Genomic DNA, 72,089 nt, shown 5'->3' on the forward strand with positions numbered 1-72,089 from the left:
ACCATAGAATTGCCTCCACATTTCGGTGATTTTGGAGGTCAACAACAACAAAGTTTTGGAGATGAAAATATAGTGCTACTCCATTATCCTATGGTAAGGTGGGGTTAACCACTAGTGCTCCCCGTGATAAAATTGAGCCTCCTTCGCCAATAAGCTCCTTAGCGTTATATACCATCAACATTTCCAATCATATCTTCTATAGTAATAATTTGGGTCACACCTATACAACTTCACCAAGTTGAATCTCCTCTATCTCTTATCAGAATCTTTCTTTTATAAAAAATTTGATTTTTTCGACAACGATGGAATAGTTGGACTCTTGAAAACCTAGTAGTCTAAAAGAGACAAAAAAAAGATAAAAGAAATTTCACCTCAAGTGAATAAGAAAATACTTTCGCTTTCTTCCACAATGGAATAAGACAAGTAAAAATGACAATAAAAAAAAATTATATTTAATTATTTATTTAAAAATATAAGAGAACACGTGAAAATGAAAAATAAACTAATTCAAAAGCAAGGAAATAAAAGAAAAAAATCTTAATAAAATTTGGTATTATTTATTATGTATAATTTTATGTTTTACTATTTATTCACATTAAATGATATTTTATACAAATTTAAAATTCACCTAATTTAATTTCTATAAATTTTCACTATACATAAAAAACTTAATATTTTGGCTCATGTTCCCATTGTACTTCAGCCTTGTTATTTGTTTATGTAATATGATTTGTGTTGTTTTTAAGAAATTTAGAGATAAAAGTGAGTAGATTTCAATATGAAAATTAGTAAGCAGACTTAGATTAATGTGATAGATAAAAAATATTTTAATAAACATAAATCTAAGATTATCAAAATGTTATTGATAAATGTAATATAAAATAACTTTAAATTGACTGAAATCAACTTTGTAAAATATAGTTTCTATTGAAGAAAAATAATATTATTATAATAAATAAAAAGTACAGTGTATTTGTTATAGAAAAGTGTTCAATAATTTTGTGAATATTATTTTGTTCACATGTTGAATTAAATATCAATTTAATAATAAATTGAAAAAACAAAATATATTTGATTATTAGTGATTTGTTATTTTGATTAATTTAAATAATAGTGTAAAAAATAATGATTCAATAAAATTTGTGAAGATTACAATAATCATAACAATATTCCATGTGAAACAACAAAAAATATTTTTTTTTGTGACGTAGCTACTAAAGTGAAAGAATAATTTAAACAAGGAAACCTACGTGACAAGTTAACATGTGATTTAACGTTCATGAAATATTACAACCTTTAAACCCCTAAACAATGGGTTTTACACAATACGAAACCAAGAACAAAACTTACAGGCTAGTCACGATGTCAATTTCACCAATGGCCCTAACCACACACAAACAAATTTCAAATAAATGACGTCTTCCAACCACAAAAGTGCCATTATAATACAAAAACCTATTTAAACAAGTTTCAAAAACCATGGAATCAATTTTATGCACAATAAAATTGATTCCCACAACACGACCTTCATGAAATTAGTTCAAAATCGATTATTGAGATTACTCTGTGTAAGTAAGAAATCATATAACAAGTGTAATTAATACATAAGTCTTTTGCAAGTGTTTCTGATGATAATTGATGATAACGAGACTGAGTTAGATGGACCGTTATACATTAATGTAATTAATTTCAAAAAGAAAATACTGAGTGATTATAAAATGTGCAATCAGATAATAGAGTTATTCAAACTCTACTAATATTATACTTATACAAATAAAGATGTTAGACAGTTAAAGTTGATTAAGGTTTTTATAATCTAAAAAAATGATGTGAAAATAAATTTTGGAAGTAAACTAAGTTTACTTATCATATATGGAAGATTTAACTTTTGATACGACGTGAAAAATCATATGACAAGTATAAAATCCAGGGTCTAATTCAATACATCAATCTTCTATAAATATTCACGATAATAATTGATTATACAGAAATAAATATAATAAATTTTGATTGATACTATTTTTGTGATTAAAATAAAATATATAAAAATATATAAACTATTATGTTTCTCATATGAAAATTTACAAAACATTAAGTTACTAATACAGTGTCACTGTAAATTATGTTGTCAACTAATTAGTTTCCAATTTAGACTCTAAATCCCATCCTGGAAATTTCAAGTAAATACATAGGTAAACAAAAAAAATAAATAAAAAGAAAAAAATATAATAAAAATGTAGGGAATGCAAACAATAATTTAAGTTTAATATTTAGTAACATTCTGTATGGATCCATCTTATAGAAAACAACATTTTGATTATGAACTACTATGAACAAATTATCAATTAAAATCCTTTAAAACAAAAAAATTTAATAAAATAACTTTTATGAATTAAAATTAACTTAAACTGAAAATAATTTTTTTAAAAAGTCATAGCTATATAAACATAATTTTCTCATGAAATAACTTTTTTTTCTATCCTGATCTTAAACAGGAAATGATTAATCCATGTTAAATCTAGTACAACATACGAAGAAAATTCAACTATTGTTCTATGGTATGGAAAGAAACAAATTCTTTCTGAAATGTCCTATTTTATTTTCGCTGCGCTATATAAAACAACGGAAATGAAAAAGACAAGACACCCTCTTACGTGTTCAAGATCAGGGCAAGCCACTCCATTTTTCCTTTTTTAGCGTTATTATTAGTTTATTACCGCTCCTAAATATTTTCGCTTCTCTTGCTCGGTGTCTAATAGGAGACGAGATTTATGCTTCTCGTCTCGGCAGTGTAAACGCCAATTCAATTCCACTCTCCCTCGTTTTATTCGTGTCACAAGTTCAATATCCCGTTTCTTTTCCACTTCTTTCTCTTTCTCTCTCTTTCCTCTTCGCTTTGAAGAGGGTCCAAGTCTTTGCTTCGGCTGCTTCCAGATCTCGCAGCGATTTGGATCCTCCTCAAGCTTTCTCTCTACTCTCCTTCACTGTTCTGTTCCGCTTTAAATTCGCCAGTTCAATCGCCGGTTGCAGATCCGAGTCTTCGATTTTCTGTTCATCGATCTAAGCCACCATGGCGGCCGCGAATGCTCCGATCACCATGAAAGAAGCCCTAACCGTGAGTTCTCATCCTCCTTCGATTTTCTCTCTTTACTGATGCAATTTACAGTTATTTTTTCTGGAAGTACCAGTAAGTGCACTGGCTTGTGATAATTACTCAGTTTTGCCACAAACTCTGTCAATTTTGGTCTCCTAGTCGTATACTCTGCAACTTTAGTTTTCTAGTTTGCTTACTGTTACTTATGTGCAGATCTGAGTTTTATTTTGTTTTCCGAACTGGAGAGTGGGAAGCATAATTGTTCGATGTTATCGATGAATTGTTTTGTTAGTAGTGTATTAAGTGTGGTGGTTTATGTCATATGATCTCACTTGTGATTGCAGTTGCCTAGCATTGGCATCAATACGCAATTCATCACGTTCACACACGTGACGATGGAATCGGATAAGTATATATGTGTTCGAGAAACCTCTCCTCAGAATAGCGTGGTCATCATTGACATGACCATGCCAAATCAGCCTTTGAGGAGGCCTATCACTGCAGATTCCGCTCTTATGAATCCTAATTCTAGAATCCTTGCTTTGAAAGGTAAGACACGTTTTTCATAATCTTCTCCAGAGTTTGTGTGTTGCAAGTTGTGTTCTGTTACTAATATTCTCTATCGTTTATCTGACACCTTGGTATTGACATGAATTCTGTCTTTGTGGATATCAAGATCCATTGGAAGCTTGATTTCTTTGAACAATTTTCTTTTTATATATATTTGTTTTCATTTTTGGACCAGATTGTTTGATGGATTGGAATAAACTGCTAAATCTTGATTAGTTTGACCCGGGGCATTTGAACATGTGTGGTCAACTACAACATGCTTAGTTATTTGAACATGTGTACTTGCACCTTGATAGCTAGGCCATATAACTGTCAAGCAGGGATCTTTGATTGGTTTGAGAAGATGAAGTAAACTGGTATCCTTATTTTATATTTTATGCAATGAAGTTAAAATATCAAGATTTTGAGTTCTATAATAATATTTATTTGAAAAAGTTGTACTCTATTAGATGAGAGTTTATAAATGTAGATATGTAGATATTGGAAAAAATTATGTTTAAAAATGACTTTACTCTGGTTAGTTTGAATAAAAATATGAGCATTATGTGATAAATGTTTTTTCTCCATTTTTTTCTTTAGCTAATACTTCAATAACACGCAATTTCACAATAGGCCTATCAAATATTGCAATAATACATAACTCAATGGTTAAAATAAAATTATTAGTATTTAAGATGATCTGCAATGTTCATAGATCATATTGCTGCCAAACGTTGAGCAATCATTAAAGTTTTCAGTTTGTTGTGCTTGTACTTCTGTTGATGTTGTCTTTGAAATGTTGTTTACCTCTGGATTATCTTCACTTACAAGTTATTTCATTCTCTTGAAGCGCAACTGCAAGGTACTACTCAAGATCATCTACAAATATTTAATATTGAGCTGAAAGCAAAGATGAAATCATATCAGATGCCGGAGCAGGTAACTATAATGATATGGACACATATATTGTAACAGGTCCAATATTTTAACATATATTGTTAATCGTGTATAGGTTGTCTTTTGGAAGTGGATTAGCCCCAAGATGTTGGGTCTTGTAACGCAGACCTCTGTATACCACTGGTCAATTGAAGGTAGGCCGATAATTTGATTAAATCAGTGCATTTGTGTGGTACACTGGGCTATATTCTCCAGTTTATTCATGTACAGTGTGCTTGTAGTTTCTACAAATTGTTGACTAGTATATGCTTCATGGTCTATATAACTTGTAGGTGATTCTGAACCTGTTAAGATGTTTGAGAGAACAGCAAATTTGGCAAACAACCAGATAATTAATTATCGATGTGACCCTACAGAAAAATGGTTGGTCTTGATTGGCATTGCTCCTGGTTCCCCTGAGGTAGATCTCTGGTTCATGTTGTAGTCATAGTTAATCTCATAGTGATGTGGAGTGCCCAATTTTTAAATTGTTACGACAGAATATGAATAGGGGGGATGATAGTTATTCTGAAGGTTATAGGTTCAAGTTCAATAATTTACATTATACATATGTGTAAGTTCTCAAAAGTACAAAAATTACATGACGGAAATATATAATCATAATCATAATAATAAAAATCATATTCTTAAACTAAACTGACTGGTCTATGATAAAAAATGTAAAGGAACCAAACAAGTTTTAAGCCTACAAGAAGATGATGCCATGACATGATCGCTTGAAGGATTTCCAATGAAAGGAAAAAAATAAAAAAAACAAATCATAACAGAAACACTTGGATGGATCATAGGGGTGAGCAGGTAGAACATGAATGAAAAATATTAAAATAAAAGGAGCTACTGAACAGAGACAAAGGCAGGCTTGACTTTTCTTCTACATATCAGACCAATCAACAGAAAATTGGTTATGTTCAGGTTTTGTGGAAGGGTTTGGTCAGAGACAACACCATTGAGCACTGTGGGCTGTTTGGATGAAAATTGTGGGTGTTGCACTAATCAAGCTTCAAACAAGGTTTTGAACCCGATAGGTTGTTAGATAAAAATATGGGTCTGAAATAACAAACATATATGAAAATATTGTTGTCTGACTTGGAAAATGGTAGGCAGAATTCAAGGTTTCCCTGTTCCAGTGTAGTGGAGACAACATGCTTTGTGATATAGTTTATGACTTTCTGTATTATTCTCTGACTTTCTGTATTATTCTCCACTCTGTGATTCTAAGGTTCAAATAGCATTGCTATATGAACAATAGTTAGCTATCATGATTCCAATTTTCTAATCTAATTTAGGATTTTTTCATTCATTACCAGTTTTTACCCATGTTTCTGCTGGCTTTATGTGTGTATAATTGTGATCTTTAATGTGATTTTAACAAGCCTGATCTTTTTTGGCGTATTTATTAATATTATTTTTCATTATAGAGGCCTCAATTGGTCAAGGGAAACATGCAACTTTTCTCTGTGGATCAACAACGCAGTCAGGCTCTTGAAGCTCATGCTGCATCATTTGCCCAATTTAAAGTGCGTTTCATTTACTATTTGGCTCATTTTTTATTTAAATTTTATTTAATAGTTCTTGAATAGCATATGCTACTACATGTTTGGTAAATCATGATTGTTTTTGGACAGGTTCCTGGAAATGAAAACCCTTCTGTTTTGATTTCTTTTGCCTCAAAGACACTTAATGCTGGACAGGTTACATCCAAGTTGCATGTTATAGAATTGGGTGCTCAGCCAGGTCTGCATATTTTTCAGCTCCTTCACGATTTATCTCTTATTATTCTGGGCAATATATGTTTTGTTGTCAAAACTGTCTTGTGTGCTGTATTGATTCTTTCATGCCTTGATGAATTTTAATGTCCATTGTAGAGCTGAAATTGAAATTGGTTATTGTCAATAATGTGTGTCCTGTAACCGTTAATTGTTACTTAGAGCATGCTATGAGGATTGCGTTCCAGGTGTTACCATGTGTTCAAGCGTTAGAAAATGTTTATTATGCATTTGTAATTGTATTGAATTTATGTTGGGTTGCCAATTGTAATTATAAAGACATGTAAGTTTGAAAGTGGGAGGTGGATGAATCAGTAAATATTCATTAGATGTGAATGGTTTTAGTAGCTAATTTCCATAGCAGTATATTGAAACCAGTCAGTATTTTTTAAAACGGATAATAAGGGTATTAAGAAATTGAACCATGTGCATGAATTGATCATCCTTATTGAGCCCGGATTCATGTGTCTCCTTACCTAATGGCTTATGCTTTTTAAATATTTTTCAGAATCTCTGTAATAAAATGGTTGAGTTCTATCCTTTCTGTTCCCATTATACTAATAAAAAGTTGGACATGAGCACAGGACAGGGTGTCCTCTTGATTATCCATGCTTCAAGCCCAAAAGGGGCATGTTGGAAATGCAATATGAAATCACTCAAGCAATCTTCACTTCACCTAACAACCTAATCTTTTTATATAGTTGGTCCATGACAAACTTTATGAATTTGTTTATAGGGAGGCCGTCATTTACGAAGAAACAAGCAGATCTTTTCTTCCCCCCTGATTTTGCTGATGATTTTCCAGTTTCCATGCAGGTACAAAAGTTGCTAGTACTTGTTCATTTTATAAACTGTGTAGATATTTGATCCCTACTTTGTTTTTTGGCAGATATCTCACAAATACAATTTGATTTATGTGATTACGAAACTTGGGCTACTATTTGTGTATGATTTGGAGACAGCTACAGCTGTATACAGGAACAGAATCAGTCCTGATCCTATATTTTTGACCTCAGAGGCTACATCTGTGGGAGGCTTTTATGCCATCAACAGGAGAGGCCAGGTCTTATTGGCTACTGTTAATGAACAAACCATTGTGAATTTTGTCAGTGGTCAAGTATGTTTCTGACCTTGTTATTTTTTTTTTGTTGTAAATTGGAGTATTAAGTGGTAATTTTACAAATTACATATTGTTATTTTAACAGTTAAACAATTTGGAGCTAGCAGTTAGTCTTGCCAAAAGAGGAAATCTACCTGGTGCTGAGAAACTGGTATGTCAATTGTGTAGAACTCACTTTTAGTAATACTTTATTTCTTCAAGGATGTGTTATCAGTGAGGTCCAGAGGACTTGGATGCATGCATTATGAATTAATCTCTTGGGTTTGATGTAACTGCTAATGTTCACCTGCATGAAGTCTGGTAAGCTTGCAATAAAAAGTGCAATACTTTGATGAGTAATTATTCTTCCTTTTAGTTGACCCTACTTCAGTTTATTTCATAGGTGTTTGATAGACATTTTTTTCCCTTTCTGTTTTTGCTGTATATTTGTTTTAAACTTCTTTGAATTTAGAGATTCTATTTTTGTAAAAAATTTATGCTTGAGTCGTGATAGGTATGTGACTGACCTTCATGATGCTGTTGATCTGTTGTTTCTTTTGTCATTACCTTCACCAGTGGAATTTGCATGTTTTAATCCCTTCAATTATAATTTCTAAAACATTTAATATTGATTATTTGATTGTGCTATGTTTTAGTATCTTAAGAAATGATCTCTCTTATTATTTGTGTTTTTGGTTCTTTTATTCATGGATATGATATCCAAACTTGTTGACATCACAGGTAGTGGAACGTTTTCATGAACTGTTTGCCCAAACAAAATATAAAGAAGCTGCAGAGCTTGCAGCTGAATCTCCACAAGGAATCCTTCGAACTCCTGACACAGTTGCAAAATTTCAGGTTTCTTGACAGGATATTGCTATTTGAGATTTTTTTTTGTTTTTTTCTCCTGCTTCACTTTCAGAGTTTTATTTTCCGGTTGTTTACCTTTAGCCTTTGGGTGCTGTCCTTTCGTTTGGTAAGTTAGATTATAAATGTTTAAAATGTTATTATCTTCTTTGTATGGCAGAGTGTTCCTGTGCAAGCCGGGCAAACTCCTCCACTATTGCAGTACTTTGGAACACTTTTGACCAGGGGAAAGCTGAATTCCTTTGAATCATTAGAATTGTCACGGTTGGTTGTGAATCAGAACAAGAAAAATCTGTTGGAGAACTGGTTGGCAGAGGACAAGCTTGAATGCAGCGAGGAACTAGGAGATCTTGTTAAGGTTAGGTTGCATCAAAATTTTGAAGAATTAAATTTCATTCTGTTATTTATTACTCCCTTTGGACTCTTAAGCAAAAAATGGTCATATTTGGTGAACTTAAATGTAAGGAAATTCTAATTCCCTAAACCTTATTTATTGCTACTATTCAAAAGTACCTTTATATTTAAATCTAAGCATCATCCTCCATAAATATAATTTTGAGTAATTTAGGCAATGTACCTCTTTATTGTATGAAAACAACATATTAAACGAACATAACTACTATTGTTAAGAAGTGTGAAAGTAGTTGAATTTTTTTTTTATAATTGAGTCCAGAGGATTGTGATCTATCTTTGAATTGTATCCCAAAACAGGTTGGTGATTTTCCTACTGGTTTATTGTGAAATGTTGTATTCTATTAATATTTACGGCATGCTTCCTTGTAGACTGTGGATAATGACCTTGCTCTAAAAATATATATCAAAGCCAGAGCCACACCAAAAGTTGTTGCTGCGTTTGCTGAGAGGAGGGAGTTTGACAAAATTCTGATATACTCTAAACAGGTGTTTGTTTACTTCATAAAAAACATTGATGTTTAATTCATAGAATCATTTAATGCTATTATAACATGCATAACATTTTGTCTGCCTGTATAAATAGCATTGCATGTATTTCCTTTTCATTTTTCTGTACACAATTTTCCTGAATATTGTGGTACATATTTGTTGCTATAGGTTGGATACACACCTGACTACCTCTTCCTTCTGCAAACAATTCTTCGGACAGATCCTCAGGTGTGAGAGAAACTTCTGCAATATATAATTCTTTTAGTAAAACTCGAACCATTTCTTTGTAGCTCCATTATTGTCTGCCTCCTTGTTAGATGTGGGGTAACTGTGTTCTGAACATGTACATCTAATTAATAATGTATGCTGAAAGTTATCATTTTCATTTTGACATGCAGGGTGCTGTTAATTTTGCATTAATGATGTCTCAAATGGAGGGAGGTAGCCCAGTTGATTACAACACTATAACTGATCTCTTTCTTCAGGTTGATTATATGTTGTGATTAATCAATCGTGATGTTAATGTGATATTTTATTTTCATAGTCATTGATTTAGTACTGAGTGGTTCTTGAAATTAATGTATTTTTTTTGGCTACTTCTCAGAGAAATCTGATCCGAGAGGCAACTGCTTTTCTCCTTGATGTTTTAAAACCAAACCTACCAGAGCATGGGTTCCTTCAGACAAAGGTGCATCCTTTGTTTCCCATCTTTTATGGGCGACTTACTCTCATGTTTTCCTTTTCTGAAGTGATACGATCTTGTGAATTTCTGTTTAGGTGTTGGAGATAAATCTGGTGACTTTCCCTAATGTTGCTGATGCAATATTGGCTAATGGCATGTTCAGCCATTATGACCGTCCTCGTATTGCTCAACTTTGTGAAAAAGCTGGCCTTTACGTGCGAGCTTTGCAAGTAAGGATTGTCCAAATGTGCTCTATTCTGGCACTTTCTGTGTTAATCTTAAAGTCAAACTGTTTGTTGATTAATTGCAATATTCTTGGTGCAGCATTACACAGAGTTGCCAGATATAAAACGTGTGATTGTTAATACGCATGCAATTGAACCTCAGGTTTATTTTCTGTTCTGCTTTTAGATCTATTTTAGGGTTTAAAATTCCTCATTTGAACTTTTAAAATACTTATTATGTGGTTGTTACAGTCACTTGTAGAGTTTTTTGGTACACTGTCACGAGAATGGGCATTAGAGTGCATGAAGGACCTACTGCTGGCAAATCTTAGGGGGAACCTTCAGATCATTGTGCAGGTATGGTGGTGTCCTTGTCTTCTATAACTTGGAACTTACCAACAGTTGTTGACAAAGCTTTCTTATGTGTGTTCAGGTTGCTAAAGAATATTGTGAGCAATTGGGGGTTGAGGCCTGCATAAAAATTTTTGAGCAGTTTAGGTCGTATGAGGGATTGTATTTTTTCCTTGGATCTTACTTGAGCTCCAGGTAATTCTTTTATTCTGAAAGGAAAATATGTTTTTTCTTTCTGTTGGTAATTGACCTCATTTATAATTGATATGTTATCCTGTGTATTTCTGCTGATGTATGTCCTCTAAATAATTGGAACAGCGAGGATCCTGACATTCACTTTAAGTACATTGAGGCAGCTGCAAAGACAGGTCAAATCAAGGAGGTTGAGCGTGTGACAAGAGAATCAAATTTCTATGATGCTGAGAAAACTAAAAACTTTCTTATGGAGGCTAAGCTTCCAGATGCTCGGCCTTTGATAAATGTTTGCGATCGTTTTGGATTTGTTCCAGATCTAACTCACTATCTGTACACAAGCAACATGCTTCGCTACATTGAAGGCTATGTTCAAAAGGTATAGTGTAGTAGCCTCGCTTATCTCATGAGTGCTATCGCTCTCTTCCGCTCTGCCTTTGTAAAACTTTGTTCCTTCATATACAGGTAAACCCAGGGAATGCTCCTTTAGTTGTGGGGCAGCTGCTGGATGATGAATGCCCAGAAGATTTTATCAAGGGCTTGATTCTTTCTGTTCGTTCGTTACTACCAGTGGAGCCCCTTGTGGAGGAATGTGAGAAGAGGTGGTGTTTTCCCTTTACCAATGTCCTGCTGCTTTCCACTCATGTTTCTTATTCATCCTGTCCCTTTCTTTGGTATGCAGGAATCGGCTTCGTTTACTCACACAATTCTTGGAACATCTTGTAAGTGAGGGAAGCCAGGATGTACATGTTCACAATGCACTGGGTAAAATTATCATTGATAGCAACAACAACCCAGAACATTTCCTCACGACCAACCCATACTATGATTCTAGAGTTGTGGGCAAGTACTGTGAGAAACGTGATCCCACCTTAGCTGTTGTAGCTTATCGGCGAGGACAATGTGATGATGAACTTATCTATGTCACTAATAAAAATTCTTTGTTCAAACTGCAAGCAAGGTATGTCTTGGCTCCTCCTAAGTGACTGTACTTTGAATAAATAAAGTGTGGTTACAATCATTAATCAGAAGACCAATGGTTAAAATTGGTACAACTTCAAGATTTTTCATACATGTAAATGTATTTTATCATATTCTCAACCATTCATTTTCCTAAATATATGGTTATATCTGCACTTTGTACTTTAAAGTGCACTCCTGCACATTAAAAGAACCTATATTTTGTGATCCTTAATCCACCAAATCAACTTTCTTGTGTCCAATGTTCACATGCTTATATTGTGATGACAGATATGTTGTTGAGAGAATGGATGGTGATCTGTGGGCCAAAGTTCTTGATCCTGATAATGACTATAGAAGGCAACTTATTGATCAAGTTGTATCCACTGCTTTGCCAGAAAGCTCAAGCCCTGAGCAAGTTTCTGCAGCTGTTAAGGCTTTCATGACAGCTGATCTGCCTCATGAACTGATTGAACTTCTTGAGAAGATCGTCCTTCAGAATTCTGCATTCAGTGGGAACTTTAATTTGCAGAATCTTCTTATTTTGACAGCGATAAAGGCCGATCCGTCCAGAGTTATGGATTATGTCAATAGGTTGGATAACTTTGATGGACCTGCAGTTGGAGAAATGGCTGTAGAAGCTCAGTTATATGAGGAAGCATTTGCCATTTTTAAGAAGTTCAACTTGAATGTTCAAGCAGTCAATGTGTTACTTGATAATATTCATAGCATTGATAGAGCTGTGGAGTTTGCTTTCAGAGTCGAAGAAGATGCTGTTTGGAGTCAGGTGGCCAAGGCTCAACTCAGGGATGGGCTAGTAAGTGATGCGATTGAATCATTTATACGAGCAGATGATTCTACACAATTTTTAGATGTTATCCGTGCTGCTGAAGATGCCAATGTTTACCATGACTTGGTGAAATACTTGCTGATGGTAAGGCAGAAAGCAAAGGAACCCAAGGTTGACAGTGAGCTCATTTATGCATATGCAAAGATTGATAGGCTAAGTGACATTGAGGAGTTCATTCTTATGCCAAATGTTGCCAATCTTCAAACTGTTGGTGACCGGTTGTATGATGAAGCATTATATGAGGCTGCAAAAATCATATTTGCTTTTATATCTAACTGGGCCAAGTTGGCCATCACACTGGTCAAATTAAACCAGTTTCAAGGTGCTGTTGATGCAGCAAGGAAAGCTAACAGCTCAAAGACATGGAAGGAAGTTTGCTTTGCTTGTGTTGATGCAGAGGAGTTTCGTTTGGCCCAGATTTGTGGACTGAACATAATTATTCAGGTATTGTGTTGATTTTTTATTTTTGGTGAACTGTGTGCGTGTATAAAGTATATTTGAAAAGTTTTCTTAATTTCTGATGGTTTTGATGATCTGGTTCTTCAGTATGTGATAGTGAAACAAATTCCCTTCAAGTGTGTGGTGAATGCACATGATTTATGATTGGAAGGGTGTTGTGCTGTTATAATGCTGGTAGTGATCTTCTTGACTTTCCAATGCTTTTCGCATTAACCTTTTTCATTTTCATTAATTTTATAGGTGGATGACTTGGAAGAAGTCAGTGAGTATTACCAAAATAGAGGTTGCTTCAATGAGCTAATATCTCTCATGGAGAGTGGTTTAGGGTTAGAAAGAGCTCATATGGGCATCTTTACTGAGCTTGGAGTTCTATATGCTAGATACCGCCCTGAGAAGCTTATGGAGCATATCAAACTATTCTCAACCAGGCTCAATATTCCCAAACTCATACGAGCTTGCGATGAACAACAGCACTGGAAAGAATTGACCTATTTGTATATACAATATGATGAGTTTGATAATGCTGCAACTACCATCATGAACCATTCACCTGAAGCATGGGATCACATGCAATTCAAAGATGTTGTTGTTAAAGTTGCTAATGTGGAATTGTATTATAAGGCTGTCCACTTCTACTTGGAAGAGCATCCAGATCTTATAAATGATGTTCTGAATGTCCTTGCACTTCGTGTGGATCATGCTCGTGTTGTTGACATCTTGCGGAAGGTAAAGCAAAAGTTGTTATATTAGTTGTTGCTCTCCATAAAACTAACATTCAATTTCCCTTTAATATGCTATAGGCTGGTCACCTTCGCCTTGTGAAACCATATATGATTGCGGTTCAAAGCAACAATGTATCTGCTGTTAATGAAGCATTGAATGAGATATATGTTGAGGAGGAGGATTATGATAGACTGCGCGAGTCGATTGATCTGTATGATAACTTTGATCAAATAGGCCTTGCCCAAAGGGTGAGTGGCATTTGCTCTGAATTTTAACTATTTTGTGGTTTCAGTTGTGGAAACCTTATAGAATGTTATTAATGATGTAGATTGAAAAGCATGAGCTTCTTGAGATGAGACGAGTTGCTGCTTATATTTACAAGAAGGCAGGTAGGTGGAAGCAGTCTATTGCTTTGTCAAAGAAGGATAACCTATACAAAGACGCCATGGAGACAGCTTCACAATCTGGAGAACGTGAACTTGCTGAGGAGTTGCTTGTTTATTTCATCGATCAGGTACTAAATTCAGTTTCCAATTGCTTATACAATTCAATTTCTTGCAATATCTTATTTAATTTGACGAACTATTATCTATACTATCTATACTATTATATGAATTGAATTCCTCTTTTTGTTATCTACATTGTTATACCTATTTTACCTTTTATATGACAGTTTTTCTTAAGTTAAATTAACTGTTTTACTATTTTACCCTTTAACCGACATTTTTTAATATTGAACTGTTTTCTTATCTCCATTTGAACTTTTTTTTTTATATTTAACCATTTAAAACTAAAATAACTATCTATAATAAAAGAATTTCTAAAAAATAAATAAAATCCGTTTGCAATAAAAATATAAAATTTATTATATTTAATAATTTTGTTATTTTTTATTATCATAAAAAAACTGAAAACAAATGCACGCATGTGTTTTCACTACTTCCTTGATAATGTGTTTTGCTTAATAATTATACCATTATGCTTTGTACAGTTCTATCCATACATAGTTACCCTGCATCCTTCTTCACAGAAATGTTTATTGCAAACTAATGGTATCTCTTGCAGTATGTGCAATTCTAAGTCATGGATGAAAATTATTTGATTCCTAGACTCTATTATTTTCTTTTTGTCAAAGCCCAGTTGTTTGTTCAGCCAGAGCATGTTAGTCTTACAACCCAAATTACTGATTGAAGGCCATCGAAGCTTCTTACTTATGGCTTCAAGCTTTTTTGTTTGTCTTTAGGATGATAATAGTATTTTAATTTAACTATTATGTGCATTTTCTAATTTTTCTTCTCATATCTTACACAGGGAAAGAAGGAATGTTTTGCCTCATGTCTATTTGTTTGCTATGATTTGATCCGGGCAGACATTGTTCTTGAACTAGCTTGGATGCACAATATGGTGGACTTTGCCTTCCCCTATCTATTGCAGGTTTGCTTTTATTTCATGCTGCTAGTTTCATCACTTGTATTCATAATAGTATGATTCACTATTAACATGATTTAAACTAGTCATCGATTTGTATCATAAGATGTAAACTGATTTAAAACCTTGGGGTGCATGGATGAATTATAGCAATTTCTTATCATTAATAAAGGTAAAACGGTTCAGCAGTTAATTTTATTTTTTACTTTTTCATTTCTCTTTTACCAATTCTCATGAGAGAAATTTAAAAGTTATAGAAGCTTAAATTGTTAAATGAAAAGGATTGAAGTAGCACTTCTGAACTTATTGGAGAACTGTATTCGCCACTCACTCATTCATTACATGCACTGTATTTGACTTGGTCTTATTCTTCCAAAATAGAGGTTTCACGAAATTAAGATAAAACTAACAATTTGTTTTGTTAGACTTATGGTCAAGTTGTTTTTGTCTATTTTTGGTTCATAATTACATTGAACACTATATATCATCTATGCCATATATTTGAACTTGTTTTTTGCTGTCTCTTAGTCTTACAACTTGATACAACAAATTATGATTCACTAAAAAATTAACTTCGTTATTTTTTGTTTTAATCGCTGGTAACCTTGGCTATAATTCAGAGCAAAGCTTTGGATATTTCCCTGAGAAGCATGGCTATTCAATAGCAAATTTTATCGTCTATGCAAAGTTTGATATTTTATGGGTTGCAATCATATAATCAGTCCCTTTGAAATACTTTTATGGGGAAACATTCTAATCATACTTCCTCCTTTATTATAAAACCAATCTATATTAGGTTTACATTATAATTACATGTTCAATCAGTACTTAGTAATGGGTGCTTAACTTCTGAATATTGTGGTTGGTCTTATGCGATATTACACAGTTATGCAGTAAAAATCTTGGTTTACTAATGCAGTTATAGTTTCAGCCTTTCATTGAGCTGGAATGGATCAATTTATTTCCGTCATATCCAGAGGTTTCTCTAATCGTCATTTTTTTGGCCGTTGTAGTTTATTCGTGAGTACACTGGCAAAGTCGATGAGCTAGTGAAGGACAAAATTGAAGCACAAAACGAAGTGAAGGCTAAGGAGCATGAAGAAAAGGAGGTAGTTGCACAGCAGGTAATTATTGTGGCCATTTTATGTCAGCGGCAGTTTGACTGTTTAGAAAGGTTTGGAGTCGATAAACCCTTTCTAAGGATTGAGCAGTACTGATATGAATGAGATTTGTTTTCTGTTGCAGAACATGTATGCTCAATTATTGCCCCTTGCTTTGCCTGCACCACCAATGCCTGGAATGGGAGGCCCAGTAGGAATGGGAGGAGGCTTTGCTCCTCCCCCTCCAATGGGTGGACTTGGGATGCCCCCAATGCCTCCATACGGCATGCCACCCATGGGCAGTAGCTACTGACATTTACGCTGGCAAAGTATAGCGTGAACTCCTCTATGAAGAGCAGTGTATCGAAACTTCAAAGTTTTGCGTAGAATATCTTGTGTGATTTGGATGTAGCATTCTTTCTTTGCTTCTGGTGGTGCTGGGAGATTCCAAGTTAAAATAATTGAAGTTTCTGTCTAGATTGTGTAGGTCTTGTAAGTTTCTTGTTTTCTCTGGGTTGTAGTTGAGGCATTTTTTGAGCTGTGCTGGTTCTAATTAACCATAAATTTCTGTATTCTACCATTTTTCTTGTATTAAATGAGTTAGTCTTAGTTATAGACCAAACAAAAACTGAATTACTCCTAGTATATACGAAATTCACGACCTTAACAACCAGCTTGATCTTTGCATGTTGAGGCCTAGATTTGCGCACTTCGTAGTTGTGGAAGTTACTCAAATCCTTCTTGGCATGCTGTTTTATTGTGATCCGATTTCACATTTAGTCGCAATTATGATGAATCGACTATTGTTGTTCCATAAGCTCATTATTTTATATTAGTGTATTAAAACATTTTCAGTAAGATTTTGTTCCATAGACAATTTCTATTAAATCTCATTAGCGACACATGGCCAGTCATATTAGTATGTTTCAGTTTTTATTGAATATATGATAATTTTTATCGATAAAAATTCCTTAATTTCTTCTTTTTAACTTTCACTAAGTTGAATATAACTTAATTTCTTAAAATACTTTTTCTATCCTACAGTTGTGAAAGGTCCAACACTTGTTACGTCTTGGTTCACCAAATGAACGTACACCGTCTCTGCTTCCATTATTTGGAGACCTGTGTATGGAGAAGTTTGGTCGCTTCCTTCAAGGGCAGACTTTTGTTCTCGGATTTTAATTGATATCTGATTCTTTTGATGTAATCTTTTTCTCGTTTTTATTGCTGCCCTTTAGACCTCTTTGCTTCCAGAAAAAAATACTTTTTCAATCTTCAAGGCTGTGATTTGGAGTTGTCAAGGAAGACTTGCTTAGCTCTCTAGCCACTCGACTGGATTACAGGCAACAACAGATTTAAAAATTGTTTGTCAAGCGAGATTTTAACGATGTCATGGAAGCTTATTACCAATATTTAATCTCTTATGTCAATCCACCTTGACAATGTGTATCTACTAACACTATGAATCCTAATTTATAAAACTAGAATCCTATGAAGCCTATAATTAGTTCATGAGAATTCTCTACTCGCTTGCACTCTGGATGTTAGGAAATTAAAAGTGGAGGATACACAAAATATGGCAGAAGATAAATAAAGCACACAATTAATACTTGAACAATAGAATGCACATAGCACAATTTTTGCGGATAAATAAATCAGGAATTTGTTTGGTTAAATTTGCGAGAAAAACCACTTAGAAAATAAGAGAAAGCATTAGACAATCTTCCATTGCACTTGTAGAATTATGAAGGGAGAGAATGTACCCAAAGGAAAATTTCCCTGTTTGTATACATACTCGCGATTTTTCCCATGAAATCAATTTCTTTTCCACTTTGAAGCATTTGATTGATTCTGCTTACTTTTACGGAAAATCAATTCGACCTTATTTAGAGAAAATGATACTCCAAATTACACCCATTTCCATCTCGCAATTCTCTTTCAAAAGCTGCTCATGTAAGAGGTAAAACATTATCTTATATCTTTAAACAAATATACAAATAAATTTAATTTGATTACATGAAATGAGTTGTTAATCTTAAAATCCAGTTGAATCCAGTCATTCTCAACAATTATTTGGTTCGAATTTGGAGAGTTAACTCGTCTTGGGAGTAAGAGTTATTCCCGAGAATGTATTGAATATATTTAAATTTAATATTTACTTAATTTTTTACTTATATGTATGTATTATATTACTCATCCTTATGTATTCGAAAAACATATTTATACTTGTTTCATTATTTACTTTATACTATTTACATACCCTTTATGCATGTATAAAGTTAAAAAAGCAATATAAATATATCAATTAAAAACTTTTAAAGCTAAATTGAAAATTTAATTTTAAATAATCCAAAAACATAAATCACAATAAAAAATATTCAAAACACAATGTTTTCAAACAGAAAATATTCTAATTCTTAAGTTTGATTATTGAAAAAAAAAGTACAAAAATGATTTTCTTTTAAACAAAACGATCAATATTATGTATTAGCAATTAACATTATTTATAGCTTTTCCTTTCTGCTTATTTGTATTTATGCATAAAATAAATGATTAATATTTATTATATATATTGAAGAATATTTTATATATGTGCCCTTTGATAGAATTGTCATTCATAATGATGAAGTGAAATGCCAAAAACAAAACTCTGTAATGTTTTATTACAATAACAAGTTTACCTTAAGATTGAGTAACAACTTAAAAAATGCGTTTTTTAATTTTGTAATTATCAATAAATTTCATCAGTAGTAGTTCAACTTTAAAGGGTTAAATTAGGTAAAATCATTGAAATACTCCATACTTATGCCGACAGCAAATAAGGTTAGGAGATGAGACTAAAAACTTGGTTTGCCATGTCTGTTGGTAAGTCATAGACATTGACTAATCAATCTATCATTCTAGGCAACAATTAGTATGACCAAATTGTACATGTCTTTTGGTAAGTCACATACCCATGTTTATCTTAGCACAGAATGATGATGTAATCATATAACAAATAACCTTTACCATTTCCAACAAAACCTGCTGTTGCCTACATACACTTGAAAAAAATTTAACCACAAGCAAAATCTTCCATCCAAATAACTTGAAAACATCGCTGAAATAGTTAAATATTTCTCAAAAATGAATCATCAATCTCAATTCTTGAGATGACCAACTATATTTTACACCACGTGCACTGCATATATTTACATCTAATATATCTTACTCATCTTTCACTTCAAACATTACGACACATCCAAACAGATAAATCACTCCTTTGTATGTTTTAGGTTGAAAATTTTAAGATGATTAAATATAAAAGATAAATTTATCACATATTATACATAAATTAATTTTATAAGATTAAATTAAACTTATAATTTAATTTTAAAATAATATAAAAAATCATAAAAAATTTATGATCTACAGTGAAATCATCTTACAAAGATGTAATAGTATTAGTGTGGAGTGACTCAAAAGGGAGAAAAGTTAAAGTACAAAAAACACGAAGTTGAATGACATATATGGAATTATGATAAAGTAGAAAGAAAGGATTTTCTTAGCTCTGATTTGCAATTACATAATTATTTGGATATTTTTTTAGGTGCATCTTTCCCATTTATTTTTATGCCGTCTTCTAATAATTACTCTGAATTGAGGCATATGCATTTATTGCCAATCCATGATTGCACCTTATCTTTCTATTATTTCACCTTTCTATGACCCAAGGGAGAAGAACCAACGCATAACCTTCCAACCTTAATTGGCTTCTGTCTCTACAATGCTTTATTTCTCATCATTCCATTGCTTCACACAAAAAAGGACGTGCCATCTTTTTTTTATCATACAAAATATTGGTTATTAGTATTTTATTAGTTAAGAATTAAATCAATAACTTTTTTTTATATATTTTTTAAACTTACCAAATCAATTTTATAATTTTTAAATATTAGTGAGAGATTATATATAAACCTATAACTTTTTCCTTTCTTCTTTCTCACTTTATCACTCTCCTTCCAACTCGAACTTTATTACTAAGTCAATTTTATAACTATTAAAGGAAGTGTCACCTTACTTTGATCATTTTGGTTTTCCACATTTTCATCGTGACGCCTTCTCTCCGCCTATCATATATATAAAAATTGGACATATGATTTCAGATTATGGGACCCAAAAGCCGAAAATTTCGATGAGATAAGAGAAAAAGAAAAGAAAGAAAATACAGAAATTGTAAGAGAGATAATTGAGGTAGCAAAATGAGTGGTTGGATAAATAGTCGTATCACTCTTTAAGGTGCTTTATTATGAGTTACAAATTGTGAAGGAAAATGGGACCCTCCAATCACTGTAATTGAAGCTTCCTTTGTTTGCTAGCTTCTGCTGGAGACACACTATGTGAGCTTTTCAATCAGAGAGCCATTTAAAGTGTACAAAACAAGCCGCTTTTACTCAGTGCCATGCTTTGAATTTCCACCTTTCAATCACTATATTCAAAGAATTCAAGTAATTAATTAACCCATTTGATTTTGAAGAGATTTCTTGTGACTGAAACCCTAATTGAATACCTATGGTTATGTAATACTACTATCATTTATGTTAGTACGGTGATTCTCAAGATCAGTTTATGCTAACTGTTTCAACATATGATTGACACCCTATCGATTAGCATGACTGTTTTTTCATTCATTCTGTCACTTTTTAATCACATAAAATAATTGAGAGAGAGATAAAACAGGTCCACAACTTGTCTTAAGCTCAATGGACAATCCGTTTTATCACTGTTGTTACATCAGACATTTGTCTAATTGTACGAGAAAATCTTGCCTTCTTTTTTGTGTACAATTGTTCTCCTTCAGCCACCTTTTTCATCTTCCTCATCACTGCAAGGGTTGTGACAGTATATGATAGTACCGTAACTTCTCTCATCAAACTTAACCAAGTTCAAATTCAACGAGAAAGCCCTCAATCAAAGTATAACTTACCTTGACCATATCACTCTTGAAATTAAACCAATCATTGAGCATTTTGTCTGTAGGGAATCTCCCATATAGGGTTAAAAATAGTAGCATTTTCATTTTTAACTGTAAAGTTAAAATTTTAAGGTAAGTACTAGAATTATAAAGATGATTAACAGATGTTTTTGTTCTTTAATATATGGCTAGAAATGGGATCATTGCATGTTTATCTGTAAAAGATATCTATCAAGAAACATCAATTTGCTAAGCAGATTTAAAAAATTCTAGAAAGGATGAATATTTGACTGTAAAAAGAAAGAAAAAAACTAGGATGAGGACAATTATTTAGAGATAGAGCCCAAATGGTTATAATTACAAAGAGAGGAGACAAAAGACTTTATGGCTATACACACATATAGAAGAATAAGATACTGTTCTTGCAGCACTACATACATCAGTCACTGTTACTAGGTCAAGCTATTCCAGAGTTCTACACAGTGGCTCCCAAGTCCAATTGCAAGGTACTATTTCATTTCTGCTTCATATTCTTAGTCAGCACGGATACTCATTAAGATAAGCCTGTTTGTTGGGCCATGGCACCCTCTTGCTTTTTATTTTGGCTCATCCTTTTTCATCTTCTCAAACTTGAGATTCTTCACAAAGTGTAGTGAGATTTATTAGGGAGAAAATTTTCTTGGTGAAGTGACAGGCGCATACGGCCAAAAACCATTTTCATCTGACCCCATTAAAGGTCATTCCATATCACACCAATCACCATAAAGATAAGAAGAAGATCGCCCATTAAGCAAACAGTGTCAATGAATGGGAAATAAAAGGCTCACAAAGCCAGGCACAGGCATTAGAATATGGTCTCTGATTATGCATATGGAAAGTTACCACTATTCTGGTTGGCCTCTTGCTACCAACATGGCTCAGTGCAATTCTGCACCAAACAGTGATCAATTATCTCCTTTTTCAGTTCCAACAACTCAAACACCCCCTCTTGCTTCTGACCCTCAATCTCTTCAGTTTACTGAGTTCCCTTTGTGGCCTGCAACCATTGCAGAAGATAGAGTTGCCAGTGCTTCAAAGAGTCATAGCCAAGCAGAGAAAAGGCGCAGGGACAGAATCAATGCACAGCTTGCAACTCTCAGAAAACTCATTCCCAAGTCTGATAAGGTAAGAGGAAAAAGAAAAAAGAAAAATTCATCATGACTCTCTTTTGCTGAGTGGCATAATTTCTCCTTACAAGTATACACTATTCTTTTCAAAGTTTGCATATTCTTTAAGACGACAAACAAGAAAGTGAAACCAGAATTTCCTAGGATGTATAGGGTATCATTAGGCCAAATTAAATCAGATTTGACGTACCAATGAAATATATGATATGATTGGTAGATAATTAAATATATGATCCCAGATGTTTGATCTTCAAGTTTATCAATATAAAAAGAATATTTGGATGAAAAATTCAATCTTTCAAATTGAAAAAAATACCTTGAGTTAAATAAAAACCAGATTCCCCGATAGCACAGTCACTTTCAATTCTCTGATAGGTGATGCAGATTTCAATTTTTCACTAACTTCCAAAGTTTAGAAGAGAAAAGAAAGTAAGAGGATCATAGCATGAAATAGCTATACTAGGTTGTGTGATAGGCCATAGATTTTAGTTCCACTAGCATCCCTATCTTTAACGGAAAGAAAGTATAACAGGAAAAATTGTGTGGGTGCAGATGGACAAAGCAGCATTACTAGGGAGTGTGGTAGACCATGTGAAAGATCTAAAGCGAAAAGCGATGTGTGTGAGCAAAGGCATCACTGTTCCAAGTGAAACTGATGAAGTAACAATTGACTTCCAGGAAGCCGAAGATGAAAGCTACAAAAAAGTGAAGAAATTGAAGGAGAAGATGATAATCAAAGCTTCAGTTTGCTGTGATGATCGACCAGAAGTGTTCCCTGAGCTGATCGAAGTTCTGAAAGGGTTGAGACTGACAGCAGTTAAGGCTGACATAGCCAGTGTTGGTGGCAGAATCAAAAGCATATTGGTTCTTTGTTCAAAGGACAGTGAAGAGAACAGTGTTTGCCTCAGCACTCTCAAACAATCACTTAAATCAGCTGTCAACAAAATTGCTTCGTTATCTGTGGCCACTAATTGTCCCACCAGAAGTAAGAGGCAGAGGTTCTTCTTCCCTTCTCATTACCTACAACAACCATAATTCATCACTGCCATTTTCTTTTTCGTTTTTTTATTCTTAGGATGCCTTCTGTCACTATATGACATTGTTTTATTTTTTTTTCAACATTTCTTTATCTTCAACATATAATATATGCAACCCAACTCTTACTTTCGTTTTACAGTTCAACAAAATATATCTTATAAATAATCTCACAATCTCTTAAATCTACTCTATAAAGTAAGATTTATATTTACTTTTATACTTTAAATTAGTTTCATTCTTTTTTAAGATAAATTTTAAATTTAATTTAATCTTATACAAAATTAATAAAGTAAAATAGACTCTAAATTAAATTCTGATAAGAAATAAATTTTAAAATTTAATTTAGTTTTATAAAAGCTAATAAAATAATAATTGGATTCATTGGTATCATTTAATTTTATTTTTAGTTAAACTTTAATTGGTATTTCAGACAATTAATACTTAATCCATAATTTAGTATGAACGAGGATAATGATATGTTAATAAAGATTTTTCTTGACTACACGTTAATATAACATATATGTTATTTTTTTATACTAAATTTAGAGTACTATTAATAACAAATAAATAATGAATCAATAAAAAATATGACATGTTGTATCAAAATGTAATAAAAAAATGTGTAAAAATATTTCCTATTTATAAATATAATGTATTTGTTTCACACAATTACAAAAAGTCACACCAGAATAGAATAAAAAACTGGTTAAGCATATTCAAAGACAGTTACTAGTTCTGCAAAAAACTGGTTGAAGGAACAACACGTTAGCAGAATTAGTCTGTGGTCATAGATTTATAGCAGAAAAACATTTGCTATGTTACTTTCAAATTAGAAAGAAACATGAGTTTTCCAAGATCATCAAGAAAAAGGAGATGAAAATCTTACTTCATTTGCATTAGATCAAGCATGCATTACCATTGGAAAAAGAATATATCTTTCAACAAGTGAAAAATCTGATCGCTGATATATATAAACTTAAACAGCATCTGAAAAATCTAAACATGAGATAAAGCTTCATATTGAATAAAAAAAAGTAGTAGAATACTTTATAAAAGTGAAAAACTCGTTAATCTATGATCTTAAGATATTGAGTAAAGAATATTATGATTCAACTCATATTTTATCAGGGATTTATATTTCTTCAACGAACCTCTTTCTCAGTGTGATTTCTTTGAAACGATTTATGGATTGAAACGTGTAGTTGAGTAATGGTGTTCCTCCTTACTGGGACCCTTGATGGTATGCTTCTTTGTATGGAGAAGCACAGATGATTATGAGATGCAGCAATCAGCAGTGATATCGTTGTAGATATGGACCACACTCTTAATTAGAGCACTGTTTCACAAAACCAACGTACACAAAAATTTTCCTTTGAAAATGATTTATAAGGTGAAAAGGGTAATCCACTGTTGCAGTATGCTTTTTCTCTTTAATGTTTTCTGAGTATAAAGTTCATACCCTCTTACTGTAAAAACACTCATTCAATGACAGTTATATATATGTAATAGTTTTATATCTAAAAACAGTATAAAAAACTTCTGTCCTTACTCATATGCATTAATTATTTACCTCCTTTGCGGTTTTTTATAGTACGATTTTTGTCTTGAATTTTGTTTTTTTATAAAATTAATTAATATTTTCGAGTTTCAAACCAAACTTATCCCGAATTACGTGATATTTTAATTTTCTCTTTACTCATGGGATTAGGACGATCAGGAAGGATTACTACGGTTTTTCTTTTCTCAAGAGTTCATATATCTCTTATTATAATATGAACACTTATCTCTCGGGTTTAGGTTTGGTTTCCATACAAAGAAAATACTTAATTTTCTTAATTTTGTTTAAGAATGCGAAATACTTTTTCCTTTCCATGTGGACGAGGAGATTGGATTTAGCTGTTAATAAATATATTACACCAATAAATAAGTATTTTTTTTTAAAAATATATTTATGTTGAACTTCTACTCATTTTTAAGTATATAACTTTGTGAGAAAAAATATATTTATATTCTAAATTTCACTCTCGATTTATGGCCTATTTAATGGTTAGTAACAAAAGAGGTTTATTATGACAATAAGGATGTCAAAATTCGATGTGTAACATAATATATAAATAGCTAATATAAATAGAAATTTTTTATTAAACTATAAAATAACTTTTATGAAAAATAATTATAAATATAAATAACATAATAAAATAATTTTTATTAAAAATAGTAATAAAAATAAATAATTTGAATAAGTTTTATTATTAGATAGTTTTTTTATTATTTTAAATAATTATATGAATTTAAAAAGTAGTTATTAAAAAGTTAAAATAGTAAAATAATTATTTTAATTTATAAAATAATTAAATTTAGATGAGGGTTATTTAAAGGATAAAAATGAAAATATAACTATTTCAATTTAAAATAATGAATAAAATTGACAGAAAAGATGTGTATGCAAAAAAATAATTTTCTTTGTATAGAAATAATTCAAAAAATTATTTATTAAAAACATAAAATGGTAAAATTGTAACATCCCAAAAATACAGTGTAAAATCATATTAGAGAATAATCACATATTAACAATACTACAAATCAGTTCAACACTCAGCGAAGTACTATTATGGCCGAACGACCTTACATAACAGCAGGAAATTTAAAACTGTACGATAGCTATCACTAGACCGAACGGTCTTACAAATTATAAAGCTAATCAACATACCGAACGTTCTTAAGGTTCGACCTTCACTTCTGATGCATCCTCCAATACATCTTCCAGCAGCTCTTCTCCTTGTGCTCACATCCACACGGATGATCATTGCAACAGACAACGACAGGACGCACGACATAGACAAAAATGGAAAACAGGGTAAGCTTATGTAATTTAATTTCTTCAATAACAACATACAACATTCATAATTAAACCAACAACACTCAAATCATCATTCATACATCAAGGCATGCAAATAACGACCACTTGACTCTAACTGTCCGGACTGTATGAATCCTGTGTAGCTACGACGTTCGTGCACCCGGGTGATGTAGTAACTGGGATACCCTCAACAGCTGCCACCCGAGGTTGATCCGTTCCGTCCAAGTTAACCTTATGGACTAGGACCTCCTGCCATTCCCACACATGACTTACTCCTCTCTACTTGAGAATGAGTAATCATGGAATATCAGGATAAACGCCCGCTAAGCTTTGCCCACATTCATACTTTACCAATCAATAACCACTTTTTGAGATATTCCTCCCTGGAATACTCGTTCAAAATCAAACTATTTCATTCACATCACATTTCAAACTCCTTTACACTTCGTCATTAATACATTCAACTGAAATACGATCACACTTCTTAGAAACTAACATGATTGAGCGTTACTTATTCACTTCAATAAACAGACCACTAAGAGTTCAAAACGGACGCCACGAAGCCTAGGCTAAGTACTAAGACTCTAGGCCAAACACCTTTTAAAGACCAACACTGTTTGACACACAATACTAATACTGATGAGAAACTATGAGTAACGAACGCTATCGATTTTGGCTGAAGACCCTTATTCTAAAAGAGTAATAATAGATTACTAAATACGAGACCCAACGCTTGATTTAAGACCGAGCCCTATAGAAATCGAACACTAACGAACGAGACTGGTCTAAGACCAAGTACTTATCAGGAACGAGCGCTACTGAGATCAAACGCTTGGTCCAAGACCGAGCACAAATAAACTTACATAAAATGAATGAATATATATATAAACAATTGCTCCACACTTATTTTTACTGAAAAAGAACGATAACGTCTACGACCTTAAGTAGTATGTAATACATGAACTACACTATTTAGGAAACCTAAAGAAGGACTACACTTAGGCCGAACACTCATTTATACATATATAATATTATAACACGATCTTCATTAACGAAATTCCTTGGAGAAGAAGAACTTAATATAGACGAACGCTCAAAGGAAAACTGAACGGTGAATGCGAACTCTCGGTCACGGTTTACCTAATCCTATATAGTATTACAGAAAGACTCTTAGACATTATCCCTAAAGCATGAGAAATCAGGTAAGACAATGCACTCCTAAGAAGAACCGAACGCTGTTCACAGCGTATATCGTTCGATGATCACGTTTTAGGAATACTGAACCAAACAGAAAACCAGAAACGCTCAAAATAATACGACTCGCTCAAGCGACCAGGAATATAGGGTTGCATGCGAGAATAAACTAACGTGCTAAAGAGAAAGAAACTCACCAGCTCAGGATCACAAACCGACGGTTTAAACGAAAGCTCTTGACACCGGGAGTGTTCAAACGGTACCTGAGAGGTGATCGGAAGAAGAAAAAAATGAGATTTTCTTAGAGAGAAGGTGGAGATTTTAGAGAGAAGGAAGAGAAAATGGTTTCAGCAGTGTGAAGAAGAAGGAAGGCATGCAGAGAAGTAGCACGACATTTGAAATTTCGCATTAAGTACTGCCGTCACCCAAGCCGAACGACCACTCTCCTACCACTAACTGAAACGCTCACTCACTCATTGGCACATGGATCCCACTACTTGGGGTTTTGAGTGTGTTTTAATGGGGTTTGACAAAAATAATTATTTAAATTTATAAAATAATTAAATTTAAATAATAGTTATTTAAAGAATAAAAATGAATATAATCAATTTAACTTAAAATAACATGTAAAATTGAAGGAAAAAAATGTGTATATAAAAAAAGTCCCCTTAATATAGATATTCAATTTTATTTTACAAAATTAATAAAGTCTAAGCCGTATCTAAACGAGGCACATGTCAAATTTTATGAACATGGTTGAATATAATGAAAATTATATATACTATTAATCTCTCTTAGTTGAATATTCAGATAAGATTCTTTATTTATAATAAAAAAATATAGACTAAATCCAAAATACAGATAAGAAATAATAACAAATAAACTAAAGATAAAAGATAAAAATAAATAAAGATATCTCCTTTAGGAGGTGCATAAAAATTATATGTAGTATGCACTAACTTCTATAGTCAAATTGTTAATTATCTATGAAGACGACATAGAAAACGAAATAAATATGGGAGGTTGCTCCATATAAATCTCTTATTGTAAATCGTTGTTGAGAAATGCATTCTTGACATCTTGTGGATAAAAATGTCATAATAGTCACCCAATCATAAATAAACTAACTAAGATTATCTTGGAGAAAAAACATATATATGAACGGGTCAAACATAGGTTAGAAGAGAAAGTAACAGAAAAAATCATGGATAAACAGTAAAAAAATCTTAAAAATCCAACATTACTCGACGCTCTAAATATTTGTCTGAGAGGAGAGACACATAGGAGCTCGATGAAAGCGTAGTTGAAGGCACGATAGTCGTCTGGCCGAAACGATCAAAACCATATACTTGTCGGTCAACACTAGAACTCTAACAATGACAACAGTCGACAGAGATGCCATTGACAACAATAAACGACATTGACGCCAGCGACAACATGTGTATTGAAAGAAATTGCAATTTATAATATAAAAAATATGAATCAAACCCAAAATACAAATAAAAATAATAACAAAATAACTAAAAAATAAATGATAAAAGTAATATATCAAAAACTAATAAAAGTTGTTACAACAATATTTTAAATATAAATTTTATCGAAAGGTACTTATACATGATTTAACTTTTGTTTATATACGAACAAACATTGAATGAACAAAATGGATTATTATTTTGATGAGTGAACTTTAAGAAATTACATTGCTTATATTTCAATAAATATTTTTTCCAACTAATATAACTGATTATATTGTTAATGGGCATTCATAAAGAGAGGGTTGAATGTTTTATCCATATATTTAAAAATAAATAAATTATATAAAATAAATTAGCAATGGAAAGTAATTATATGATTTTTTTAGTACAAAAATTGTTTCTATTTTTTTACCAACTAAATTTATTTATTTTTAATATACATTTTGTAAAAAAGATTTAAAAAATGGAGAAATTAACTTTGATTCAATAAGTATTGATAAAAAATCTATTAAATTAAAAATAAAAACTGAATAAATAATTAATTATTTCTTTTGAACTTATACCTTTTACCTTACCTTTGGAAAAATTCAATTAAACTTATTATAAACATTATTCAATACACCAAAAATATAATAATTAAATCTTATTAAATCTTACAAATAAGAGAAAATCATGAAAGTAAATTTATTTTAAACCTACAAAAATGGAGGCAGAATAAAAAAAAAGGGTGAAATGTGATGGATGCACTATATGCATGTCTAACTGCACAAACAAATTACAGTTGCAATTTCCTTCCTTCCAATCCCATCTCATATATCTTTCAACTATCTACAACCAACCAATCTTAAATAAATAAATAAGCCGCCACACCTCACCTTCATTTTGACTTCTCATAAGTTAGTTAGTTGCCCAATCTATCATATATTAATAAATAATAATAAATTCTTATAATAATAATAATAATAATAACAATTATTATTATTATTATTAAAAGTCAATATAACATTTATGTTCTTAACTGTCACACTTATCGTTTTTGCTGAACTAAAATGGAAAACTAACACATTTTAGAAAATAAAACGAATGTCCTTCGTTACAAAATTTGAAAACAACACTATCCAACAAATAAACAGGTCAAAAATATCAGAGTTGATAGGAAAACGTTATCTGAATCAGTTAGACAAAGTGGAAGTTATAACTTCCTCCATATTAATTAATTAATTAACATTCTCTTGGCCCACTCTCTTCATAAACCCATCAATTTTATTCAACCACTTAAAAACTTCAAAATCTACCTGTAAACTTCCACTACCTGAAACTGAAACCACCTTACGTAAATCCACTCTGCGGTTATACTTTTTAAGTTTCAAGTTCTTTTCAACTAAATCTTTATATTCATTTATTTATTCATTTGTGATATAAACAGAAAAATGGAAATAATAATATAACTAACACGCAACAACCTTAGACAACATTTTCGCAAACAGATGAAGGATGACGGACGTTGGCAACGATCGGGTGAAGGGCTCGTGGAGTCCTCAGGAGGATGAGATACTACTGAAATTGGTGAACCAGTATGGCGCGCGGAATTGGTCCCTCATCAGCAGCAGCATTCCGGGGCGTTCTGGCAAGTCCTGCCGGCTGCGATGGTGCAACCAGCTGAGCCCGGAGGTGCAGCACCACCCCTTCACTTCGACGGAGGACCAGATTATCATCGAGGCGCACGCTATTCACGGGAACAAGTGGGCCACACTCTCTCGCCTCCTCCCTGGCCGCACAGACAACGCCATTAAAAATCACTGGAACGCCACCCTCCGGCGCCGTAGCACGATGAGTCAGTTGTCATCGGCTGCATCGCCAAACACCAAGCGCGCCTCTCCGTTGGAGTGGGACTACCCTTTCAAGAAACAGCATGCGGAGAAAGAAAGAGAGGAGATTCCCGTTGTCACGCCTTTGAGTCTTTTTCCCTCGGCTGAAAAATCAGATGGAGAACTGGAAGAGGGAGAGAAAAGAGTGGCAGAAGAAAACAAGATTTCGAATCAGGATTACTTTCTGAAGATCATGCGGCGCATGATTGCTGATGAGGTTAGCAATTACCTTCATACTTTGTACAAGGGAAGGGAATACTCTTTAGATCATCCTCCAAATCTTCCCAAATAAAATCTTAATTAATAATGATCTTAATTAAGATCTAATTTTCAAATTTGCAAATGTATAAAACAATAATACTTTTTTTTCTTTATTTTTCCTTATCAAAGTTTCAATACATTTGTATATAATAAATATTTGTATTGAATACCGTTTTCAATTTTGATCAGACATTTCAGTTTTCAGGTCTGGATTAAGATGATCATCTGAGCGTATTCTCTATACTTGTCATGTTATTTAATTTGCTTGAAATTCATCTGTTTAGCCTTATCAATTCATGTTATTTCTAGATGTAACAGGATTGAAGTAAAAAACGGTGTATTATGAGAAATCTTATGGAAAATAACAACTCCATTAACCTATTGACCCACACTTATAAAACATAAGAAACGAAATAAGAAATCCCTAAAAAACTGGAACAGACTTTGTCTTTATCCAAATAACATAAAGATACTCTTGCTATTGGAGCTGCAAACACTAGTCTTGACTTCAAAAACTCAAACTTGCAAGTAGACAATGTTTTAGTAAAAACATATGTAACTTATCTTTTGACTTTTTTTCCCCACTGTGGAAAAATTGCTTATTTGAATTGAACTAAGGTGCAAAAATCAATGCTAGAACTACCTCTACCTAGATCTAAAGCAGAGAACGGCAATTCTAACTAAGAAATAAAACTAAGAAATTAAATGAATGAGCAAAGAAATGAAAGAAGCACGTGAAACAGATAACCTAAAAGAACCTAAAAATGTCTACATGATTACCTAATATCCCTAGAACTTAGGTTAACTAGACTAAACTAAAACCTAAAACAACTCAGACAAAGCAATATGTAACCTAAAACAGTTCCTACTAAAGCTCTACGAAAAAAACAACAAAAAAGGACCTAAACAAATTATAAAAATGGAAACATGAACAATGAATGGACAAGAACTATGGTAATTCCTAACCGAACCTAGAAACGGAAAACCTGAAGCAATTTCTAATGCAATTTCTATTTAAAAGCTAAAAGTAGAACCTAAAAAATGAAAAAAACTTGAAACAATTCCTATTTAAAGACTAAGACAGTTCATGAAACAGAAAGCAAGTATAGAAGAAGAAGAAGAACCTAAAATGAATTCTAGTTAGAGAAACTACGGACAAAATAGAGTCTAAACAACCCTAGAAAACAACTTAAAACAGATTCTAAAATAAGAAAAACTAGGTATTTAAAAACTAGTATTAGGTATTTACACACTAGAACTATAATGACTATCTACACTATCTTCAAACTAGGTATTTATAAACGCAATCAATCTTAGAACTAAGTGGAAAGCAACTAAAAAAAATGTTACCCCTATTTTTACTACAGAAACACATATCAACACAGATTTATCAAAGTAAAAACACAAAATATCAACACAGATTATCAAAGTAAAAACACAAAATTTTAATTACACCTTTTCGATGTTAAAGTGTTTACTTTTCATGAAACACAGGATCATGAGAGATAACAACCATAGCTTGATTGTCAACAAGAATCCATGTGCTTTCCTTCTGGTCAAGGTCAAGTAAAATTTTTCTTAACCATAAAACTTGATTGATGGTAATTGTTGCAACAACAAACTCTGCTTCGGTAATGGATTGAGCTATAGTTTCTTGAATTACTTCTCATATCATTCACATCATTAGAAAAACCAATTAGCTTGAACTCCTTGTTCCTTGTGAACTTCATACCAAAATCACTTGTAGCCTTCACATACTGAATCATTCTTTTGATAGCCTTGAGATGCAATTCACTTGCACAATGCATGAATCGATATGCAATTCACTTCACTTACAACATTCAAAATATCAGGCCTTGTTGTCGTGAGATATATCAAGCAACCAATCAAGCTACTGAAATATCCCTTATCAACTTTGTTAGCGTCATCTTCTTTGTGCAACTTCTCCTTTTGATTCATTGGAGTGCTTACTGCCTTGCACTCCTCCATTTGAAATTTCTTTAGTATTTCCTTTGCATACTTTTTCTGACATATGAAAACTTCACCTTGCCCTTGCTTGATCTCCATGTTAAGGAAGTAGGACATAACTTCAAGATCTATCATTTTAAACACCTTCATCATCTCCTGTTTAAAGTTTTGAATATGCTTTCTATTGTTTCCTGTAACTAGTAGGTCATCGACATACAACAAAACAATAAGAATGTCATTACCATTGTGCTTGACATACAAGGTTGTTTCTGATAGACTTTTCATAAATCCAAAATTCAGTAATGTTTATCAATTTTGCTATACCAAGCTCTTGGAGCTTGTTTTAGATCGTAAAGGGCCTTCTTGAGAAGATAAAATTTATCTCCCTCACTTTTCTTCACAAACCCTTGGGGATGCACAACATAAATTTCTTCCTGTAAGACACCATTTAAGAAAGCTGATTTTACATTCAACTGAAACACTTTTGAGCTCCTTTGTACAGTTATTACAAGTAGTAACCTGATTGTGTCCAATCTAGCAATAGGAGAAAAAATATTAGAATAACCAACACCAAAGATTTGGGCATACCATTTAACCACAAGCCTAACCTTGTGTTTGTTCATCGAGCCATCAACATTAAGTTTGTTTCTAAACACCAACTTAACTCCAATTACCTTCCTGTCTTGAGGTGTATCCACTACTATCCAAGTTTTGTTTTTCTTTGTCATTGACAATTCCTCCTCCATTTCATCTATCCACCTTTGATCCCTTTTCCTTCTGCATAGTTAGTAGGTTCACACACAACAATATTGCACCTTTCATAAACATATGAGAGTGGCCTTGTTCATGTCACAAGAGCATCATCCATTGTTTGATTCTGCAAGTCATCTTTTTCAATGCTTGAACTAGAAAACTTGAGTTCCAGCTCTACCATGTTCTGACCCTTCTTTTTGGTATTATCCAAGTTCAACTCTTCATCCTCCACGAAGTGAACATCCCTGTTCATAATAATATTTCCAATTTGTGGTTGGAAAATTTTATAAGATTTGCTGACAATACTATAACTTATAAAGATGCTTGATGAAGCTCTCCTATCAAATTTGTCATGTTTACTTCGTGGAACATGAGTGAAACATAAACAACCAAATACTTTAAGGAATTTCAGAGATGGTTTATAACAATACCATGCCTCAAATGGTGTCTGTCCTTTCACTACCTTTGTGGGAAGACTGTTTTGAAGGAACACAATCGTATTTGCTGTCTTTGCCCAAACCTTCTTTGGCAAATTCTTCTCATGCAACATGCATCTTGACATCTCCATGATGTATCTATTTCTTCGCTCACTAACTCCATTTTGTTAGGTGTGTAAGGGGATGTAAACTGATGCTTTATGCTTGAATCTTCACAAAACTTATCAAATTCTGCTGAAGTATACTCTTTCCCATTATTAGTTCTTACAATATGAATTTTGCAGCTACTTTCATTCTTAACTTCCCATTATCTTAAACTTCCAAAAAACTTGAGTTACTTCTGATTTAAACTTCAAGAAAAAAATCCAACACATTCTGGTGAAGTCGTCAATAAAGGTAATAAAATAGAGACTACCTTTTAAGAAAGGTGTTTTATGAAGGCATGAAACATCCGTGTGGATGAGCTGTAATTTGTCAGTGACTCTCTATGTTGACTTCGGGAATGAGTTTCTTTTTTGCTTTCCAAATTGACACACTTTGCAACTTGAGATTGTATAACAAAGGTTGGGAACATCAAGTGCCAACCCCTATTCTCTTAGCTACAACAACCCATGACGAATATAGTGTCTTAATCTCTTGTGCCAAAGATAAGTGACATCTTCTTTGAGACAAAAAACATATTGCTTCTCCTTTAAAGGATTGAGTGAGAAACTCTTTCCTTTCCTTTTTACTTTGAAGATATTTTGATTAGTTGCATCCTTAATCAAGCAATATTCATCTTCAAAAATAACTTTAAGGCCTTTTTCAATAAGTTGGCCCTCACTTAACATATTTTAGTCAATGTCAGGAATAAAGAGAACATCATGTATAAGTTTTGTACTTATACAACTTGTGATCACAATAGTTCCTTTTCCTTTGACAGAGATATAATACTCATTGCCAATTCTGACTTTCATGATGTTAATTGACTTTAAATCTCTAAACAACTCCTTGTCATGAGTCATATGATTTGTGCATCCATTGTCAATCAAACAACTTTCATTTGATTCACTGCTTACGAATCATATAGCCATAAATTGATGATCCTCCTCTTCTTGATCAACAATCTTAGCCTCTTCACCTTGTTGTTGATTCTTGCTCCTACCAATTACAACCTCATGCCCCATTTGGTTACATTTGGTACACTTAGCATCTGGTCTTCTCCAGCATTTGAAAGGAGGATGGCCTTTCTTATTGCAATGTTGACATGGAGGGTAGGTTCCCTTCTTGACTCCTGTTTTGTTGTTGACTGAAGATTCTCCAATAGGATTTTGATTCTTCTTAAAAAAACGTCTTCTTCTTCTTGTTCGTGCACTCTCATGACGTTTGGTTTGCAAGGCTTATTTAATGGCACCTTTTTGCCTCTTGGCTTTTCTTTGCTCCTGTGCCTACAAAGCATTAAGAAGCTCTCCAAGAGTGATTTGAGTAAGATCCTTGGTATTTTCCAAGGCTGAAATAGATGCCTCAAAATTTTCAAGTATTGTTACAAGAAATTTTTCCAATAATTCTTGAGTTTATGAATGCAGCACTAAGTAATTTGATTTGGTTTGCAATGTCCAATAATTTATCATAATACTCTTTAATTGATTTTGTTTCCTTCATCTTCTACAACTCGAATTATCGAATCAAGTTTAGTTCACACATTCCTTTGATTATTGCATTCCCTCGTACTCTGACTTGAGATAATTCCATATCTCATACGGTGACTTCAGAGTCATAATCCAAGTGAAGATAGTAGATGAGACTACAACAAACAAGCAGGCCTTTGCCTTTAATTTCTTGGTCTTCTTCTCCTTATGTGATTTGATTTGCACCATGCTGGGATTTTCTAGAAGAGTAGGAATTTCATAATCATTTTCAACTGTTTCCCAAATATCCACAACTTCCATATACGCCTTGAATTTCTTGGTCTTTTTCTCTTTATGTGATTTGATTTACATCATGGTGGGATTTTCTAGAAGAGTAGGAATTTCATACCAAATATCCATAACTTCCATATACGCCTCTATATGAACTGTCGAAACTTTATAGTTTTTACCCTCAAATATGATGAAGAAATTGAAGAGAGATTGGGACTTGCTTCAATATCCAAAACACATACTCACATACTCATTAATAATAAAGTTCTTGATACCAATTGTTATTTCTAGATACAAAACTGTAACACAGTTCAAGAAAAAAAATGATGTTATTTATTTAATAAAAAATACTACAATATTTAAAGATTGAAAAATAATAACCATTAACCTATTGACCTACTATTACAAAACATAAAAAACAAAGTAAAAATCCCTAAAAAACTAGAACAAACTTTGACTCTATCCAAATATATGAAAAACACTCCTAAAACATTTTCTTAACCGGTGAGAAAGTTGTTAGGCACTTTCTTACTTATTGTTACAAGTTATTTTTTTTTAAATTGTGTAATTATTTTAGATCATATTTTACCGTATATTATTGGCTAAGTCTTTTATTGTTATTTTTAAATTGTGTTCACCAATTAAGTTATATATATATATATATATATATATATATATATATATATATATATATATATTCACATAAATCGTAGTATATCATTTAGTTAACATTGAGATTATTTCCTCTCTTTATGGTATCAAATAAATTCTTTCTACTTATGGTATCAAACAAGTTTTTCCGATTGTAATATTGTTGTCTCTATACTAATTGTTTTATTTTACTCTTCTTCATTACACATACGATCCTCACTATCCATTACAGTGACAGTGAAACTTCATGGTCTATATGGTTTATTCTACAACTTGCTTTCTTCACGTACTAGTATTGTGTTATTGACGGAACGTCTCAGTTTTTGTTTGACTTCCTTCTCCAATGGTACATCTTATTTCATGTTGTCCATTTAATATATTGTTAATTAATTAGTTCTAATCGATCACCTTTGACAGTCTATTGACTTTAAAATGTAGAATTTAAAACTAAACATTTAAGAACAGATTTGCATTTTATCTCTAATTAATAATAAACTTTAAACAAATTTGAGATTCCTGTGTGATGCGACGATCCTACCTCTATAAAAGTGGCACTCACCAATTTACCCCTTATTAAAAATATAATAAAAACCACTACACTTCCTTATTTTCAATATTTTCTGAATTTGATATTTTGGAAAGTATTTTTAGATTCAAAAATGCCTTTTGGAACACTTGTCTTAATATTATTCGAACTTGTCTCCATTTTGATGGAGAATCCTCATATTTACTTGGTATGAGTATGGATACGAATAATATCTAATTTTTTGCATTGTCTCCTTCTTCATATTCGTCCTAATACACATCTCCGTCCTCATCCCATTCTTGTTTAATTTACTAAAATACTCATAATTTATTAGGTAATCATATTTCTCTCATAAGAACCTTTGTTGTGACCGTTCAAAATGATGTATATAAATTAAATATTTTTGTATGTCTTATATATGAAAGATATTCCTTTTTAATATTTTTATTGTTTATTTTTTCACAAAAAAATATTTAAATTGTTAGAGTTGCAATAGTGAAATGTTTGTGTATTTGGACAAAAACTAAGATGACGGCGTGAATTGGTTTCTTGTGCTTTAAAAATTTATCTCACCTCTCTTTTTTATCTTGATTAATAGATAATATCAACAACTATAAAAAAATGTAAGGAGAGAGAGATTTGCCCAAGTAGTTTTATATTGGTTTAATAACAAACAAAAACTTACAATCACAAAGACAAAAGTTAATGTATAGAAAACACCTAGTGATAAATCGATTACTCATTTGAAACAAGAATATCAGTTGTATAACGATTAAAAACGGCTAGTGATAATAGATTATAAGTAGTGATTTGCTATAATAATAATTAATTATGTTACAGTGATTTGTTACATTGATTTAAAAATTGTTTTCTTCTATGTGATAATCTTTTATCAGAAACGATAATCGATTTTTTAGAGGGTTTTCAAAAGTTTTGAAATTATTTTTGGATAATCCATTACCTATGTAATTAATGCACTATTCCATAAAGTTTTTGACAGTTTTTGACACCTTTGAACTATTTTTGCCTCGTATTGTACAAGGTGTTTTGAAACTCCTCTAAACTAAGTTTGATACATATTTTCTAATACCTTATTACAAAAGCTTTACATATCAATTACAAAGTCTTCCAATATGTTTTACATATTGAATTCTTATACTTGTTTTCATCAACCTCCTTGTTTTTATCATCAAAATATATTCAATTTCTTCTCTTTTAGCTAACATAAATCTCAATTTAAATGTTTAATAATAAAAAACCATTCATTTATTTGGTAATATAAAAAAATTGTTTTTACTTTTTCATTATTAGTTTGTTTTATTTGAAGATTTTTTTTTACTAAAACAATTTTTATTCTTTAAATTCTTTTATAAATTGTTTTTTTATTTCATTCAATATATAAATTGTTTAGATGATTTTTTTAATATTTTTATTTATTATTTATTTTTGTCCTATAAAATATTATTTTGATTATTTTTATATAAAATTCCCTATTTACAAAGCATTTCTTCTATGTCCCACACGGGCATTAGCTACCAAATTTCAAGGTTACTCCAATAAATACACTGTCTACTAAGATAACACAAGTTAGACCTGCCACTCCTCCAGACGTTTGCGAGCATCCCATGACATCACAAACGATTTCAATAGTCTCTCTAAGAATCCTTTGTTTTTGCAATTCGATTTGCAAAGACGAATGAAAAAAAATAATCATATAAATCAATGAATAAAAGAATTAAAAATAAAAAACGAGTTGATTTTTTTATGACATTCTTTCTTCACGTAGTAATGAAGATTTGTAAAATAAATGTATTAAATTATAGTAAATTAAGATATATAATCGATTTTTTAAATGAGAATTTACTTTCTGTTACATAATTTTATATAGTAGAGAATAAATTCTCTGTTCCAAAAATGATAAATTATGTCATATTTTAATATATATATATATATATATATAACTAATTTTTTTTTAATATTTACAATTTGTAATAAAAGAAATATAATTAATAAAGTAGTATAAACTATATGTCATAATTATTATTGTTAATAAAATAATAATAATAAAATTATAAAATAAGAATAATAAGATATTAGTAAAAATAAAAAATTAATAATAAATTTTAAATAATAATAACATAATTATAAATAATAGCGAAGATAATAATAAATAACAATTTTTTAAAAACTAGTAAAAATGTTTGTATTTACTTTTTGTGATAAAATAAAAAATTATCATATAATTTTGATAGTTAATCGAGTTTGAAATTTTTTCACATAAACTTAAAAAATAAAATGATAAAATGAAATATATTGATAAAAGGTAAAATTGATAAATAATTATGTATGTAACAATAAAGGAGAAAATTGTCTAGAAATTATGTTCACCAAAACAATTGTTATTATTATTATTCTAATTATAAGAGTGAATTTAAGAAATTTTCACAATTTTATTGTAGGTAACTTTTATTTTTTTTTACATAATTTTTTAAATAGTTATTTTAGTTTAAAAGAATAGTTAAATTTTAGAAAAAAAATGTTAAATTTAAAAAAAATGTCACTTAAAAAATAAAATTTTGTAAAATAAGTATTTTTATTTAAAAAATAATTGAAGGTAAAAATTAAAAAATACTTGAAGAAAATAATTTTATATAACAGTATAGATTATAAATAATAATTTATTAAATTAATAAAATCATTTCTAAAAAAAAACTCATTCACTCTTGACCCTCTTTCTATATGGAATCAGTCTTCCATTTCACACACTGCTTCCACCATTATTTGTACTACCTCTTTCCATCTAAAACTACCAAGTACTTTCTGTTTCAATGTTCAACAAAATTTAATTTCCGTTTTCATGGTCAAACAAATCAGGTTCTCATTGAATTTATTTTGTTGCTATGTTATTATTATAAATTCGAATAAATTTAAAAATAAAGAAAAGTAAATTTAAAAAAAAAAGAATTGTAAAAGTTATGAATGATTTGATTAGAAAGATTTTTCTTAATATATAAAAACATAAATTATTTTGTTCTTATAAAAAAATTAATATATTAGTTAATAATTTTATTAATATTATAAATATATATTATCATTATTAAATAAATATATACATATATATTTTTATACACATCCAACACAAGCCCTATTTACAAATAATCAAAACTTTGGTGAGATTAGAGAGGATATCTTGCAAATCCACTCATTTATAAAGAATTATTAGATTAGTACATTTATTTGAAGTATTGATGTTGGATTTTTAAAATTGTTAAAATAGATACAAAAAACAACGAAGAAACAGATAATAAACTCAATTTTTCTGCATATATAATTCTTCCAGCTCTGTTTTACCACCAAACCACGATGTACCTGATATACCAAAACAACAAAGCTAACCCCACAACCCTTCCTTTTCTCACCACAAACAAAAATTTAATATTTAATATTTAAATCATGGTGAACATAAATAAAAAACATTTCAGAAGTTTTCTCTACTTTCTCAAACTAACCAAAAAATTACATATTCTAAACTATGTTACGATTATTTCAGACCACACACGAAAATGAAAAAAACGGATTGCTGAACTTGTTTTGTTTGTCAACAGCTAAATAGAACTTTACTTAAACAAACTAAGATAATACTGCATATTTTGCCTAAATTCCTTGATTGCTCACGAAGATTAGAACAAGTTCGAATTACCTTCATTTGTAAATAATCAACATATCACGTATTCAATCATGTTCCTTAAATTAGGTCTATAAACATAAATTAAACGACAGATAAAGTCCCACACACAGACACTTCATTCAAAAGATATTAACCTAAATCAATCTTGACCTGATATTAACCTAAATGCAAAAATGTATGAGGAAATATAAAAGTATTAACCTAAATCAATCTTGACCTGAAATTGGAGTAAGATATTTCATTCAAAAGATGAACTAATTAAATCGGAAAAAATTAAGTAGAAATAATCCAAAATTATAACCGCTTTAAAAAGTTTAGGGAAACATCTAGGCGAAATAGTAATGAGAAAATCAGAGATGCAAATAAGAAATTCTGTTGATTCGCACATTGTTTCGAGCTAATAAGACAAAATCAAACATAAACTAATTAAAGCCAACAAAATGTATCAAAACACAAAAAGGAAAAGCCAGTAACACTAACTACTGGGTTTCCATTTAGAACATAAGCAACTGTAAAATTAAAATTCAACAGAAACAAAAGATTAAGTCACTACTTGGATCTCTGTCTCATCTTTCGGCGCTTCCTCTTCAATCTCCTCATACGCTTCTTCTTCCACTACAAGAGAAGCGATCGTAATCAGAGCTGAACCTCATAATAGAAAAAAGGAAACGAAAAATCAACAGCGTAGAAATGAAGCTACCTTGGCCCTCATGGTGAACAAACTCCAAACCCTTCTTCAAATCCGAACCCTAGCCGATTGCTGCTGAGAAGTGGCAGAGGACTAAGAAGACAAAACATGATAATGATGCTGCAATTTATAGCCTACAAGAAACCCTAGGAAGTATTGGGCTCTAACTAAAGGCCCATCCTGAATGCATCCTTAATCAATGGGCTTAGATAGGCATTATCAATATCAACATGGCTTTTATAAAATGACTATTTTATTATTTGGAAAGTTATTTTTGAAATACACATTTTAAAAATTATTCGGAATAAAATTTTTCAAAAATTTTAGAATAATATTTTTGAAACGAAATTTTAGTAACAATTTTCAGAATCAAATTTGTGAAATAGAACTTCCAGAAAAATATTTTCTGAATGCATGAAATACAATCTCGAACAGTATTTTTGAAATATATGAGTATTTTTCGAAAAATATCTTCCAAAAAATAGATTTTGGAATTTTTTTTTTGTATTTTCTCTCTCTTCTCTCTTCACAATACAGTGATAATGGAAAAGGTGGTGGCAGTAAAGATAGTGTTGGTGTGGTGCAGTGGTGGGGAGGATTTTGAGTTGTTTTATATTATTCTGAGAGCGTGGTTAATAATTGTGGGGGTGCAAAAAGCAATGGTCTCATGTCATGCATCCATGGCTCATGGCTTCTCCATGCATGTTATATATTTTTTCAGGAGTGTTACTCCCAGCACCTCCCCCACCTTTTTCCCCTACATCTTTTACCTTCCGAAAATATTCAATGGCTTTTAAAATTTGTTGAACCTTTCAATAAATCTTTCATTAAATTTTGAAATTTATTTAAGAAAAGAAAATTTTTCAACAAATATTGAAATCTATCGAAGAAAATTTCTTTCAACAAATTTCAAAATCAAAAACTTTAACAAATTTCAAAATTCGTTGCAAACATAAAATATTCAATCTTAAAATTTGTTGAAATTTTTTTTTAATAAATTTCGAAATTCATAAAAAAAAAAGTGTAGAATTTTTTGAAATACAAAAGCAATTTTAGAATTATTTAAAATTTTAAAATAGTTATTAAAATAATAAAAGTTAAAATTAAAAATATAAAATTTTATAGATATATTTATATTTAAATATAAAAATGATATTTCTTTTTATGTATGCCATTTTTATTTTCATTTTATTCTTTAAAATTATTAACTGATTTTTTTAAAATATAATTGTAAACTTATTATTTAGAAGTAACCGCCATTTTGAAGTTTTCTTATCTTTATTATATTCATAGTTTCTACTGCTGCCAATAGGTATTTTATATTATTCTCATGATTTGTCTCTTATATATTGACTTACTTAATCTACATATATTATTAACTTATAATATAATACAAATATTTAAAAAATATGTATCTAATAGTTTTTTTGTTTTTACATAGATAAAATAATTTGTAGTTATTGAAATAAAAATATTTTAAATAATATTGTTCAAATAATTAATTTATCATTAGTAATTAGTTAACATTGAAAAAGTAGTTACTAAAACGATAAAAGTGTAAATAATTTTTTGTAATGTATAATTATTTGAATTAAAAAAATAGTTAATGTTTTGATTTTTATTTTATTTATTTTTTATCACTAATACTTTCTTTTTCTTTATTTTTTAATATTTATTTTATCTTGTTTTATTTTCTTTAGTTATTTCGATTTGTAATTTATTTATTCTTATCATAATTTTTGTCTAAGAAATTTTTTTTTTTTAATTTGTGAAACTAGTTGAAAAATACTTTGGGTAAGAAAAGATAAGTATTAAGTTATCCATTGAGATGCAATTTTTTTTGTTGAAGTTTACTGTTTCAACTTTTGTTTTTTAGAAAACCTCTTTAAAAAAATACATAAAAAATTTTCATATGAAAACAATCAAAAGTATAATTTTTAAATGAACTATGATTACTATCCACATGATTCATATGGTTATCAACAACAAATTATCACACCTATTATTATATTGATATAAGTAAGTTGATTATATATCAATTAAATGATTTATATCCTAGATCATCTTTTTTTAAATATGAGCAATAACCACATTTTGTGCCATTTCATCCATCATTTGTTCCATTTGGTTCCCAAGAGCAACATCATGCACCACTACAATAAGTTGCAACAACAAATAGACCATCCAATAAGGAAGTTAAGTTATTAATGGATGAAGTGAGAGATAAACTTCAGGTGATAGATGAAAGGTTGCAAAATGATCAATGATGGAAACATATAAAGCATGAATGGTATGAAAATAATAAAATATTATATAACACAATGGAGGATGCAAGTAACAACAACTTTGTATGGTTTTAGGGGAGGGCCAATGTGAAGGAGGAGCACACGGTGGAAGGCCAATGAAAATGAATGCGAGAAGAACGAAACTTCTTTATTATGAGTGAAACTGACTGAAGGAATTTGAGCAAGGAGTTCTTTGCTATGAAGAACGAATAAGGAAGAAAAGAGGATGCATGGCTGAAGTGGAAAAATTAGGGATTGAGACTTAATATGATAAGTCTTCCTAGATCTATCATGATAGGTTTTCAACATAATTTTAATTTTGTCATTGCATCCACCATATTATGATAGGTAATTTACTAACAACCATGGTAATTAACTACTATGACATGTCTTCCTAGACCTGTCATAATATGTTTTGAACATAATATTCAACTTTGTTACTGCGTCTATGACAAGTCCCCTTTTACTTGTCATAATAATGTTATTTTTATTACAAAAATGTCTTTATTCAACCTATTATAACAGGTGAATTTAATCTGTCAAAATAAGTCATTGTAGAAAACAATTTTTTTATTAGTGATCATAAAGTATGTTATCTTCATATCCAAATAAAGGGTAGGTAAGTTAATAAGCACCAAAAACTATATCCTATAAAGAATTTTTTAAATTTAAAACTATGCCTCTAACCCACCCCACAACCTCAACAAAAATGGAGGAAGTTTTGAGGGAAAAATAGGATTTGAAAAAAATCCTTGCTCCAGCTCCACATAGCCACTATTTTGGCTGCAATTACAACCCCTACATCAACAATTCAAAAAGGCATTGATATGTTGTAACATCCTATGGCCACTGTGCACAACTATAAAGTGTTATTGGTAATCACTATAATAAGTATTAAACTATATCCCATCATAAACAAAAATATAGGAGATATGCTATACTACCAAAAAATCTCTCCTAAAACCAGCATTGAATTTCATTTCAAATAACCAACTAACTTTACCACTAATTCATCTAAAAATGATTTAAAAGCAATAGCACATACCTAGTTCATTGTTCATCAATTACATAATAAATTTTTGGTTTAATCATTTTGGATGTTCCTATTTTTACGAAATTGTCTCAAATAGGTGCTTGCATTTTATTTGATTTCAATTAGGTCTCTGTTTTTGTAAAATTGAGTCAATTGAAAGTTTTTCGTTAATTAGATTGAACGACATTAAAATTTCTATGTGTTGGCTTGCTGATTGCGCAATTTTTAATGACGTGGTTGTCTTATGCGGAATTTATTATATTTTAAGTTTTAAATAAGTTAAAGTGCAGCTACGACGGCAAGATCCAGCCCCAAACCCATGACAACCAGCTCTCCTACGTCGGCGGCGACACCAAGATCTTCGTCGTCGACCACGCCATCAAGTTCCCCACTTTCCTTTCCAAGTTCCCCGCCATCAACAAACTCGTTAACCTAAACTACATCTCCCTAGAAGGGAACCAGAAAGAACCATAGCTACTTTTTCCTTCAATCTTCGGAATCTCATACTCTCTCGAAACAAATTTTTCGGGAACATTCTTGCCTCGATTGCAACTTTGATACCCAATTTGGCTTACTTAGACCTAGGGCACAACTCGCTTGCCGGGAACAATTAGATCATATTGAGTAACAATATCATTCCAAGCACCATCTCTACTTTCCTCATATTCATCTTCTTCTCTCTCTATATCCAACCAAAAACTTCTTTCTTTTATTATTTTGTTTATTTGTTTTTAAATATATGGATGAAAGAAACTGAAGAATGGTGGTGGGGTTAAGTTTAAATCAAAATTCTTTATTCTAGTAGAAATAATTGGTTTTGACCTTGTCCGTGAAGGATCAGATTCATGGGTATTGTTTTTTCTTCAAGTGGATGCAGGAGAGGTAGAGATCGGTGAGGAGAGGGATGAAGGATAGTACGAAGAGGCGGGGATGAGGTTGGAGGAGAGGAAGGTGGCGTAGAGCCAGTGGCAGAGGGGGTGGGAGTGAGAGCTAAGGAGGGAGGCTGAGACGACAACATAGGCAATGGAGGAGGAGAGGAGGGAAAGGGCAGGACGGTCGGAGTCGATGAGAGAGGAAAGGGGGTCATGGGAGGAGGAGGGGAGGATGGCGGCGAGGGCGTGGATGCGGGAACGAGCCTTGGACACTAACTCCCATCAGGATTGCGTCGGTTGCGGGTTTCTTGGGATCGGTGGTGTTGGGTGTGGGCATGGACGAAGACGGCGGTGATGAATCGCTGCGGTGGAACTCTATGTTCCTCTCACTTTTATAATTAAACATAATATTTACATTTGGTGGGGATTTGGGCAACGAGGAACAACTTGAGGTTTGAGGTTTGATTTCGGGAAATTGAGGTTTGGGGACATGTTTAGGAATCTGGATTTGTCACATAATGTCATGTTTGGTAAGATTCCGAAGAAAGTTGTTGGGCTTCAGAAGTTGAACGTGAGATACAATCATCTGTATGGTTAGATTACCAAAATTACGTTTCAAGCAAGTGCTTTTGCAGGTGGCTATGGCGCTATGGGAGGTGATTATTACATGTGGAAGATGTCGGAGAAGATTTTGCCTGCTAATGCCCTCCATTCCAATGGATACTAGTAGGAGAGCCAATTTTTCGACGAGGGTTTTCCAACTAAAACGATCACACTATGCCACATCATTCAAAATTGCGCAGTCAGCGAGTGAACATACAGAAATTTTAACGTCGTCCAGTCTAATTGACGACAAGGTTTCAATTGAGTAAATTTAACAAAAATAAGGACCTAATTGAGATCAAATAAAATACAAGGACCTATTTGAGACAATTTCACAAAAATAGGGACATGCGAAATGATTAAACCTAAATTTTGCTTAAGATTATGTAAAAGAGAAAGCAAAGGAACCGTATGTTAATAAGAAACAAGGAAATACAATAAAAGACATGAAACAACGAAAATATTCGGTAACTAGAATCGATAGTTTTAACTTTCCTCATGTTGGAACCAGGAGACATCAAATGTTTGGTAAATATAATTGGGTAAATATGAAAGACAAACCATACTAAGCTAAAACTTTTATAAGGATTAAAAGAGGAAACAATAAAGAGTAGGACCTACCTATGGAAGGCCTTTTCAAAGTTGTTTATGTTAATTTCTAAATGATAGTTGGTGTTTTGAGATGTTGAATAAACATTAGTGTTTCATCCATGTTGCATTAGAACAGTAGACATGACAATGAAAAAAAAATTTATTTGACAAAAATATAAGAATATTATAAAAAATATTAAATTAATTGAATTGTCCATCTTTCTAAGTCCCAATTGATATTGATACTTAATATAGTCTTAAATCCCTAATAAATTTAAAAAAAATTGAAAACTTAGAAAAGGTCTTAAATTCCTAATAATTTATACTATGTTGGGAAGTTATGTAGAACCACAATAAATGAATGGAAATTTGATATAAAAGGTAAAACTTTGAAGACCTTAAGAACACTTTCAAGTTTTTCAAAATTACGACGTGCGTCAGTGAAAAACGAATGATGTGAGAAGAAGTCGAGCTGTCACGTGAACTGGATTGGGTGAAGAACGACCGACAAGGGTCATAGAATACAAGATTGTTGCATGAGGGGTGGAGAACGAACGATGACTGGAAAATGAGATTGAAGGTGGAAGATGAGATTGTTATTGCAACGATACGATGTTGAGGATGGAAGACTGGATTGAGTGAAAAAGATGGTGCAAGAATGAAAGACGATCGACAGTGCAATAGTAAGATTAAGAGTGGACTACCTGCTTGAACGCGATTAACAAAAAAGAGAGATTTAATCCTATTATGATAAATGTTTCAAAAATAAACATAATGACTTTTCACTATAATTATATTTATATGTCACCACATTTCACTTACTAAGATCTGTCATAATAAATTTATCCACTTTATGTAAGTCTCCTTTTATCTACATAATAACTAATACTTTTATTACAAAAATATTATTACAGTGGATTACATCTATTTTAATAAATCATCATTGATTTATTTTTTTCTACTTTTGTATATAAAAAAACTCTAGAAAGAAGGATGAAATAAAGCACAAAAGGGTTACCACTTTTTTTTAGTAATGTTCACAAGCCTAATATGATTTATATAATCTCGAGTTGATGAGTACAATTTTGCATGTTCAAAATACTTATAGTACTGATTGTACCAACAAAAGAAGAATTTTAACAATTTTGTAATCAGTGAAATGGGTAGTTATGCATTTTGTGTGGGATAGGTTTAAAATATTTTAGTTGGCATAACTATGTATAAATAGGATAACGTAATTATGGAGGAAAGAGTGACTTGTAGAAATGGATTGAATGGGATTATAAATGGTTGACGAAGTACTTGTTAGAATGGAATAACTGAGGCAAATTGGGACTTCAAATGGTTAAAAAAGTCATGGAATTATGGTGTGAAGAAAAGAGAAATGTTATGTATGCAATTATATTATCTTATAATAGGAAAGAATTTTATAATGCTCAATTATGGTGGAGAAAAAAAAAACACTGCAAAGTAAAATAGCATTGAGAATTGCTTCAAATAGGAATGTTTCAACATCAGTAAATGAACTGAAAGAGATACAAGAATTGGAGACAGGGAATACTATTACGTATGACAAATATCTAACCTTGAAAGAGAACACGTGATTATCTGGTCTGAGGGATAATGTAATTTGTAGGTAAGGGACAAAATAATCCTATTTATTTGAAGAAGTTTTGAGGTTTGAATACAATTATGAATTATTCTTATTCATTTTTGTTATAGAAGGAATTTATTTGTAGTGTAGAGAAGATGTGCACAATGATATATCAATAGAACTTTTCTCATGTAAACATTTTATAAATGGGTTGGAACAAAACAAATATTTTGTTATAAATTATATATTTTCTCTGCTAAATGAAAAAAAAAATTATATATACTTGTTGGTAATTAAATATGAATTCCCGATATGAATATTTTTGTTGGTATTAAAAATGAAAAGACGAATATGGAAGTAGAAGGAAAAAGACACGAAATAATACAACAAACAAGATGCCTTCATTAAAAATCCAAACAAAATTTAGATCTAAGCTAAAAAGGTTTGAGAATATTTTAAAGGAAGGGAAAAGGTAAAGGTATTATGTTCGTTCCCAATCGGTGGCTGTTTAAATTTCATAAATTAAATCTTTCTTTACCGTGGAAACCTTTTTACTCAAAATGGATCACGGATCTTCATAAAGGAATAATAGGTTATGAAAATAAATTGTTTTTCCTGTAACAGTGAATTATAAAATCAATGCAAAAAATTAGCCTAATTTCTCTGTCGCCTACTTTTTTCTTAGCATGTTCTTTTGTTATACAAAAATATCATTTATCTCCTTTACTGGTAGAGCATTTAATCTAACTAAAAAAAGCTGTCCTTTGATCATTCCTTGAATTTCTCCACTCGTTTCATTTCAAAAAAACCTGGAAAATAATATCACAAATAAACTAAAGTTGGAAATATCTGTTTTATTACAAAATTTGGAGCGGCAAAAACAGTTCATAAATTACATCTCTACATGCATATTAAGATTAAGATTTCATAATTCTAAACATTTAATGAATACTATAGTATTGTTTTATTTACAGAACTTTTCGTTCAAATTAATCTTATTGTATATATTTATCTGAGTTTGATTCCCTAAAAAAACATGTGAATACTTACTTAAAGTTGGTAAAAAGTAGAATTGCTTGCTCAGTTCCTCTGTAAAAGAGACTACAAATCCCGTTTGGAAACTGAAAACGTGTTCACGCAAACAAACAGCATGAAACACGCGTTGCAAGCGAAATCCAAGTGATGGGTAACTTGTCATCACAGAAAACATATACTATAAATTTAACACAATAATTTTTTTTAAAACCTATTCATACTATTTCTTATTATTCTTCACTTTCTCTTTTCTTTTCTTATTAAAACTATTTTATTCTTATAAATATTGTCATGTGATTGTTGAATATACTTTGATATATTTTTATTTCTAAACTTTAAAATATATGAATATAATTACTTATAAAGTCTTAACATAAAAGTTACTAAGAAGACATTAAATGGATCGAAGCAATTGAAAACGACAACGAGGGGAGGGGTCGTAGCATAGTCGCGCTTTTCCGCGTTTTGGGTCCCAATTTCTTAAAAAGTCACCCATGATCTATTTTCGCAACACAAACAGAACCTTCAAGAGCGTAATATTGTATGGATGAGGGTCCAAGCAAATAATATTATGAACTTTTCGGTCTCGTACTTTTCCATCACCCAACGTGGCAACAAAACAAAACCAAGAATATAAAACTGTGAAAAACCTCTGTCACATGTGAAAGGAATTTCTTGGGTACCCCTTTTGTTTGCCTCTGCCAATTCGCATCTTCCAATAAATTATTAATATTTAATTAACTCTCAGTAAATACTCCAACTTCGGCAAATGCGACTAATAATTCACACATTCCAAATAAAGAAATGCAGCAGAGCACTGAAAAAAAAAAACACTCATACTTTTTCTGTGTTGTAATAGTATTCAAATGCCAAACCACACTCAATTATTTTGACTCCTGTTATACTAAAACAATAAAACTATTTGAAGTTTTAAATTCGGAATCTGGGTATTTTCTTATCTAAATTAATGAAATTCGTTCAAAATGCGGAAAACTCCCGACACAGATCTTATTTCATTCCCACGTTATTGTATATTTCTTAAAATAAAAACCATATAATCGCATATTTCTTATCCAGATCTTAATCTTCTATCCAACTTATCAAACCGTGCAAGTAGATAACTAGCAGTACTTATAGTGAAGAGTGTCTAAATTGATTTTAATATTCATGCATTAAAAGAATGTTTATAATATATGTGGATAAATAATTAATTATATTTGTGAATTATCAAATTTGAAAGCAATGCCATGAAGGAAAGGAAAGAAAATGTTTGAGAACTATGAATATTTCTCGGCGATTCATTAGTAGTTCTTACAAGGATTTACACATGCAAAATATGATCCAAAACAAGTGAGAACTACTCAACTGTTTCTAAGTTACTAATCTGAACTGAAAAAAAGTATCAGAGAGGAAGCGTTGTTCTAACGGGCGGCGATTGGATCAAAATCCTCGGTAACGAAGGATTGAGTTTCAGCGAAGCTCTGCAGAGAGGGCAATTGGAGTGATTCGCGAGCCACTTGTCCACGCACTCGCTGTGGAAGCTGTGCTCGCATCCAGGGAGAACCTTCAGCTTCGCGCCGTCGACGAACGCGCCGAGGCAGATGCAGCACTCCGTCTCCTCCGCCGCCGTGCGCTGGTGCAGGATGATCGGTAGCCGCTTGATCGCGTCGGCGTCGAGGCCGTCATCAGAAGGAAGCGTCGGCGGCGCCTGTTGCGGTGGGACGGCGTCGAAGAGGAGGCCGTGGTGGTGGCAGATCCGTCGCGCGAAGAGGAAGAGCGCGGTGAAGAGGACGACGATGGAGAAAAGGACGACGATGAAGAAGAGCTTCTGGCCGCGGATATGGAGGTCCTGGTCTTCGAGCTCCGCGTCGGAGTGCCAATTGAAGGATTCGGAATCGCGAATCGACATGGTGGAAGGTTCGAGAAGGAAGCAGCGGTGGCGGAGCAAAACGACGGCGTTTGGGAGAGAGGTGTAAACAGTGGCTGCCACTGCAATAGCTCAGATTAATGCTTCCATTGATTGTCTATCTAACATTATTTATAGTTACGTTTGGTTTGGTGATTAGGTATACTCTCTCAGTGGGGCACATGACACTTTGGATTTTTTAATTTTATTAGTGTTAGTGTTTATCTAAAAATGAAATAAATGAAACGAATTAAACCTTAAACTCGTGTCTACACATTCTGTTACTAGTGCGTTTTCAAAAGTTTTCTGCTCAAAAGAATCATTTCATTTTTAATACTGAAAATAAACTTAATTATTTTTACCTTTTTATGACAATCGAACACACTGTTAATTATTTATCATTTTTTTAATTTACAGGACCTCGCTGCTTGTTTTTGTTGTAAGGACGGATTTTGGCATCTAAAATGAAAATAATCTATCACATGAATCATATTTTCAATTGTAACTTCTTATTTAAAATGTCATGTTTTGTTTAAAGATTTGAGTGTTAAATAACCTTGCCCAATAATAACAATAATTAATTTCTATATCTTCTCTGTCTTATTACAAATATTAGAAGTACTTTTTATTTTCCTTTTAATCAAAGTTCATCTATTCACGAAAATATTTCCATAAAACGATTACGAATCATTAAATAGAAACTTTTTATTATAGAATATTATTAAATGATTAAAACATAATTATGAATTATATATTTTTAAAGTATTTTGAAATATTAACTTTTATCAATGTTAATTGAATGTGTAATGTGATTTTTTTTTAATATATTTCAACTAAGATTTCCAAAATTTATAAAGGGTCTTCTGTTCCAACTATTATATATTAATGAAGGGTCTTTTTATTGGAACAATCTTAATCACATAAATAATCACTATTATTTTAATAATGATAAAATATTTAGCTTTTAAAATTTATTATTAAAATGAAAATTATTTCAACATGTTAAAAAGTTTATACCAAATACATTGTATTTTTATTTATTACAATATTAACTTTTTTCTTCGGAACTATTCATAAACCTTATTTTTTAAAAAAATACTTTATCTAATCAAAAAGTAATTTTATATTACATTTACATACAAGAGCAATTTAGTAATGTTTAATTTATATTTATTAACCTTTTCTTTTATTATATAAACTAAATCACTCATAAAGTTTCATCAATTTTACTTCCAAGTTGACTCACTCTCTCGTCTTATCTTCAAATATTAAAAAAAATAATAATAATTTTATTCATTCATCTTCAAACATATCTTTAAAAAAAAAATACATAACATCATCTAAGAGTCATGATGTCATCACACTTATTATCACCATAACTTTCATAAAGGACAATAATATCAATAAAACCAAAAAATGATCACAACATTTATCACATCCAAAATGGGTGATACAATGTATTAGTATCATCACATCTTTTTATAAACGTATATATACACATAATATATATATATATATATATATATATATATATATATATATATTAAACATATTTATCTTTAAATTCATTCATTTTGACTCCAATTTATCTTAAAAAAAAACAAACCTAAGAGTCTCTTAAGAGTTACGATATCATCACACCTATCATCATCATAATTCTCATAAAAGACAATAATACCAATAAACACGATAAAATGATGACAACATTTATCACATGCAAAATGAGTGATACACTTAATTAGTATGATCATATCTTTTATGCATATATTCATATACATTGTATAAATATCATAACCTTAATATATATATATATATATATATATATATATATATATATATATATATATATATATATATATATATAACATAACTTAATTTTTTAATCCATTTTTTTAAATTAATCCTGATAAACACAAAAATTCCATCTTCAAAATATCTCAATAATTAATTCCTATTGGAATTGGTATATTCTACAAATGTTCGGTGGTTTTAATATCAACATATCGTAACTATCAAAATTAAATTCACATGTTTCTTAAATGCTAAGTATTAAATTCACTGAAAATAATATTATTTTAGTTTTTAAGCGTGGTTTAAGAATTTGTTTAGGGAAATCAAGAAATGCTATAATTTCTTTTATTTAATAAAATACTTACAAAATTTCTACTTTCTTTTTACATTGTAATTAACATTAAATACCAATAAATGATGAAAATATAAAAGACAACAAAGTAATCAATGTTGACTTAAATGTTCAAAATGTCATTTAAATATAAAAAGAATAGTTGCTTTTAAGAGAAATTCAGGTAGACAATATAATGATATTGTTTCCTGTTTCGAAACAGGGTTTGAAATATTTTCAGAAAACGTGAGAAAGAATACAAGTATGTAACTGTATAGACAAACAATTTTATTTTTTTTTACAGTTTTTTAAGGCTCTTAAAAAATGGTGTTATAAAAAAATTACAGAAATATCTTTTACTGCACAAGACAAAGTCATTTTTAATTATCTTATTTGTCTTTTCTTAAGATAAAACACAAAAATAGTATTTTTTATTATGCCACTTATGATTTTCTCCAGGATTTTATTATTGTTATTCTCAAAAAAGAAATAAAAAAAACAAGCATACATGCTGTTTCCAAGATAAAAATGATAGCTCTGGCTTCTAAACACTCATTATTAGTAAAAAATTTCCAAAAATGAAAATTTTTAAATACAACTCTTTTTTTTAATTTGTGTATAAGACGATATAATAATAATATACTCAATAAAAAGAAGTAGTATTGATGAATCTTCCGACAAAGTTTAATGACGATATTATCAAGACTCAAATTCATATAAAAAATTATATTATTTTCGATTCAAAACTTTCAATATAATAAATTTATAATTTTTTATGTTTTTCAATTTTTATTTTTATTAAACGTAAGATTTAGATTCAGATTTTTTTTAAATATCATTGTACAAATCATTTACACAACATTTTATTTACATGTTAGAGTTTTATTAGAAGTTGATAGTTTTTAAGTTAATGACTTTTTTTCTCGCACATTCAACTTCCTATGTATGAAATACTTCTTTTGATTTTCTTGTACTTGCAAATCCAAATTTAAGATACATTCTTATAAATGTTTGATTTTTCATCTCAAGGTCTTAATTGAATTTTGTGATCAATTTCTCGTTAGACATTCTTACAAATTCAAAAAAAAAATATCTTATATAATGAAGTACTAAACATCAATTAAAGTTTGAAAGAAGTGAAGAACTTCTTATATATTTACAGTAGGATAACTATATATGATTGTTGAGTGACTATAAAATCTATATTGTCATCACTAGATAAGTGAGATTAGAATATTATATTTAGGCCGTATAAATTATACAAATAGAAACAAAATTATTTTTGAAAATGCAATACTTAAAATAAAATTAGAAGAAATCATTTTTATTGCACAAACCACAAATATCCTCTTAAAAAAAATGCAATATCGTTGTAAAATACAATTATTATGCAAGCGATTATTTTTTTTGTTCCATGTATTTAACACAACTTTATGCTCACAGTTTTAGCTGTGGTTAATGGTTAAACTTAAATAAGTTCAATTTAATTAATTTATATATTTGATTATAAAACATCACAGTTTTTGTGAAAATGTTGTTTAAAAATAATAATTTTAAAAAATAATATTAAATAATTAAAAGATTCATTAAATACTTTTTCTTTATGTAAATTATTGTGTTTTTTGCTTTTAATTTTATACAAGTTATTGAAGATATATATAGAAAAAAATTATATATATTAAAATAAACTCCATGAAATCAGGGATGACTGAATAACATCAATTAGATTTAATGGGAATGACTGACCCAATTACTCATTAAAAGGGTTCGTTGTTGAATTAACTTCACACTCAATAGATATGAAATCCGTATTAATGCAATAGAATTGTGCATAATTAATTGAGAATATATATTTGACTGAATGACATAGATTTTACACTGTGTGGAATAATAAACGGCACATAGTTTGGTTTTAAAAAGTCATAGTTCCTATTATGACTACTGTAATTCTGTGCATGCCTATCTTTGATAAGCTTGGATATTACTTTCTACACAAGAAATACTCCTAAATGATTTTGATGTTATCACAAAAAATCATAGTATTAATGGTTAATTTTTAATTAATACGTGTTACTTTTATACTCTATTCTTGAAAATATACTCTTTAGTCTTTGATAAACTTTGCGGTTAAGTTAAACTAAACGCGATCAAAGCCATTACACTTGGCATACGCGTAAGACATAACCGAAATACGAGGAGCATTTGTTAAATCATGCATTGATTAATAATAACACATTAAACAAATACATTATCTATACCAAACAAATAAGATTAGGTTTCTTCCTTGAAAATTTAAGAACAAACTTATCATTCAAAAACTACGTAATGCCACAAAAGCATCGCTGTTAGATTATGAATTGCTTCATTGTTAGAAGAACGAAAATCAAAAGAGAATCTTTTTTTTCTTTCTTTCTCATTCTCCTTAATAAAATAACAAACCATTATTCATATTTTTTTTATGAAAACAAGATCAAGGTAGTTCAAATGATTCAAATATTATCTTCCACTTCAAGTTTATCATAATTATTCGTTTAAACTGTTTGACGAGTACCTGCAAAAGATATTTCAATGTTAAAATTAATTCAAGTTTAGATATTAATAATGCAATAAATATAATTATCTATCTCTTTACTTCAAATTTATATTTATAGATTTCCCAATGAACTTTTGATTAGTAATAATCTATGAAACTTTATCTTAATTTATTTATTATTAGAGTTAAAGCCGATCAGTCAAATTTCGTGATCGTCTGATTTTGATGGTAATCCGTTCGAAACTGATAATAATTCATTCAAATATCTAGTTAAGGGTTATATGATACACTTTTAATTTATTTATTTATTTTTTCCCAAATTCTTAAAATTATTTTGATGTCTAAATTTTGAGCCTATTTTCAGACTTCCATACTGAAAAACTGTGAGTAATGGATCACAACCAAATAATAGCTATAAACTTTATGACTTTAAATGTGAATAACCAGCTACATGTGCTGAAAGAAAATCTTTGACTTTATCTGAATCCATATAGAAAAAATGGTGCCTCAATTCATGTTCATAGATAATATTCACAAGTTCAAATTTTACGGCCATTTCACGTTACGAGGGTATAAATTATTGTGGTTACCAATTTAATAAAAAAAATACTTGGAAGGAAAATTAAAATTTTATAAATTATTTGTTTCAAAAGATGAATGAATTATTATAGTTTATGAATGTACGAATGTACCTGCCGTACATGATTTTGGTCCATTAGGGACTTGGTCAATAACATCATGGTAGCTTATCCATAACAGTGTCGAAGATGAAACTATTTTATAAATACACACCAATAGTTTGATGTTACGTTCATACTTCATCTTCTTTGTCTCACGATGAATATAATTAATATTATATATATTAGATGTTCATTTCTTCAAAAAATATATACTACATTTATATTTTTAATGTTTATACTATATTATTGATTTATAGAATGTCCTTAACTGGTAATGACAGAGGCATTCCTGTATAATTTATTTGTATTTATTAAAGATAGCAAAATTTTTAATTTTCCATTTCGAACCTAAAATTAGTAGGAAAGATAAGGTGAAGATTCTGTCTTTTTTTTTTCCTTCTCATTACAGAAAATCTCAAGCAAAACAAAGCTTTTCCATTCTATTGAAACTTCTTTTACACACTTTTAAAATTGAATGAAGGATAATCAATGTTGCCGAATACAGAAATATTAATATTAAAAGCATTCAATACCTCTCGTTTACTTGAAAATAAGAGGATTATTATAATAAATTATGGAGAATACATAAATATAGTTTTTTTTATCAATGGTAGTGAGAAACCAAAATGAATGACTTAAAGAACTGGTTTGAAAATTTTTTATGCAAGAAAATAAAATAATATATATATATATATATATATATATATATATATATAACTCTAGAAAAATTATTAAAGAACTACTAAATTTAGAAATAAAAAGTAATTGATTATTAAATTAGTTTACATACAATTTTATACATTAAATTAATAAAGAATTGTAATTAATTTGTCATTTGAATCTAAATTAGTCTATAAATTAATTACCAAAATTTCATATACTTACTATTATTGACTAAAATCTTGATAGTTATCATAAGAAATTAATTTAGACTACAATTCACATGTTAATTATAATTTTCTTAATAGTAGAAACTATTCAAAATATAAATAACTTTTAGTTTGTGAAATAATATCTAATTTAATTATTATAATTAATTATTTTTGTCTCTAAACTTGTTTGCTATTTAAAAGATTCATTAATGATTTTAGCTTTAAGTTGTATTTAAAATTTTATGTCGGATATTAGAGATATATTAAAAAAAGAAAGTTAATATTCTTTTAAAAGAAACTCCATGAAATCAGGGAGTTTAGCAAATAAATGAGACGTATGTTCTACTGAATAACATAAATTAAGATTTAATGGGAATAAGTGACCCAATAACTCATTCAAAAGGTTCATTGTTGAATTAATTTCACACTCAATAGATCTCATATCTTTGTTAATGCAAGAAAAATTGTAGAATTAGCATAATTAATTGAGAATATGTATTTGACTGAATTACATAGATTTGACATTAAGTAGAATTAACGGCACATAAATTAGTTTTAAAAAATCATAGTTAACTACTGTAATTATGTGAATGCTTATCTTTTGTAACATTTTATTACTTTCTTCTCAAGAAATATTCATGTAAGATTCTGATATTATTATAAAATAATCATAGTATTAACTGTAATTTTCTGGAGGAGTATAATTGTTAGCTTCTAATTATATAAACTTCCAATAACAGAATGTTATGCAGATATTTATTTTTATCAACAAAAAAAATTATAAATTAGAGAGTATATAGAATATTCCAATCCATTCATAAGTAACTATCACAGTAAACACACTTTAAATAATAATTAATGTTGTGCCGCTTTACATTATAAATTAAAAAAGAATTTGAAACAGTAACATAGAAAATTCACTTTTATATGTTTATAATGCATGGTTTTGAACAGATGGACCAATAAGAAACTTAATTTTTTATTTATTCATATTTCATGGACAAATTTGAAATGGCATGCAGATATATTATCAAAATTTTTGTGAACTGTGATACATTTTTAATACATTTTTATTACTTAAATGACTTTCTATTGGAATTTGATGACTTCTGATAATTTTAATACAGTAAAAGGTCAAATTTTTGAAAAAAAAAATAGAGAAACTGTTGCTAATATTCAATTTTAGATCACTCTAGAATAATTTGAAAATAAACTTTTTAAATCTCCAACGTCAAATTATTTATGAACTCGTGCATATCTATAAGATATATGAAAAAAATTAGCCTTTGCTCTGACTAATAGTATGACAGCTTAATCATTTTGAAGAGTTTTAAGTTATGACTTTTTGGACTCAAATATATAACTGAAAGATATAGCTTCAATCTTTGACAATGTTTGCTTCTAGTTTTGGTATAAACTTTTTTTATCCTCCATGATAGCATATATTTAAAGATTATTGTTTCAATTTTTAAATAAAATATTTGAGTTATGGTCATTATTTATCAAAACAATATGTATAAGTTTAGATAGAGAAATGTATATGTGATAAAATTATAATTACATATAGATTTTTTTTCCCATCTTACTGGATCAAGTAATCCTACAAAAAATTTAGAATTTTTTGTTAAGAGTTGACATTTAATTAAGAAATATTTACTACCATTATTTGAGTATACTTTATTGCATATAACACTTTTTTATAAGTTGTAAGTGTAAGAAAAAATATCTTCAAAATTCATGGTGTAAATGATAGTAATTAGTGTTATCTATTTAAATTTAGTCTTACTTTTTTAATTAATCTACATTTAGTTGAGGTTTTAAGGCTAATAAAAAAACATTTTTTTAACTAAATTAGTTCATCCTTAATTTAATAGGCCCATTACAGTCAAACATTAAAGAACAAAAGGGTGTTGCTCCCTCCACCACCACACCTTTCTCCCTCCACCTCCCCAAATTTTTTTAATTCCAATTATATCCTCAAATTAAAATTTTTTATTTTTATTATTTTAATTTATTCCAAACCTAGTTCTCCTACTTTACTCCCTGCACTCAATCTTTCCATCTCTCAATTTCGTTTAACAATTTGTCTTCTGTTTTACTTTACAACTCCATTTGTCTTCTCCGTTTCACTTCTCCTCATACGATTCTTTCTTCTTCATTTTCCTTACATTATTAAAATACATTAAAAATATATTAAAAAATAATAAATCAAAACATTTAAATTAAATTATTAAAATATTTCCAAAATAAAGAATAAACTAATAAAATAAATCCTAAAATTAAAAACGTAACTCGGAGTCCGTTTAAGGAAAGAACTGATGTCAACATCCGTTTATGGAAAGAACGGATGTCAACATCCGTTTAAGGAAAGAACGGATGTCAACATCCGTTTAAGGAAAAAAACGGATGTCAACAAGGAAAAAACGGATGTCGACATCCGTTTTTTCCTTAAACGGATGTTGACATTCGTTTTTTTCCTTAAACGGATGTTGACATCCGTTCTTTCCTTAAACGGATGTTGACATCCGTTGAAGGATGTCACCGTTTAAAAGTTACGTTTTTTATTTTAGGGTTTTATTCGAAGGTTTATTCGAAAACACACCTTAAGGAAGCAACACACGCACTGCACCACTCCACACACTGCACCACGAGAGCGACACTGCATCACGAGAGCGACACTGCACCACGAGAGGGAGACTACTTGATAATTCTTTCCACTACCACTAACCTTTACAACTTGTAGTATCTCACCGCGACAAAGGAAAGAGATGAAGAAAAATAATGTTAAAATAAAAGAAAAATATTTTACTCATGTAGGAGGAACTAAAATAGGTTATTAGTGGAATAGGTTGTGAATGGGTAAAATTAAAAAAATTAACCTTAAAAATAAAATTTTATTTAAGGGCAAAATAGTAAAGGGGAGGTGGAGGAAGAAAGGTGTGGTGGTGGAGGGAGCAACACCCAGAACAAAAAACAGGAGTTAATGTACGGCCTGTGCAACAATCTGATTTTGTAATTTGAGCCCAACTTATAACAAATTGTATTATTTGTTCAATTCTCATCAAAATAAAAGTGAATGAAAAGTTGTTTATATTTAAAATTGATATGGGTTAATGTCAACATATTTCATTTTCTAAGAAGAGGAAAACTTATATATATGAAACTTATTTAAATACGTATATTTAATTTTTCAAAATAATATCGTTAAAAGTGTACGTTTTTAATGTATTTTAAAAATAGTATAACTACTCTTATAAAAATATTTTTTATTCACAAAACCATTGTTTTAATGAAATTATACAGTAAAGAACTCTGTTGTTAGAAACATTCAAGTCATAACTTACTTAAATGAGTAATATGTTTTGACATAGTTTTTCTAAGTTATTTACCTTTCTGAATTATTAACATATTTTCAATATAAAACTTGTTCCATAACGTAATATCCCAAAAATACAATCTAAAATTATATAATAGAATAATCACATTGAATAATATTACAGATCAGTCTTACACTAATAGAGAAAGTACGATTGTGACCGAACGACCTACAAAAAGGTAGAAAAAATGAAAACTATACAAAGATACAAGCCTGACCGATCGATTTACAAAAGACCTACACCGAACGGTCTTTCAAAAGAAGAGAGGAAAGATAATCGAACAACCATCTTAAAACTTAACTAATATACTGACCGAACGGTTGGTTCGGTCTTAACTTCTACATCGACTAAGTTTTCTTCTTCCAGCACTTCTTGTAGCAGCTCGTTTCCCTCTGCTCACATCCATATGGATGATCATTGCAACAGAAAGACAACCAAACGTACAAAACAGACAAGACAAGAAACATAGGGTAAGCTTATGTAATTCAATTCATGTATAAACATATATTTCACAACATCAACCAAACAAGATAATTCATCACTCGTTCATGCAAAGCCTAATACTAGACTCTGACTGTCCAGACTGTATGAATTCTGTGTAGCTTCGACGTTCGTGCACCCGGGTGATGTAGTAACTAGGATACCCTCAACAGCTGCCACCCGAGGTTAGTCCTATGTGTCCAAATTAACCATAAGGACTAGGACCTCCTTCCGTTTCCACACATGACTTACCCTCCTCTACGTGAGGACGAGTAATCACGGAATATCAGGATGAACCGCCAGCTTAGCATGCCCACATTCATACTTTACCAAAATTTCAATATCCATTCATGAGATATTCCTCCCCGGAATACTCGTTCATAATCATACTCATTTCATCTACATCATATTCCATCATATTTCATTTTCATACTTCAATTTTACTTAAGATCACTTAAGTTACCAAATACCGAACGTACAACTTTAACCTTTAACGAGCCCGAACACTTGGGCTGAGACCGAGAGGTTTCCCACTTCCAGAACAGATCAAAACCGAGAGAGAATTACCATCGGGATTGGGAAGAGACCAAGTTCAATAATATTTCTCAAGATTTAAAAGGATCGAACATTATTTACAAAGTGAGTCAATTTGATGAACTGACCCATGAGAGTTTAGACTGAACACCTTAAAGCCTAGACTGAGTACTAAGACTCTAGGTAGAAACCAATGGAGACAGACACTACAAGACATTCAAATAATAGTACTTAGAAGAATCATATGAAGAAACCGAATGTTATAATTACTTAGCTTATTTATAAATTTATCCTCGAGAAAACCGAATGCCAGTCGAAGACCGAGCACAACTTAATTTATGGAATAAGACGATAAGTATACAATATCAATTAACTAATGTTCAAGAACGAACGAACATACCACTACATATAATATACTTAAATTTTTATCAGGATGCCAAGGAAAGAATATCCTTGGTTGAACGACTATACTCAAATTTTACTAGACGAAGACGCTCGGTCCTCAACAAAAATTCCTTCCAAATGAAAGAATCCAGTTATAACCGAGTCCCCAAAAAAACACCGAACGGTCAAAGACCATTCAGTAACGAACATACAAATTTCATACTTAGACTTATTTATCTCAATTCATTTCTCAACATTTATCTTCATAATTTCATACATCAATATGATAGTAAATCTTCATACTTCATACAATCAAAACATAGCAACAATCATATATCATGTAAATTCATCCACTCAACGAACGTACATGCAATACAAGCAACATACAAATTAAATTATATAAGCTTCCCTTACCTCTAAGCTAGCCGAATGCTCACGGTTTTGCAGATAACGCTCACCACCAGAATCCTTTGAAGACTAAGGTTCACGATCTTAGAAACTACCCAATTACCAAAACAACACATTGTTCAGAATGTGAAAAGAAACCCATGCACCCAGAAACTTGGTTTGCATGTTCAAGAAAAACCATACGGTTGAGGGAAAAGAAAACTTACCAACTCAGAACCCAAAACCGATCGGCTCAAACTGAAGCTCTTGACACCGGCAGAGTGAAAATGGTGCCTGAGTGATGATCGGAGGAAGAAACGGTGAGATTTTCTTAGAGAGAAGATGAAGGAGATGTAGAGAGAAGGAGGAGATTTTAGAATTCTGGGGAAGAAGGTTGCATGCAGAGAGTGGCGTGAGGTTTGAAAACTTAGAGTTTTTCTTCCAACGTAAAAAACGAATGTCCACTCAGTTGCTTACACCTGCCTTCCTCCATCTGAGTGTCGAGCCCCCCTCTTGACACGTGAATTCCACTAAAAACGAATCTTGAGTGGATTTTTAATGGTTCTGACACATAATCACCATCCATAGTGTTTTCAGAAGAATTAAAAAAAACTAAAATAATAGAAAAGAACAGACAATTTGAATTATTATTTTTCAAAGTAATTAATAAATTGAATTAACAATTTAATAAAAGCAACCCTTAAAGTTTAACAAACTAACTTAATTTCATAATTTAAAAAAATTTGTCATAAAAATAATTAAAAGAACAGGGAAAAGTATTAAAGATGATACATGTGTTTTACTAGTACAATTTCAAAAACCAATTTGAGTGAAACAAGTTAAGCATTTCAAATAAATGACCAGTCCGTTTTACTAGTACAATTTCAAAAACCAATTTGAGTGATAACTCATAATCTTAAGGATTATATTATTATTTTACTTATTTCAAAATTCAGATTAACATCTTTTCAATTTTAACAAAAAGTATATAATTTCAGAGACTTTATATATTTTATTAGTTTTATAAATCAAATTATTAAGCTATTACAATTTCAAACATTGGTGTTTTATTATATTTCAAAAGAATGAAATATCTAAATGATTTTTTCAAGCTTGGTGGTATCTAAATGTACTTAAACATCTTTTACATGAAAAGCATAACAGTCTAAGATATTAATTTTCAACAAAGAAGGAAGTGAGGCATTCATATATAGTAAATTTCCAAAGTGTATACATGGAATGTTGCAATGAAATTTATTACTTTTTATTGGAAAATGTCATCAGTCAAAACCATTTAATTTCAGTTCATTAATTTTATTTATAAATATCAATACTTAATCCAATTTTCAGTTTTTCTTTTCATTAAAAAAAGATGAAATTGAAATGCTTTGAAAAAGAAATAATACATTTTTCAACTAAAGAAAAAGAGGAATACAATTTAAAAAATAAACTAGACAAATATTTAAAAAAAAAATATAATCTAATTTTGCATTTCCCCATTCTAAACTAAATTGAACAGTAAAAAATTAATTTTTACTTCAATATTAAACATTTCATTATAATTTTAATGAAAGTTAACTTTAGTCGAAAGTAAAGACAGATAAAATATATAAAAATAAAACGAAGATGGGCAAAAAAGTAAAAAGGATATAAATTTTTTGAAAAAAAATGCAAGCAACTGACACATGAAAAATGGATGTTATACCATTAGTCACATGTTTCCTAATATTAAATTTATCATCCAAATGATACAGAAATAAACAAAATTGATTACAGAGTAATGCTTGGTAGAGAAACTATAAAAATACTTCATACTTATAAAAGTAATCTAGAATGTTACCAATGAGTTATTGAAGAGTGGAGGTTAAAACATTTAAAAAGTGACTATGTTTTGGAATATTAAGTTTATGTTTCATACATACCTAAGTTTAGTGAACAAGCAGACTATAGAAAAACATCATCATACTTTTCTTACCACTAACTTCATGAAAGAGATGGAGGTTATATTATTTCATAACTCACCTTTTTTCTATATTATAAAAAAAAAAATAAGATGATAAATTATTAAAAAAACTATAAAGGCTATAAAAAGAAGACTTCATATAAAAACAGTTTGCCATAAATGCCATCTAGGACTTCACCTTTTCTTATAATTATTTTTCATTTAAATCAACTTCTTAAACTAAATTTGAGGCAACACTCATTCTTTCCCTCTAGATTGAGATTATAAAGTACATTAGAATCATGTTTTTAATAACAACAAAAAAGTATCACCAAGTAAGTATGAAACCAATTTCAAATCAATTTCAACATTTACTATTTATACTTCCTTGTCATTCAAATAAAATTGTGAAAGAGAGACTGAAAATAATTCATTAAAAGCATATTTATTTAAAGAGCTAAGTTCAACACCAATTTATTAAACTTTGATTAGATCAAACTTGGTAATATATATTTTTAATTTTAAAACTTCCCAAAATGACTAAAAATAATTTATACTGCTAAAATTTTAAGAAGGTAAATTAGATCCAGTGCAATAAATATAAGTATGTCCCTAAAGAACTTGTAACCACTAAACTAGCTTCAAATCTCTTGAAAAGCATTCCCCAGATCAATATCAGTTCATGGACACAAATGTTCAGATTGGAGAATGTTTGTATCAATAAAATTAGATGAATAAAGAGAAAAGACATGCAAAAAGACGAACTGAGAGCAACATGTATTTTTTTTCTTTTCATTCATTAAATTTCTCAACCACTGGTTGCCACAGAGAAAAGAGATTTGATCCAAGACAACATTGAAATCCAAATAATAGAAAAGGCTTACCTCAATTTGGAATGAGACAAAACCCTGGATTCATCCTCAAGCACCAGGAAGAATGCATTCGAGTTCTCAGCAATTATTTTCCAGCTGCACTAAATCTAAACTGGGAAAACTAATTTATTTCTACCACCCTCAGTATCCACAGTTAATAATTAATACTAGAACTAACAAGCAATAAACTTTCAGCGTCAGCGTCTGGGTCGTGTCTCCAACACTTTATTCACAATAGTTTCAATCTATGTGTGATCTTCCGAACACACATCTAATCAAGCAATCGGAACTAAAATTTCTCTAAAGATCAAAGAAGAAAGGATCATTATAATCCCACAAATTATCAGTGTAATCGTCCTCACTCGCCAAAGGCCACAGGGACGAAGAAGATCCAAGCCCCACTGTCCCCACCAACGACAGATCTGGATCCTCGGAAGCCTCCATATTTGCCTGAGAACCCTCCGCCGAACCCACAACGGAATCAACTCCATCCACATCGCCTTTCTGATGTTGCTGATGATTCGACGAATGGTCGTGTTGCACATGCAAACGGTTATTATCCTGGAAACCATGCCTCTGGTACGAGGTTGATCTACTGGAGCTATTAGCAGTAGTATTATTCCCACCTAAACTCACATCGGATTCCGACTTTGGGTATGATGTTGATAAAGCATGTGGCACTTGCACCACTTCCTCAGGTCGACGATGGTGATGATGACGATGAACATGCACTGTATTATTGCTATTCTCGTTAGGGCACAGTGCCTGCGGGGTGTAATTGAAGGTGGTGGCATACGCGGCGGCGCAGGGGTAGGGAAGGGCGGCGGCGTGGAAGGGAAAATTGAAAGCGAAGCCCGAGGGGCGAGGAAGCAAGGGTCTTAGGGTTTGAGTGGAAGAGGAAGAGGTGGTACGAGAGGAGGAGGAGTGAGAAGAAGAACAGGAGGGTTGGAGATTAAGCTGGGCACGGGAGCCGTAGAGGATGAGGGCGGCACGGTCGTAGGCTCTGGCGGCGTCTTCTGCGGTGGCGAAGGTGCCGAGCCACTTGCGGGTGCGCTTACGTGGCTCGCGGATCTCGGCGACCCATTTGCCCCAGCTTCGTTGTCTGACGCCGCGGTACCTAAATTTGTTGTTGTCGGGGCCACCTTTGCCTTTGCATTTACGAGCAGTATTATTGTTGTTGATGGTGGTGTGATTGGAGGTGATAGATGTTAGGCTGGGAGTGGAGGGTGTGGCGGTGGTGACGGTGGGTTTGGTTTCTTGGGGTTGAGGTTGGAGAGAGGCCATTGGTTGGGCCCAGTTTTTAATCTGAGGGGAAAGATGGAAAGATGGAGACCCTTGGGTACCTCGTTCAGCGTTGATGTTGATTAGTCCAAAGAGGAGACTCTGCTGAAAGGGGTTTCGATGTCATCCCTGTCAATGGTGGAATAGGGCGGTGTAACATGCAATTTATACATGAGAGAGAATAAAGCACCCCACTCATCTCTCTCCATCCAATAAATAAAAAAAACAAACACTCCCTTCTTTCTTTCTTTTCTTCATTTTCTGCTCAAGTTCTCTTTCCCAACTTTTTACCACCCTCTTCCTCTCTTTACTGTTTTCCTCCTACTTTCCCACCCAATCTTTCTTCACAATTCAAATTAATTATCTATATATAATCAATTTAAATTAATTACCTTTATAAATAACACCATTTGCATGGGACTGTGTCGTAAATGTAAATGTGACTGATGTTGGAAGTTTGTTCTTCAAAACAAAGAAAATAGCTGTGAATGTCAGCTAATAGACACATATATACAAGTGCATGCAGTTCCTCCATTGAACTGTCATGATTATGTTTGGAAGGTTGTTGTGCTTCAAAAATATCTGTTTTTTTTGTTTGGTTTATTTATCAACCATGCTGAACTTCCAATACTTATATATACTGAAAGCCACCAAAGACAATTTATCTTATATACCTAGGTACTTTCTCTTCCAACTTGTGGCTACAGTACATGTTTGTGTACTTTGCACTAGAGTTTTTCATGTTTGCGAATGACTAGATTTTCTTTAGATCATTTATTCCGCAGTTTTCAAAAGCAATCAAAATTATGTCCTCAAGAATCAGGAGATTTATTTATTTATTTATACAAATGTTATACTCATCACAAGTTATTTTCATAGAATTCATCAAATTAGAATTAAAAAAAATACACAAGACATATATTTTTGGCACGTATAAGAGATTTGTCTGTAACTCTTTAGAATTACAGCTCGGAAAATACAAATTTGCTCATCCTACCCACTAAAGTGTTTAAGAATAAAGCAATAACTTTTCCATTTTTCATTGGGAAATGACAACGAGACTGAAACAGTTGAGAGAAGAGAGACAATTCACAGGTATATACTCCATTTTTTACTTTATACTCATCTGACACAAATCAAGTGGTATTTTATTTTAAAATGTAAAATATTTTAAGATAAATCAATTAAAAAATATTAATTTATTATTAGATATTAGAAATGTCTAAGAAAATTAGAAATATACATGAAATATTTTCCTTGAGAAGAATCAGAAGGCTTTGACTTCCTATAGGTCCTTACATTACTCTTTCATTTTCCAGTATTTAACCATTTCTCTTCTTTGTCATTATTTATTTATTTATTTCACTCAGTTTTGTTTTCTCTCCTTTTTTTTAGTTGTCTTTTTGTTTCACAAATTTCTCAAAAACAATATACAACAAAATTGTCATAACATTCGTCCAGATGCAATCATTATTTATTAATTAAATTTCAATTATTTTAATAGTTGATAATATTTTATTTTATTTTATTTTGTTTTGTTTTGTGGTTAAAGTATATTGAAATCGGAATAACATTAAAAGGTTTAGACTAAAAGACCATTTTGAGTTATACAAGAAGGAACTAGGGACTTGAAGTCTTGAAATAGAAGTGTATCTTTCTGATTTTAATTTATTTTATCAACCAAATAAACGTGCCACATTAATGTTAAGTTCATTAATTACTTCTGGACTTTAAAAATCATCCATAATAACAGACTGCATAATACAAATAGGAGACCAATTAGATATAAATATTAATTTCACAAATCAATAACAAATTTATTCATTACAAATTTAAATTTAATGAAATAATATTAATGCCTTTATGTGTACAAAAGTAGTGAAATTTTATCTGTATATAAACATATAAATAGTAATATCTGTGTTTAAATCATTCTTGATATTATCTTTTTCAAGCTCAAACTGTATTGATGGAAGAAAACATAAATTTTGACGATTTAGTAAAAATTATATATACGATCTTATACGAATGGATGTATATATAAAACAAATATGTTAGGTAATTTTCTTCATAAAAGAAACTATGATGAAGGAATATTACATTGTTTGAGAAGTTGTCTAGAGTGAACTTAATCATGTTAATGACAACTTCTATACTTTTAAGTTTGTTTTTTCGTTCATGTTAAAACAAAAAAACAAGATTCTCATATTTGATTTCACAATAGTCAATTTACATATGTGTGTCAATAACTGAATGCTCAAAAGGCTTAATGATCTTAATTTTCTAATCTCATAATTGAAATAAGGATGAATGCAATGTTTCTATAATTAATTTACTTGTGGTAGCTAGGAGCCATAACTATAGCAATACATCGGTTTATATGCCTCCAAATTCATGCATATGATTCATGGATAGATACAATGATATTGTGAAGTTAGAGAACAACTATAATTCTACAAAAAAATGTGCATAACCTTATGTCAATTACTGATGTCACTCGTACAGTAATAACTGGAAGGTTACACATATATATTATTGAATTGAAACATGAATATTGGAAGAAAAAAAATGCTGTATTAGGCTTGATGATAATGTAAAATGAATTTCTTTGCTTGATATTGTGTAATTGGACGAGATCCTATTGTCTTTCTGATTATGTTTTAGATTTTATGTATATATGAGTTGAAATACTCGAATACTTCTCTATTAAAAAATTGATATGAATATTTTATTAATCAATAAAGCTTATCCTTTTTTAAAGTTAACATTAATGTTTGAATTCACAAGTTGTAGCACACACCAGAAAGCAAAAATAACTTAGTAAGAAAATAATGCACAAATTTGAAAAAACACAACATATATATTTAATATATTTAGAAGATTTGTAGTCCAACAATTTACTATAGATATAAAATTATATAATAATAAACATAAAAACTTGTTATAATAAGCAAAACCAAAATAACAAAGTAATCTGAACATAGAATTTGAATAAAAAATTCTACAATTGTCAATCATAACAAATTAAAAAAAAAAAATACAAACTCGCATTTAAAGATCTGAATGTGTCCTTCAAAACTTAAAAGGAGAATGCTTTGTTTTATTATAGAACAGAATCTATTTTTCATCCTCAATTAGGAATGACGACGTGGTGATGCGGAACTAATCATGCGAGTCAACCCGCAAGCCTTATAAAAAAGTGTACAATATTCTTTAGTATGATTGTTTATTTCGGTCAGTTTGCATAACTTATAGTCTGTGCGGACTAACAATCAGACAACCTGCATTTGGTTTGCATAATCTTCATTAATTTTGAATTTTTAAAATTTAATGACATCAACACAACAACCTTGTTTGTATTTCTTATAAGTAAAATCACTCATTAAAATTTCTGTTTATCTAAAAGTAACTTGCTTATTTGTTTTTCTTGTTTCTGGCCAATTTTAAATGTGGAATTATAAAATTATAAATATTTTTTATTTTAAAAAATAAACTTATAAAATCTATTTTTTATTAATTTAATTAAATAAATATAAGGTTAATAAAATTTTGTACCTTAATATTTTACATTCTATAAAGAGAAAAAATTAAATAATTTCTTATATAGGTTGTAGGCAAAACATATTATGTATGGTAGACCAAAGAAATTAGTCTACTTTTTTTATGTAGGAGGAACTATTTCGACTTAAATTTTGTAGACCGAATGCAGAACATACTAAAATGAAACAGACCAACTCACATCGCATCTTTATTTTTAAGTATAGTCATGGAACATCTTTATTATTAAACACCTTAAAAGATGATACATTAAAATAATGTAGATAGTTAACTAACTGTAAGGAGGTTCCACACACACATAGATCTCCACGCTGGTGAAGTATTGCCCACTTTGGGTCAAATCCTTACGGATTTGCTTTTTATAAATAAAGGTATCTTATGTGTGTTAAGATATGCCAAATATTCTATTAAAGGATATTAGGCAATCAAATATTATGTTAGTTATAATTTAGATATTATTATAATTTGTGCAGATTTGTGCTTTACACAAAATGAACCTATGAGTTTGTACTGTGACAATACTTCGGCTATAGCAATTGCTCACAATCCTGTGCAACATGATAGAACAAAGCATGTGGAGATTGATAGACATTTCATCAAAGAGAAGCTTGAAGCTGAAATAATTTCATTTCCTTTTGTAAGATCAGAATTGTTAGGCTTAAAGTCCATTTCTAACATGGTATCAGAGCCATGGTTAGAGCCTATCCTAGCGATAATTTGTTGTTTGTTGGACATATTGTTCCACCCGCTATCGGACCACCCATTAAAATGTCTAATCCCACGCTCGAGATGTATATACCTCGGCGTGAGGGGGTGTGTTGGAAATCCCACATCGACTAGAGATAAGGCCAATTCAGTGTATATAAGTGGGTGCAAACCTCACCTTACAAGTCGATTTTGTGGGGTTGAGTTAGACTTAAAGTCCACTTTTTAACAATGTGTATATAATAAACTGATGTCCATCTCTTATTTTATCCGATGTGAGACTTTGTTTGACGGTGAGATGATTATGCTTGATTGTAACACGAAATACAATTTTGTATGTTAAAACAGTATCATAGCTCTAGGTATTCTTTAGCCTTCCAATGTATAAAAAAAATATGTTTTACCAATACCTAACCCTTAGAACCAGTTCAATACTCCAATATGTAAAACAAAGTTTCCAAATCAACACAACATTAACATTACTCAAATAGATCCATGACTGAATAAACATGTTTACATAATATCAACTCCAATTCATATCACATGTAACCAACCAGACCATACCAATCACATGAGTGAAATCAACTTTAACTTTTCAAATTAGATTTCAACAAGATTATCCTCGCAAATTACTCATTCAATCACACTCCAGCATGCTAACTATATAAGCACAAATCATTTATTTTCCCCAAATTCTAGTACCTACCAAATAACAATTTTCAAACTAAAACTTATTCGCAATCCACGATCTTGTGTCAAACTTACACCAACCAAGTATAACAATAATAATGATACAATAATCTACTCACTCCCA

At 30.8% G+C, this 72,089-nt stretch overlaps 3 protein-coding genes, 1 long non-coding RNA gene and 2 pseudogenes across 4 annotated transcripts; 3 read left to right on the plus strand and 3 right to left on the minus strand.

The window, feature by feature from the left end:
* The first annotated feature begins 2,754 nt into the window (after nucleotides 1–2,754).
* On the plus strand, nucleotides 2,755–16,877 carry LOC124835661 (clathrin heavy chain 1-like). Its single transcript, XM_088093599.1, has 30 exons — nucleotides 2,755–3,115; nucleotides 3,439–3,643; nucleotides 4,494–4,582; nucleotides 4,656–4,734; nucleotides 4,873–5,000; nucleotides 6,019–6,117; nucleotides 6,226–6,334; nucleotides 7,103–7,182; nucleotides 7,256–7,483; nucleotides 7,572–7,637; nucleotides 8,207–8,323; nucleotides 8,493–8,690; nucleotides 9,116–9,232; nucleotides 9,404–9,463; nucleotides 9,634–9,720; nucleotides 9,840–9,923; nucleotides 10,013–10,147; nucleotides 10,242–10,304; nucleotides 10,394–10,498; nucleotides 10,575–10,687; nucleotides 10,811–11,063; nucleotides 11,150–11,286; nucleotides 11,367–11,645; nucleotides 11,936–12,938; nucleotides 13,194–13,679; nucleotides 13,754–13,924; nucleotides 14,005–14,190; nucleotides 14,988–15,110; nucleotides 16,118–16,228; nucleotides 16,350–16,877. Exons 1-30 carry the CDS (start codon nucleotides 3,071–3,073, stop codon nucleotides 16,515–16,517), a joined length of 5,124 nt encoding a protein of 1,707 aa, XP_087949725.1. The 5' UTR covers nucleotides 2,755–3,070; the 3' UTR covers nucleotides 16,518–16,877.
* Nucleotides 16,878–21,510: 4,633 nt separating this feature from the next.
* LOC124835660 (transcription factor bHLH51-like) lies at nucleotides 21,511–23,496 on the plus strand. Its single transcript, XM_047310626.2, has 2 exons — nucleotides 21,511–22,322; nucleotides 22,877–23,496. Exons 1-2 carry the CDS (start codon nucleotides 21,966–21,968, stop codon nucleotides 23,357–23,359), a joined length of 840 nt encoding a protein of 279 aa, XP_047166582.1. The 5' UTR covers nucleotides 21,511–21,965; the 3' UTR covers nucleotides 23,360–23,496.
* A 6,812-nt stretch (nucleotides 23,497–30,308) lies between these two features.
* Nucleotides 30,309–31,218, plus strand: LOC124835665 (transcription factor MYB77 pseudogene; annotated as a pseudogene).
* A 10,080-nt stretch (nucleotides 31,219–41,298) lies between these two features.
* LOC124835662 (uncharacterized) lies at nucleotides 41,299–41,913 on the minus strand. The gene is made up of 2 exons (XR_007028592.2): nucleotides 41,642–41,913; nucleotides 41,299–41,556 (listed from the first exon to the last, which is right to left on the minus strand). It is a non-coding gene; the product is annotated as an uncharacterized LOC124835662 (long non-coding RNA).
* Nucleotides 41,914–50,899: 8,986 nt separating this feature from the next.
* Nucleotides 50,900–51,668, minus strand: LOC124835663 (RING-H2 finger protein ATL66 pseudogene; annotated as a pseudogene).
* A 14,061-nt stretch (nucleotides 51,669–65,729) lies between these two features.
* Nucleotides 65,730–67,222, minus strand: ABI4 (Integrase-type DNA-binding superfamily protein). The gene has a single exon (XM_047310630.2). It carries the CDS (start codon nucleotides 67,013–67,015, stop codon nucleotides 66,032–66,034), a length of 984 nt encoding a protein of 327 aa, XP_047166586.1. The 5' UTR covers nucleotides 67,016–67,222; the 3' UTR covers nucleotides 65,730–66,031.
* Between the last annotated feature and the right edge of the window lie 4,867 nt (nucleotides 67,223–72,089).

Source organism: Vigna umbellata, chromosome 1 (assembly GCF_029865625.1).
Source record: "Vigna umbellata cultivar VRB3 chromosome 1, Vumbellata_1.0, whole genome shotgun sequence".
NCBI lineage: Eukaryota > Viridiplantae > Streptophyta > Magnoliopsida > Fabales > Fabaceae > Vigna > Vigna umbellata.

Coding starts and splice junctions, on each gene's coding strand:
- LOC124835661 (XM_088093599.1), top strand. CDS start 3,071: ATGGCGGCCGCGAATGCTCCGATCACCATGAAAGAAGCCCTAACC. Junction 9,233..9,403: donor TTCTGATATACTCTAAACAG/GTGTTTGTTTAC, acceptor TTGTTGCTATAG/GTTGGATACACACCTGACTA. Junction 10,305..10,393: donor CGCATGCAATTGAACCTCAG/GTTTATTTTCTG, acceptor TGGTTGTTACAG/TCACTTGTAGAGTTTTTTGG.
- LOC124835660 (XM_047310626.2), top strand. CDS start 21,966: ATGGGAAATAAAAGGCTCACAAAGCCAGGCACAGGCATTAGAATATGG. Junction 22,323..22,876: donor TCATTCCCAAGTCTGATAAG/GTAAGAGGAAAA, acceptor GTGTGGGTGCAG/ATGGACAAAGCAGCATTACT.
- ABI4 (XM_047310630.2), bottom strand. CDS start 67,015: ATGGCCTCTCTCCAACCTCAACCCCAAGAAACCAAACCCACCGTCACC.